Source organism: Impatiens glandulifera, chromosome 5 (genome assembly GCF_907164915.1).
Source record: "Impatiens glandulifera chromosome 5, dImpGla2.1, whole genome shotgun sequence".
NCBI classification, from domain to species: Eukaryota; Viridiplantae; Streptophyta; class Magnoliopsida; order Ericales; family Balsaminaceae; genus Impatiens; species Impatiens glandulifera.
The window spans coordinates 43,407,241-43,479,329 of record NC_061866.1 but is presented as its reverse complement, the minus strand read 5'-3'; the positions used below and the strand labels follow the sequence as shown (position 1 = coordinate 43,479,329).

At 31.9% G+C, this 72,089-nt stretch overlaps 8 protein-coding genes and 1 non-coding gene across 10 annotated transcripts; 5 read left to right on the top strand and 4 right to left on the bottom strand.

Moving 5' to 3' along the window:
* Positions 1 to 16,527: 16,527 nt before the first annotated feature.
* On the bottom strand, positions 16,528 to 16,601 carry TRNAT-AGU. Its single transcript has one exon. It is a non-coding gene; the product is annotated as a tRNA-Thr (tRNA).
* A 959-nt stretch (positions 16,602 to 17,560) lies between these two features.
* On the top strand, positions 17,561 to 18,370 carry LOC124938269 (photosystem I reaction center subunit II, chloroplastic-like). Its single transcript, XM_047478686.1, has one exon. The coding sequence runs from the start codon at positions 17,614 to 17,616 to the stop codon at positions 18,223 to 18,225; it is 612 nt and encodes a 203-aa protein (XP_047334642.1). The 5' UTR covers positions 17,561 to 17,613; the 3' UTR covers positions 18,226 to 18,370.
* LOC124938268 (thermospermine synthase ACAULIS5-like) lies at positions 17,843 to 20,239 on the bottom strand. The gene is made up of 10 exons (XM_047478685.1): positions 20,087 to 20,239; positions 19,944 to 20,010; positions 19,778 to 19,872; positions 19,600 to 19,702; positions 19,430 to 19,518; positions 19,204 to 19,363; positions 19,018 to 19,093; positions 18,858 to 18,916; positions 18,627 to 18,763; positions 17,843 to 18,549 (listed from the first exon to the last, which is right to left on the bottom strand). The coding sequence occupies exons 1-10, from the start codon at positions 20,203 to 20,205 to the stop codon at positions 18,459 to 18,461; spliced, it is 996 nt and encodes a 331-aa protein (XP_047334641.1). The 5' UTR covers positions 20,206 to 20,239; the 3' UTR covers positions 17,843 to 18,458.
* Positions 20,240 to 27,083: 6,844 nt separating this feature from the next.
* On the bottom strand, positions 27,084 to 29,713 carry LOC124938831 (primary amine oxidase 1-like). 2 transcript variants are annotated; one of them, XM_047479352.1, is made up of 4 exons: positions 28,384 to 29,712; positions 28,196 to 28,309; positions 27,537 to 28,087; positions 27,084 to 27,453 (listed from the first exon to the last, which is right to left on the bottom strand). In XM_047479352.1, the coding sequence occupies exons 1-4, from the start codon at positions 29,518 to 29,520 to the stop codon at positions 27,294 to 27,296; spliced, it is 1,962 nt and encodes a 653-aa protein (XP_047335308.1). In that variant the 5' UTR covers positions 29,521 to 29,712; the 3' UTR covers positions 27,084 to 27,293. The 2 variants fall into 2 exon arrangements, with proteins under 2 accessions (XP_047335308.1, XP_047335309.1); XM_047479353.1 differs by having other exon boundaries at positions 27,295 to 27,469; positions 28,384 to 29,713.
* Positions 29,714 to 32,737: 3,024 nt separating this feature from the next.
* On the top strand, positions 32,738 to 34,967 carry LOC124939869 (primary amine oxidase 1-like). Its single transcript, XM_047480325.1, has 4 exons — positions 32,738 to 33,856; positions 33,930 to 34,043; positions 34,151 to 34,701; positions 34,787 to 34,967. Exons 1-4 carry the CDS (start codon positions 32,768 to 32,770, stop codon positions 34,944 to 34,946), a joined length of 1,914 nt encoding a protein of 637 aa, XP_047336281.1. The 5' UTR covers positions 32,738 to 32,767; the 3' UTR covers positions 34,947 to 34,967.
* A 130-nt stretch (positions 34,968 to 35,097) lies between these two features.
* On the top strand, positions 35,098 to 37,281 carry LOC124939868 (heat shock 70 kDa protein 8). The gene is made up of 2 exons (XM_047480324.1): positions 35,098 to 35,257; positions 35,512 to 37,281. Exon 2 carries the CDS (start codon positions 35,514 to 35,516, stop codon positions 37,212 to 37,214), a length of 1,701 nt encoding a protein of 566 aa, XP_047336280.1. The 5' UTR covers positions 35,098 to 35,257; positions 35,512 to 35,513; the 3' UTR covers positions 37,215 to 37,281.
* Positions 37,282 to 37,952: 671 nt separating this feature from the next.
* On the top strand, positions 37,953 to 47,156 carry LOC124939433 (pentatricopeptide repeat-containing protein At5g61990, mitochondrial-like). Its single transcript, XM_047479910.1, has 2 exons — positions 37,953 to 40,295; positions 44,401 to 47,156. Exons 1-2 carry the CDS (start codon positions 38,140 to 38,142, stop codon positions 47,126 to 47,128), a joined length of 4,884 nt encoding a protein of 1,627 aa, XP_047335866.1. The 5' UTR covers positions 37,953 to 38,139; the 3' UTR covers positions 47,129 to 47,156.
* Positions 40,460 to 41,514, bottom strand: LOC124938106. The gene has a single exon (XM_047478480.1). It carries the CDS (start codon positions 41,352 to 41,354, stop codon positions 40,488 to 40,490), a length of 867 nt encoding a protein of 288 aa, XP_047334436.1. The 5' UTR covers positions 41,355 to 41,514; the 3' UTR covers positions 40,460 to 40,487.
* Positions 47,157 to 50,837: 3,681 nt separating the features above from the next.
* Positions 50,838 to 54,102, top strand: LOC124938105 (pentatricopeptide repeat-containing protein At4g28010-like). Its single transcript, XM_047478479.1, has one exon. It carries the CDS (start codon positions 50,989 to 50,991, stop codon positions 54,022 to 54,024), a length of 3,036 nt encoding a protein of 1,011 aa, XP_047334435.1. The 5' UTR covers positions 50,838 to 50,988; the 3' UTR covers positions 54,025 to 54,102.
* The last annotated feature ends 17,987 nt before the right edge of the window (positions 54,103 to 72,089 follow it).

Here is a 72,089-nt window from a genome sequence, read left to right as displayed (position 1 = left end):
AAGCTAAATGAGTTAGTTTTTTATAGTAAATATGTTTAAATGACCTTTTATTAATACATACGTCTATGAGCTATACGTCTATGAGCTAGTTCTACAAGTATATACGTCTAAGTAAATTTTTTTTTCGTAATTTTTTTTTCCGAATATATATATATATAGTAAGGGAAACTTTTTTCCAAAAATATCACAAAATTTAAATAAGAAAAAGAAAGTATAAGAGAGTAGAGAATTAATTAATGACGTTGATGATTGTGGTGTCTACTTCAAGTATATTTTTTATATATATATATTTCCAAAACAAAAATGCATTATAATAATTTTTTTTTACTATAATTTATCTATTTTGATAGTATAGTAAGAAATCTTTTAATTAATGATATTCTATTATTATTATTATTAGTTTAAATGAATATTTATTTTAAATGTGTATTTATGACCTAATAATTATAATACATTACATTAGTTTAATGTTCGATTTTTATTCTTTCTTATTTAAATAATATTTTTAAAATATTTAGTTAGGTTAAACGTTTTCAGCGATTTTAGTGGTATTAAACCGAAAAATCGAATCGTTGGGATCAGTTTGGTAAAAAGAAAAATACAATGAATTCGATTTGGCCAGTTCAGTTTGATATACAGTGTTTGAACGGTTTCAATTTGGTTTTAATGGCTTGAACACTTTACTTACACCCTTATTAGTATATTCTAAAAGAAAAAATCAAATATGAAATCTAAAATCAAATTAATTTCATATATTATAAAATAAAATGCATAAAAATTACATATATTGAGTAATATTGCAGTTTGATTTGATTTTGATTTGATTTCAAAAATTAAATTTTGAATTAACATCAAATCTGTTTGAAGAAACAAATAAATATATTGAGGTTAGAGAAAAATAATAGATATATTGAGAGTTAAGCTTCAAATTTAACGGAAAAAAAAAATTAAATTTACTAAAATTGATTGATTGATCTTGTTGAAAAATTAATAATATTTATGTGAAACTAATTCTTAAAATGAATATAATACTTTTATCCTATCCATAATGTAGATACTAAAATTTAACTCTTTTAATTTAATAAAAATTTAAATAAATTTTAAATCCTTAAAATAATATTTTATTTAAAAGAATTTTAGCCCAAAATAATTACACATAAATCAATTAAATATTTTAGATAAATATTACATTCATTGAAATTTAATATAATTAAAATAAATGCAAAAGAAAAATTTTGAACCATAAATGAATAAAATAATTATTCGAGATATCCATTAATCTCAAATTAATTAAAATTTGGGTCATAAATAAATTAAATAATTATTTGGGACAATGTTGTATAATTAATCACAAATTAATTAAATTTAAGACTAAATTAAATTAAATAATTATTTTGAATAAATGTTGTAACCATTTAAATTCAAAATAATTATTTATAAATAGACAAAAATAAATTTTATATATTTGTAGGTAGTAAAAAATAAAGAAAAGAAGGTCAACTAGGGTGAAGACGTTTGGCCAAAATCAAACAAGGCATAAGCCATGCGGAGGCTAAGCGCACGACCAACCGAACTAATGCCCGTACTTATAGAAGAGACCCGAAACATCCAAGCTAACAAAACACAAACGGAACGCGGACCACACGTCCAAACATCTATGCCAAAGGTCAAAACAACGACGTTTCGCCTTTAGTTCGTTTTATTTCTCGCGACAACATCTAGAATGTTTAATTTTTTCCATATAATCAAATTTCATCATTTCTTCATCAAATAAGACAAACCAAGAAGGGAAATGTGTCACCATAGATGTACGTGTGTCTTAAACAAGTTTTGTCCTAAATTCAGCCAACTCCAACCTTCCACCGACCTAAGGCTTCTATAAATAATCTTCTCTGATCAAGACGAAGGACAAGAAATCCACCATTAACATTTTCAAACTTTTAAGCTTTTTTTTTAAACTTTGTATAAGCTTCTAAGCTCCGTTCTGATTCATTCAAAAACTTCAACAAAAAGTTAGAAGTTTTTTCAACTCACTTTGATGCATTTCCTGATTGAATGATTACTTTGCGACATGACCAATATGTTCTGAATAGGGTGACAAAGTCTCCCCATGTGTTTGGAGTCTCTAATAGAATACCAAAACAAACAACTTTGGTCATCGGAGATTGAAAAAGAAGAGGAACTCAGCCAAAGCTCAATTCCAGCGCAAGAGTCAGCTTGAGTCACTCGTTCGACCGGCGCGCATTCTGACCGAAGACTAGGGGTGAGCATAATATGGGTTTACCCAAACCCAACCCTAACCCAAACCCAAAATATTAATTTGAGTTGGTTAATATGGGTTGGGTTGAGTATGAGTTGGGTTGAGTATGGGTTGAGTTTAATTTGGGTTGGGTTGGGTTAGGGTTACCCAAATTACCCAAATTGTATATATTTAGTTTAATTCTCTATTATTAAAATCCAATATAAACTAATCATCTTCCAACTTTAAGTCGAACACGTTTTTGACATGTTTAACTAATTTTTCATACGTTTACACGTTTTGCACACATCTAACACGTTTTTAATATTTCTAACACGTTTCACTTATAACATGTTTTTCACACGTTTAACACGTTTTTCACACGTTTAACAAGTTTTTTACACGTTTAACACGTTTTTCACACGTTTAACACGTTTTTCATACGTTTAACACGTTTTTCACACATTTTCACATTTTTGACACGTTTTTACATTTTTGACACGTTTTCACGTTTTTGACATGTTTAACACATTTTCACACTAATAACACGTTTTTCACGTTTTTATCACGTTGAACACGTTTTTGACATGTTTTATACATTTAACGCGTTTTTGACAAGTTTAACACGTTTTTTTACGTTTTTGACACGTTTAACACGTTTTTAACATATTTAACACGTTAACACGTTTTTGATAAGTTTAACACGATTTTCACATTTTGGCACGTTTAACACGTTTTAAACATATTTAACACATTTTTGATAAGTTTAACACGATTTTCACGTTTTTGGCACGTTTAACACGTTTTTGACATTTTAACACGTTTTAAATATGTTTAACACGTTTTTCACACGTTTAACACATTTTAAATATTATTATCACGTTTTCACACTTAAAACATGTTTTTCACACGTTTAACACTTTTTTATGTTTTTGGCACGTTTAACAAGTTTTTGACATGTTTAACACGTTTTTGTCATGTTTAACATGTTTTTGACATGTTTAATACGTTTAACGCATTTTTGACAAATGTAACACGTTTTTTTTTTACGTTTTTGGCATGTTTAATACGTTTTTAACATAATTAACACGTTAACACGTTTTTGATAAGTTTAACATGATTTTCACGATTTTCACGATTTTCACGTTTTTGGCACCTTTAACACGTTTTTAACATTTTAACACGTTTTTGATATGTTTAACACGTTTTCACACGTTTAACACGTGTTTCGCACATTTAATATGTTTTCACGTTTTTGGCATGTTAAACACGTTTTTGACATATTTGACACATTTTTCACAATTTGGTACGTTTAATACGTTTTTGACATGTTTAACATGTTTTTCACATTCTTAACACGTTTAACATATTTGTAACATGCTTAATACGTTTGTAACACGTTTTTCACGTTTTTGACACGTTTAACACGTTTTTTATATTTTAACACGTTTTACACATTTAACATATTTTTGACATGTTTAACATATTCTTTTGCACGTTAACACGTTTTGATATTTTTTAACACGTTTTATCATGTTTAACATGTTTTTGGCATTTTTGACACGTTTAATATGTTTTTCACACGTTTGACATTAAACGTGTGATAACGTATTAAATGTGTCAAAAATGTGAAAAACATGTTAAACGTGTCAAAAACGTGTTAAACGTATCAAAATGTGCCAAAAACGAGGAAAACGTGTTAAACGTGCCAAAAACGTGGAATATGTGTCAAAACGTGTTAAACGTGCCAAAAACGTGAAAAATGTGTAAAAATATGTTAAACATGTTACAAACGTGTTAAACGTGTTAATAATGTGAAAACGTATTAAACGTGTCGAAAACGTGTTAAACGTGTTAATAATGTGAAAAACGTATTAAACGTGTCGAAAACGTGTTAAACGTGTTAATAATGTGAAAAACGTATTAAACGTGTCGAAAACGTGTTAAACGTGTCAAAACGTGTTAAACGTGTCGAAAACGTGTTAAACGTGCCAAAAACGTGGAATATGTGTCAAAACGTGTTAAACATGACAAAAGCGTGAAAAACGTATAAAAATATGTTAAACATGTTAAGAACGTGTTAAACATGTTACAAACGTGTTAAACGTATTAATAATGTGAAAAACGTATTAAACGTGTCGAAAACGTGTTAAACGTGTCAAAACGTGTCAAAAACGTGGAAAACGTGTCAAAAATGTGAAAGATATGTTAAACGTGTCAAAACGTGTTAAAACGTGTTAAACGTGTCAAAAATGTGTCAAAATGTGTTAAACGTGTCGAAAACGTGAAAAAACGTGTCAAACGTGTCAAAAACGTGACAAACGTGTCAAAAACGTGTCAAACGTGTCAAAACGTGTTAAACGTGTTAAAAATGCAAAAAACATGAAAAACGTGTTTAATGTGTCAAAAATGTGTTAAACGTGCCAAAAACGTGTTAAATGTGTCAAAAACGTGTTAAACGTGTGAAAAACGTATTAACAATGTCAAAAACGTGAAAAAACGTATTAAACGAATAAAAATGTGTTAAATGAGTCAAATTATTGTTAAATAAAAAAATAAAAATAAAATAATTTGGGTTACCCAACCCATACTCAACCCAACCCGTACCCAACCCATATTAGTAAATAATATGTGTTGAATTATGGATTGAGTAAATTTAATTTGGGTTGAATATGAGTTGGGTAATACGAGTTGTGTTTACCCGTTTGCTCACCCCTACCAAAGACTGGACTGCGTTGACTCTAGTCCAGACGTGACACGTCACCCAATCCGGCCCAAATCGCTCCCAAAAGTTCATAACGAAATAGTGGTCACCTTACGCCGGATCATTATGTGTAAGGATCCGCTTGCTTGATTTTTTTAATTTAAATGATTTTTAATATTTAGAGGTCTTAAACTATTTTTTTAAATCTAAAAATATAGAAACGACTTTTTAGAATATTTTTAAGAATTACTTTTTTATTAAGAGCCCGTTTAATTTATTTTTAAATCTAACTTGTTTAAATTGATATTTGTCGATACCGTTTTTCATAATTTTTGACATCAATTGCTTGCATTGACATTTATTTATTATTTTAAAATTTAAAATGTCAAATTCAAATATATATTTGAAATTTGGAAAAACAATTAGATAAAAAAATATAAAATTCCAATTTTTTTAAAAAGTCAAATTTTTGTAAAGTATAAACGGTTCTTTAATGGACATAACAGACATAACACGAAAGTAATTTCTAGAGTGTCACCAAACATCGAATTAAAAAAGAATCTCTAAAATTATATTTATATACGTAAATATTTTTTTAATTTTTCTAAATAATGTGGTGACTCTAAGAATTGAAATTAACCCTTCAAAATTTAATTTTTTTTTTATCAAATTTTTTATTTCGGTCTCTCGTCTTCTTTATAAGATTTGAGAAGGAGTGAGGATAAGATTTCAATTATAATGAAATCATTAATCTAAAATTTAAAATAATTAATTATGTTTAATTAATAAATTTATCCACATTAGAAGAACCACATTTTCGGACAGTTATAGTACCTACCTTATTATTTTTTTCGGTATATCAAAAAATCGATATTTTTGATATTTTATTATATTATAATTTTCATATATCGAAAATATCATTAATATTCTCAAACAATATACCTAACTTCCATTTCAGTTTATTTTAATAGAATAGAATGAATTATTTTTAATATTTTAATTTAAAGAAATATTAAAATAAATTATTAATATTGAAGAAGAGCTTTTTTTTTTTAATTTCAGATAACATATGAAAATTTTATATATTTATTTTATAACTATTTCTCCAACCAAACAAATCCTTTGATGTGTATTATTTCTAGTTTAATTCAATGATAAACTATACAAGATATTTTTATAAAAAGAAATCAATAATTTAATATTATAAAAAAATAATATAAAAATATTGTGCTGAAGTAATTATTATGTTAAAATACAAAAATAAAATGATCATAATAAAAAAATATTCTCAATTCACAAAATTAAATATCATTATCAACTAGATATATTATATTGATTTTTGAATTACATTTAAAATTTTATATATATTAATAATTAAGATAAATATTTTCTTCAAATTTTATTTATATTTTAAATGTTGATTGAAATTATATTTTTTTAAACAAAACTTATGAAATTGTGAAACATAATCATTTTAACTACTTATTTGTTATCATAATTAATGAATATGGTTTTATTTAATAAAATTATTAAAATTTAAATATATAAAAAATATAAATAATGATTAAATAATATATTTATTTATCTATTTTCAAAAAAATAAACATAATTTAGAAATTATTTAATCAGAGAATATATATATATATATTTTATATAAAAAATTTAAATTATAAATTAATATATATAAATATTTAAAGAAATTGTATAGTTAATTTTTTATTGGATTTATATTATATTATTATGAATTTTTTAATTTGAAATATATATAATTAATAAAGTGCATTAATTCTTTAAATATTTAATATATATAAAACTATTTATTAATTTATTATTTAAAAACATTATATTAAAAATATATATGTATTTCATTATATAATATTTAATTTATAAATTAATAAATATTTTTAATTATTATATTATTTATATTTAATTTGTTTTAAATCATATAGTGGGGAGGAATGTGGCGAGATTCCATTTGTCATTGCACATGACGATGACGTATTACTTAAGACAAACATATATCATGAAAGTTTTTAAACTTGATCTCACAAATTCATTATTTTTGTAATACTTAATTATGTGACTTAATAAAATTGTTTTATTTTAAAATGTTACACTAAAAAATAAAATATTTTAATTATATATTGAACAAAGTTTATTCTAATGCTTTGTAATAGTGACTTGTTGTTATTGATTCATAAGATAAATATGAAAGTCTCTTAAATAGTTTAATTAAAATATATATATTATCACATGAAAATATTATAAAAATAAAATAATTCCAACAAAACTAAAGTACAAAATTAAATAAATGTATGTGAAGCAACTCATTTTTCTTTTACAACATGAGCATGACATAGGGTTTGCTTGCTTGTTCCTCATAATTTACATCACTTTGCATTTTGTAGGTTCTCCTCAAGTCTTACTTTTTTATTTATTTTTTAGTTATTTTTCTCCTAAACTAAACAATCATCATTATATTTCTTTTCTTGACTAGGTGAAAGAGCATGTGTTAGCCACATCACTATTCTTAATAAATAGATGTGCCAAATTCTTATTCAAAACTGAAATTGGATTGTATTACAATTAAATAAATGATTATTCTCAAAGTCTAAAGTCTTTATCCAGTTCTTGCACATCAGAGAGCCTGCTTTTGTGCTTCCCATCCAAACAAAAATGTGATTTTTTGTTTTAGTTAAATAAATTATTATGGTGTGATTTCAACTCATGATTAAATATAAATTTTCAACTTTTATTCTAAATCATTGTATTAAACATTTTTATATTTAAAAAAAAAATAGTAAATTTAACTAAATATATTGGTTGTTTCAAAGTGTTTAGATTGTCGAATCGAGAGCTTTGATTAATTTGAATATGTATGTGAGAGTAAATGAATACTTTGATCGGGTAGTAAGTTGACCCGCCCATAAATTTGAAACGGATATATATTATAATAATAGTAATAATAATACTTAATTTCAAAATGTCTAGATTTACGGATCAAGAGTTGTGGTTAATTTGGATATGTATGTGAGAGTAAATGAATACTTGAATCGAATAATGGGTTGTCCCGTCCATTAACTTGAAACGGTTAATTTTAAAAAATAAAATTAAAAATACTATACAAAAGTTTCAAACTTGCAACCTAAGAATATGATACGTTCTTTAAAAGAAGATGAGAAAAGAGACTGTTTCACCCAACGATGAAGATTAGTAAGGATTGAAGAAGATGAGAAAAGAGATGAGCAACTACTCGTTCATTCAGAAAATACTTGATACTGATGTAAAGAGAGGTTACTGATTATATATTCTCAGCATATTCTCTTTAGAGTTAGACATCTGGCCTAACTGACTAGGTCAGAATTTAAGAAAAAATAAGTTCAAGGACAGAAATAAAGAAACATTAAAATAGAAAAGACAATAAAAAGAAAAGGAAAAACAAATGATATTTTCATCAGGTTGCTGTGATATCGCCACGTGGCTCCATAGACTCCGTCGAATCCTTTGTAGTTACAATTTGTATCAATACCTTCTCCATCTGAAATTCGACGTCCCCGACGAATTCATGTAGACATCTTCTTCGTCTCTAAATTAAAACAAACAGATGACTCCATTGTCCTTGCCTTGAAATCATAACTCTTCTTAAGCTTCTTGCTCTCACCAACAAATTCACCCATTTCCTTCTCTTGAATCTTTATAAGTTTGTTATTTCCTCATTTTTAGATGAGCTATTTGGATGATGATTGGAAAAATATTTGATCATTTCTCGTTTATCTTGCTGCATTTTCTCAAACTTAGTTTATAGTTCTACTTTGGCTTCATGAATCATCTTCATTTGATCACTGAAGTAGTCTTCTTGAAACACAATTTCTTCCTTGATTTCTTCGTGATGTTTCTTGAACCTCATCTTAACAATGTGATTCTCCTCCTTAGTCTTTTGCAGCTTTTCACTAACTATACCAAGTGATTCTTCAAGACCTCTAGATCACATCTATTCTATAGCCAACCTATCCCTAGACCACATGAGTAGCTGATTGTCTTCATTCATTTGCCTTGTCGGCTTCACAACCATTTCATTATAAGACCGCAACTCATATTTTAGCTTCCCTTTTCCTTGACAATGTTGGTTGAAGACATCCATGTCTTTCTTATCTGCCATGAATCTATAGAGTTGACGATTTCCACCAGGATAGAATAGGACAGGATTGTGATAAACTTCCATGTGTCCTGTAGCTGAGCTATCGAATATCAGAATACTCATCCCACGGTGACCTTGAGGTCCATAGGAATGTTTAGCTTTCGAAGGATTGTATTCATGGAAATATTGTAGAAGCTCCATATTTCCCATGCCTGTCCACTTCTCATCTTCACCTCTTTCGAGTTTTATGTTCATAATAATAACCATGGGAGGCCACACAATTTTGCGATCTTTCATTGTTTGATGTGAAAGACCCCTCCATTGGCCAAATGCTTCACCAACTGGTACAATCGGAGCTCCTCGAATCTTGAGTTCTTCATCCAGTAGTGTCGCAAGCTCGCGATGTAGATTCATCCTAATCGTCCCCTTTGATTTAGCATGCGTGAAAATCGATGGCAAACCTTTATACTAGTAAATCTCACCTGGACCACCCTGACATGTCGGGCAGTGCCACTATCTGGCTACATCATTCACTTCCTCATTCGAACATTTATCCAATACCTTAAAGAAATCGACTAACATCTTATGTTTCTTCCTAGTTTCATGGCTCTTCTCACTTGCACATGAATCATACCCATCCTCGTCAGAATCATCAAGTACATCATCCTCATCGGAATCATGATTATTGAAAATTGTTTCCTCAAAAACTTGCACATTGGCAGAAGCATCAGAAGCGGTAGTAGTTGAAGACCAATTCCATTCATTCTGAAGAGACTGGCCAATTGTAGGCCCTGAACCTGCACTTTTTCAATTATTCCCCCAAACTTTAGGTGGGGGATTCACATTTTGTTGGCCCATTGTTTTTCGGGTTTGTTCAAAGATTTATTCTTGGACTTACGAACACACGTCTCTCATTCACCACTTTCGGTGTCCAAACTTATATCAGCAACATTCTTACCCAGATCATCTACCTTCCCATTTGACATTGAATTAGGATAATTACCACCATTCTTTGGAGTACTGAACCAAAAATCATATCCATCCAAGAGCCTCATTGCAATTATATTATTTATACTATAAGTCAGGTCCAAATCAAAACCCCCTCCTGATATATTCTCTTGTTTTGGAAAATAACAGGACGAGCTTTGATCTGTAAACCCTTCACTACCTTTTTTGAAAAATTCACCAACTCTCTATTGAAAGATCTAATAAAACCAGACTTAATATCATTCATATGGGATGATTCTTCTAGAGTAGAACTGAATGGATGAGGGATTTTTAAAGTGTTCATCCTCATGGGTATGTTTGCAGTAGACAGTCTAAATGGTGCATCATTTAAAGAATACTTTATTCAGGAATATGAGAATTATTATGTTGATTTGTTGGCATACCAGCAGATCCCAAATTCATACTATCAATGGAGCAATAACAACTCAAGTTATATTCATGAACTAACCTGTTTTGCTTTAGGTTCATCGGTTGGCTGGTAGACGTGTCACAAATCAAAAGGCTGAAATGTTGTAGAAGTGCCTTCTTGAGTTCCATCCATGTCAATGTCATTGACTGGTTTCTTTTATGTAAAAACACAACATACCAGGTTCTAGAATTTCTCACGAAATGGATCAAGGTGATATTCACCTTAGCAGCGTCGATGGTGCAACCAACCTTGAAATAGTGTTCAGCCGAAATCATCCACTCTTCGACGTTCACTCCATCAAATTTTGGAAACTCTTTTTCCTTTAGTCTCATTGTAGAAACATATTGTTTATCTATAAGTGGAGTTGCTTGTGAGTAACCCGTTGAATCTGCAGCCTCGTGACTTGTTAAAGTTTGTAAATGTTTTTCAATAGATCTCATTTTTCTTTTCATCCATTCCTGCATTTTGTTTACCGTCTTAGCAAGATCATATATTGATACACGCAACGAGTTGTTTTCTGATTGATGCATGTTGTCTACCATCTTGATGATCGCCGGCTCTGATACCAATTGATACGTTCTTTAGAAGAAGATGAGAAAATAGACTATTTCACCCAACGATGAAGATCAATAAGGATTAAAGAATATGAGAAAAAAGATGAGCAACTGCTCGTTCATTCAGAAAATACGTGATACTGATGTTAAGAGAGGTTACTAATTATATATTCTCAGCATATTCTCTTTAGAGTTAGACAGCTGACCTAACTGTCTAGGTCAGAATTTAAGAAATAATAAGTTCAGGGACAAAAATAAAGAAATATTAAAACAGAAAAGACAATAAAAAGAAAGGGAAAAACAAATGATATTCTTCATCAGGTTCTTGTGATGTCGTCACGTGGCTCCATAGTCTCCGTCGGATCCTTTGTAGTTACAGTTTGTATCAGAATATAAGTACAACATTTTAAACAACTAAGTTAATAAAACTTTATATTTCAAATTCACCCTAAATTTTGATAAAAGTACGAGATTTCTAATAAATTGAATATTTTAATTAATCTCTCTATATAACAACCTATTTAAAATTTAATTTACAATATATTTAAATAATTATTTATTATTGTCTCCTTTTTATATTTGACACGAAAATAATAAATAATATTTTTTATACTTAGAAAATTAATTTTAGCTTATTAATAAAGAGGGAAATGTTATTTGTGAATTTTATAAAAAAAAAAACTAAAATTTTGATGTTTATTAGGTTACAAAATATATATGTATACATACAATTATAATTAAAGTTCAATCACAAATAGTCTAATGGTTAAAATGATCACCTTCCACACTCAAGACCAGAGATTTGAGTGAATTATATTTTAAATAAGTTATGTGTTTGAGGGATATTGTGATGGTTGTATATGTGAGTGCAAATTTGAATGAGTTATATATGTTTAAAGAGATTGTGATGGTGGGTATATATGGATATAAATTTGAATGAATTATATGTGTTTGAGGAAATAGTGTGATGAATTATATGTGTTTGAGGAAATAGTGTGATGATGGTATATATTGATGCAAATTTGAATGAATTATATGTGTCAGGGATCCCTAGTGTTATGGTTGTATATATGAATGCTAATTTAATTAAAGAGAAATCATATATATATAGCACTCTTATTCAACACTTTTATACAACACCTACCTGATTTGGTAAGAAAACACCTACCAAATCAGGTAGGTGCTTTCTTACCAAATCAAGTAGGTGTTCTATATATCATTTCTCTTAAATAAATTTTATGTGTTTGAAGAGATATTGTGATGGTGATATATGTGAGGGAAATTTGAATGAATTATGTGTATTTGAAGGGATATTGTGACGGTAATTGTGAGTGCAAATTTGAATTAATTTTATGTGTTTTAGTGATGATTCCATTTTTATTGTATATATTTTTTCTTCAAATTTTTAATATGATGTAAGATTTCATTAAAAAGATTGTTAGATTTGATGGAAAAATGTTGTTCTCAGTTAACTAGTTGATCGTGCATTGAAAGTACTCTTATCTTGAATGAAAGATCTCATCCAATATTAAAAAACTTTTCTATTTAACATCTCTTGTAATAGTTCGAAATAATTGTTAAGGGTATGCTTGTTTGAGGGTTTTTGTATTAGGTAATGGGGAAAAGGAATAATATGTGATATTTGATAATAGCATATAATTAATGAATAGTAAAATCATTCCCTTATTTCAAGGATTCGGTCAATCCTCTCTCATTTGGGGGTTATCCAATTTTCATTCTTTCATTCTTTTATTCCTTTCCATTTCATCTTCTGACATTCTTCTCTTTTCGCCTTCTTCTCTCCTCGCCTTCTTTTTTCATCAACTATTTTCTCCAACTCCTCCAACTTCCTCTCTAGAATTACAATCATCTTCTTCGGCTGATCAATTATCCTTGTATTACTACCATTGGCGCGAGGATAATACAAACCCTAAACTTAGCTGGTATGTTAATATGTGCACCTGACTGCAAATTTGTGAAACCGACGACAAGGCTGACGCTGCCGAAGAACATGAAGATCGTCATTGGGGCATAATTCTGTCAATAAATACGACCATTTCGACGATTCCAATGCAGCGTAAGAAGAAACGGATGTTCAAGCATTTCGAGTATTTCTCTCTCCGTCTTCGCTCTTCCTTCTTTATTACGAATCACTACTTCCTTCTTGTCCATTTCCTTGACCGCAAACAGAGGCTCATCAGAAGTTGTGGAGGATTTTACTTCGGCGTGGTAAACGACGTCGATGTCACCAGAACCGAGGCGTTGTAGGAATCGAAGGTCTGAGAATGAGAGTTGTCCAGAGGGAGAGTCAGATCTGATCTGCCTAATTGAATCCCAGTGGGAGTCGCCGCCTGATACGACACGACTCATGGAGGCGAATGAGATGGCGAAGGAATCTGCGATCCATGTTGCCAGTGGTAGTTGTTGTGGAATTGTGTTCTTTATTTTTTAACCAAACACTATCAATGGTAATAGTAATACTTAATTAGTTCCAACTAAACAACACACTTCAATCAATCATATAAATTCATATTCTCTACCTTCATCCGTCTCATTCTTATTCCCATTCTTTTATTTGAACCAAACGCACCCTAAGTTGTGCAATGAAAGAAAATATTGAACAAAATGAAAGTATATCTTTTTGGTGTATAATCTTGATTTAAGAAAACAAGATTAACACAAAAGAAAATATAATATTTTGTTATGTAGTATAACTAGGAAAGTATTGCGATAATATTTTTGAGATTCTTTTGTCAAAATATTAATATTGACCTAGTTGAAGTTTATTTAAGGTGCAGTCGGACACTTTAGAAAGTTAAAGTTTTTTCTTGAGAGTATCGTTTTCAGTCTCAGTTCTGTATTCGTTACGGTTTCGGAGGACCGAGTGTTATATACATTCGTGTCATAACTCTAGTCTGTCTTGATGTAATCTTTGTTCTGACCTCCTAATAATTCACTATCTTTCTAGAAAACGTAGCCAAGTTTTATCATGGTGAATCATGTTAAATATGTGTTTTTCTTTATTGTTTACGTCATCTCATGTATTCCGTTACAACAATAATATTTTTTTATTGGAACATGTAGTATTTGGTCAACAATATCTGTCATATCTTATATTATTTATGACTTATGTTGCATCATAGGTGATTATGCTAAAAACGTTTTTGAATTGATGGATGATTTAATAGTTAATTTGTTTGAGCATATTTGTGATATTTTTTTTTTTTTTGAGATACGATGTTCCAATTTATTTTTTTAGTTATTACTCTAGAGATTTAATGAGGTAATATTTATTTAGATTACTCTTTTTTTTTTTATGGGTGTATAAGTATAGTGATATGTGTGTGCATAAGCTTGGTTCTTCACATTGGATGTGCATCATTTTTTTGTTATTCTCAATTTAATATTTTTCTTATAATTAATCTATATCTCTAATATTTATGCATTTTATCATTTTAGTCAATAAAAGTGAACAATAGATACCATATGAAAGATAATAATGGATAGAGAAGATGTTAATTATGTTTACTTCAATCATCACAGAAAATAAAGAATGAAAAAGCAATGAAAACAAGTACTGTGAAATAAGAGAAATTAAAGACATCTTATAGACACAATGATACTATCAATGTTCCCATGGTGATTGATACTAATAACACTCATACTTTTTAGATGATATGTCTCTTTTGTTTGTTTATATCAATGAAAATTAAAAGTTTGTATATATACATTGAAAATAATATAAAGTTTTATTTATACAACATTTTAACCATCTTCTTAGTCAAAATATTATTTATTTAATTCTTAAGACAATTTTAAATGTTTTTGTCCATGATGTCTTTATAAATCCATATAACTTTGTTATTGTAGCTATATATATCGAACTTTCATACTATCATCTTTAGAGACTTTATATCAATTAATAGGACTTATAGAATCATATTTGAGGTCATTGTTTTTGAGCCGAACAATAGACAATGACTAAACATAATTCTGATTAAATTTTGACTTTCTTACTAATGCTCAAATAGACAATTATGAATGATCAATCAATAAATGTATGATCAAAAAGCAATGACAAAGACAATGACTAAGAAATTCACCATTATGAAAACTAATACTCGAGAGAGAAAAGCAATCGGTGAAAATCAAAGTTGTTTTAGAATAACGTTTTTGAACTTACAAACATGTTGAGAAGCTCTCTACATACTCTACAAACTTTTTTAGAGCTTTGGAATACAATAAGTGAAAGGGAGAGTAAGAGTGGTTGGGAAAATGCCCTTAGTAAGGTTATGATGTCGGCAATGACAAACAATTCGAGTTTTACTTATTATTTAAATTTAAAATTAATAAGTAAACATAATTCTGATTAAAATTTGAGTTTCTTACTAATGCTCAAATAGACAATTATGAATGATCAATCAATAAATGTATGATCAAAGAGCAATGACAAAGACAATGACTAAGAAATTCACAATTATGAAAACTAATACTCGAGAGAGAAAAGCAATCGGTGAAAATCAAAGTTGTTTTAGAATAACGTTTTTGAACTTACAAAACATCTTGAGAAGCTCTCTACATACTCTACAAACTTTTTTAGAGCTTTGGAATACAATAAGTGAAAGGGAGAGTAAGAGTGGTTGGGAAAATGCCCTTAGTAAGGTTATGATGTCGGCAATGACAAACAATTCGAGTTTTACTTATTATTTAAATTTAAAATTAATATGTAAACATAATTCTGATTAAATTTTGAGTTTCTTACTAATGCTCAAATAGACAATTATGAATGATCAAAGAGCAATGACAAAGACAATGACTAAGAAATTTACAATTATGAAAACTAATACTCGAGAGAGAAAAGCAATCGGTGAAAATCAAAGTTGTTTTAAAATAACATTTTTGAACTTACAAACATGTTGAGAAGCTCTCTACATACTCTACAAACTTTTTTAGAGCTTTGGAATACAATAAGTGAAAGGGAGAGTAAGAGTGGTTGGGAAAATGCCCTTAGTAAGGTTATGATGTCGGCAATGACAAACAATTCGAGTTTTACTTATTATTTAAATTTAAAATTATGTTTTCGTCTAGAGATTAACTCACAGTCTTTAGTCTTTACATTATGAATACAATGATCTAACAACATGAGTTGATTGATTGAGAAAAAATGTCTAAACAGTTATAAGTTTTTTTTACCAACTTATGAATAAGGTGATAAATTCATACATAATAAGATAAATGCTATCATAATTCTATTTAGTACAATATTTATATTTTTATTAATTATAGTATCATTTTTTTTTAAAAGGTTCATGTATATTAAAAATGATGAAAATTGTTTGAATACAACGACAAAAGCATGACATGAAGAGAAAAAAAACAATTGTTCTTATTTAGAGTTGAACTCAAGACCTCCCAAAATGATGAAAATTGTTTGAGCACAACGACAAAAACATGGCACGAAGAAAAAAAAATAATTGCTCTTATTGAGAGTTGAACTCAAGACCTCCCGCTTACTAAACGGGTGCTCTAACCAACTGAGCTATAAGAGCTTTTATATTAATTTATTGTGTTTATATTTTTCATATTTAACGTTCGGGTATCTATCTAGTTAAACTAGAGTTAGTAAGTGTCATGCACCCTCCTTTCTTTTCAATTCTTCATAAATCGCAATATCAATACATCAATTTATAGTTAGGTTGAGCTCCCTCCTTTCTTTTCAATTCTTCCTAAATCGCAAAATTAAAACATCAATTTATAGTTAGGTTGAGATCCCTCCTTTTTTTTTTCAATTCTTCCTAAATCGCAAAATCAAAACATAAATTTATAGTTAGGTTGAGCTCGAAAAAAACTTGGAATAAATTTAAGAATAATGAAGAAAAAATAATATAGTTAAAAAGAATCAAACTCACTCTAACTGTTATTATTATTATTATTATTGTTATTGTAAAGTTGAAATATATAAATATATATATATATATATATATATATATATATTTTTGATGAATAATAAATTTGTTTTTTCTTTAACCCAATACAAATATAGTTTCTATTACAAAATTAGTATAGCAGCTTATATGTTATCACGACTTTGTCATCTATTTAAGTTGAAACAAATTAATTTAAAAAAAAAAAACTTTTCCCATTAATCTTTCAAAATATTACTAAAGGATGAGTTAACTCTCTTTTAAACATTTTACAATCTTAACTTTCTCCCTTATATGCTTCTTACAAGATGAATTGTGATGATGGTGAGCGGGATCATAGTTTACCATTCCTACATTTAACTAATAAGTTACCATAATAAAAATTGCTTTCAAATATGATAAAAAAAAAATCTATTTAAAACCTACGTGGCATGCAAAAAGATGGAAAATGAGAAAGATTTGTATGGGTAAGGTAATGAATCAAAATCACAAACTCTAATTGGTCAAAACCTATCACCTTATCCACTTATAGATTCTTCACCACCCATCTAAAAATCTCTCCCCCCCACTTCACATAACTATTCCATCTCTTAACAAAGCCAAAACATATTCTCTATCTAATTCCAGTTCCATTTCCATGGCCATGGCTACTCAAGCTTCCCTCTTCACACCAGCCATCTCCACCGACCGTCTTCAATGGAAACAATCATCCCCAATCGCTTTCTCAATCCCCAAACCCATGAAATTTTCCTCGAAAACAATCAGAGCCACAGCAGCAGAGGGACAAGCAGCGGCCGAAACAAAAGAAGCTCCAAAAGGTTTCACCCCACCTGAATTGGACCCAAACACTCCATCCCCAATTTTCGGTGGAAGCACAGGTGGTCTACTTCGCAAAGCCCAAGTTGAAGAATTCTATGTAATCACATGGGAATCACCAAAAGAACAGATCTTTGAAATGCCCACAGGAGGAGCAGCTATAATGAGACAAGGCCCGAATCTACTTAAGCTTGCTAGGAAGGAACAGTGTTTAGCTTTGGGAACAAGGCTAAGATCTAAATACAAGATTAAGTATCAGTTTTACAGGGTTTTTCCTAATGGAGAAGTTCAGTATTTGCATCCTAAGGATGGTGTTTACCCTGAAAAGGTTAACCCTGGTCGTCAAGGTGTTGGCTTGAACATGAGGTCAGTTGGAAAGAATGTTAGCCCGATTGAGGTTAAGTTCACAGGCAAACAATCATATGATCTTTGATTTGTCTTTTCCATTATGTTTTTTAAGTGTTTCTATTGTTTGTTGTGTTATGTTCCCCGTTAATATCCTTCTCTTCCTCTTTTTAAACATTAATGGTTTGTAACTTTGTAAGTTTCAACTGGTTTATAATAATTATAGATAAAAACATTGAAAGAAAGCAAATGGGTACTGAAACCATTACATTACAAACCAAAAACTAAATAAATCATAGAGTTTGAGCTTTGAAATTCTTTTTATTTATGGGCGGCGGCGGCAGAAACAGAGCCATGGCCATGAATAAACCTCTCACTTCCTTCACAATAAACATGAGTCTCATTATCCAGCCTGTTGAAAACAGCAAAACAATGAGATTTTCAAATGAAAATTAAATCAAAAGAGATGAAAATTTTAATTTATCTTACGATTTGCGGACGGCTTTGCTGAGAATTGAAGCAGATGCGAATGTTTTACCATCTAAGAATCTATTTTCCCCTTCGATTCTCTGCTTGATTTTAAGATCCAGTTCATCTGAGTTCAACACCAATGGGCTGTCGGAAGCCTGAGATATTATTATTATTCATATGATCATCGTTTATTGTCATGTGGGTCGGTTTTGAAACATGAAAAAACAGAAATTTGTTCAAACTTCATACCATGATCCATCCCCATATGTCAGCATATGATGGAATGTGAGCTGAATAAGGAACAACATCTGCCATACACATAAATATGTTATTTTGTATCAGCAAAACTAATCAATGGCGGAGCTAGAATTTGAAATTATTCAAGCTACAATGACCATCTTCATCTTACATTTGAAGACCTGTCTGAGAGTATTATAAAGACATGAAAAAACTTCAGTATGACTGAAAACTCCAGCTGGTCCTGCCTGCAATGTTTATTTTTGTTAAGGATGTGAAAATTCGAACCCACGAACTTTTAAAAACTCGAACCCATGAACTTTTGAAAACTCGAACCCATAAACTTGTAAACCCTAACCTGAGTAACAAAGATCCCATCTTTTTTAAGTTTAGATTTGATAACAGATTCATAAAATGATTTAGTATAGAGCTGATAACATGGGCCTCCTTCAATTGGATCTGCTAAATCTCCTATGATCACATCATAACTATCATCTTCTCTCCTTTCAAGCTCTTGTCTGCATTACAAATTACCCATAAAATTAAATAAACACATTTAATTTGTTTTTGAAAATATATTGTACCTGGCATCATTAATGATAAGCTCAAGTCTTGGGTCACAAAAAGCTTCCTTATTAACTAACAAGTAAGATTTGCAAAAATCCACCACATCCTGAAAAAAAAAAAAATCCTTAAAACAATCAGGGTCGTTGGATTGAACTATTTAAGATTTGTAAATTGTAATGGACGGTACCTGATCAATATCGCACATGACAACTTTCTCCACTGTATTGTGCCTGAGTAATTCTCTTGCAGTCGATCCTTCACCCCCACCCATGATAAATATGATTTTTGGGCTGATTTGATCAATCAAATGATAAATATTTTATAATAAATTTAAAAATAATTAATTAAATTAATTACTTACTTACTTTGAATGATAAAGAAGAGCGGGATGGACAAGAGATTCATGATAGATGAATTCATCACTCTCTGCACTTTGAAGCTTCCCATCAATCACCAGAGCCTAATTATTAATTAATTAATTAATTAGTAACATTAATATATATATAATAAAAAAAATAATAATAAATTAACCTTGCCAAAAGGTTTAGTGTCCAACAGCTGAATGTCCTGGTATTGAGTGACTCCTGAGTGTAAAATACTGCAAGTATATATATATATATATATAAATTATTAATTAAGAAAATATATATAATTATAAATATTTATTAAATTACCTATTGAGAGCAAAACACCATCTAAGGTTGTCTTCAATTTCTTCCTCGTACCAACAGCCCTTTCTGCTTCCATTTCCATTATTAATTATCCCGTTGGAACAGGCTGCTATTTCACCCATATCTCTCTTAATTTAATTATATTAATTATATATATAAAGATATTGAAGATGGAAGGAGAGTGTAGAGAGGATGAGAATATATATAAGGTTAGGGCAAGGGAGCTAAAAGGAATAAATAATAAATAGGCAGAGAAATCGAAGAGATAATAATAATTATTATATATAATATATTACTTTAGTTTAAAAGATCTTGTAAAAAGTATGTGATCGGAATTGGAATTGCTGGTATCCTTCTTAGAAAGAACAAAATCAAAATCCATCATATTTGAAAAAAAATATATTATTTGACGGAAACATTTATTTTTTTCATCCACTTTTAGATAAAAAAGGGTTTCATCTAATATAATATAATTTAAATTTAAATAAAATTATTTTTACTTTGACCATTTTTATAGAGTGATTATTGTTATTGTAATAGTATGTTTATAAAATATAAAATTTCAAATAATCTTGTTAAGTTTTTTTTTTAAAGAAAATAAAATATATATAAATACTATTTTTTATATAAAAAACTATTATATATATATTTGTGTTTATTTTTGGGTGGCCAATTAGCATAGCACTTCAATTCATTTTTAGATCAAAAAGTTTTTTTTAAATGAAAATTAAATAAAAATATTTAATTGGTTAATGCCAATTAGGCGACCGACTAGACTCCTCCCACATGGCACCTAAAATCAGAAAAATAAAATATTATGGTACCAACAAAATTTGATTAATAGATTAGTAGATGTGTTAATATGTCGTTTAATCAACTAAACTATATTAGTTTGAGAGCTATATGCTTCACCACATTTTTAAACCCGCACTAAGGTAGTTAAGTGGTAAAGTCGATTTAAGTGACCAAATATCACTACTTCAATTTTATCTGAAAACGCTTTGAGTTGAGTTTAAGTGAGAATCATGACGGTTGAGTATCATGTTAGTTTTTTTCAATTCAAACAAATAAAAAAAATAAAAATTTATTATATTAATTTAATATAACACAAAATATAAATATTAAACTTAAGGCATCCAAATCTTTGTACTAGCTAAAGTAGGAATTGAGTAAACTATTATGTTTATATATTAAGCTTGTAAAAAATGCCAAGTAAGACATCCATGTGGGACATGACATGGCATGCATGCATGCAACATCATGATTGACGTAGCTTAAAATAATTGAGGGTTTGGCAGAAGCATGCATCATATGTCTAGGATTAATCTCATTTCTTAGTGAAGCTATATATTTTTATATATATTTAAGATATATGTATATAGCTAGATTATAGATATGTAAAAATCATGGGAAATTAAAGATGTGTTTACAAATACTTGTGCAAATCTTTGGATGGTTAGAAAGAAAGAGAGGCGTGCAATAAGAATGATGATGCATTATAAGATAAAGAAAGAGCTCGAAAAGATAAAAAAAAAATGGCGTGGGAAGAAGACAGGCACACTCATGATCATCACCAATATCACAAATTTACGTACCCCCATATCATATCTTTAATTTGGTTGGACCATCCATTTTTTACTAATTAATTACTTCACGTTTCTTAAATTAATTCAATTATCCTAGTTTCGTTTTGCAATTTATTATTTATTTATATATATATATATATATATATATATATATATATATATATATATATATATATATATATATATATAAATAAATAAATAAGCTCATTGCTATTAAATTATTTGTGAAGCTATGTGAGAAAAGTAGGTTTTGCTTTCGGCCTCCCGTCCTTTCTTCCTTATCTTTTAAAAGGCTAGGTTTTAGCTTTTGATTCATGAGGAGTTTCGTAAGCTTCTAAATTTAATGTCTTAACCGTTCAAGAATCTGCATGCATATATAGAAAGAAATTAATGAGCCTGAAATTGTTCGTTTCTTGTGTTAATTTATGGTTATCTACCTGTTTGATTCGACATAGGTGGACTGTATTTTACTGTGAATGTTGGTTTATGATCATTAAACATGGGAAGATCTGAAATCGAAGAGGATGAAATCCACTTGCTGAAATTTTTTGTTTGGTTAAGAGTTTGAACCGCTATGATATAAAATCATAAATCGTATACCAGGTACATGCGTCAATGTATTGGTAACCTTGGGGTAAGCCGAATAAGTTCTCGAACTAGGGCAGCTCATTCCTCAAGATAACACATCTAACAAAACAAGACATTTAGTTTAATTTATTGTATTTTTAAACATAAAATATTGTAATATATTGGTTCAAAATAATAACGGTCAACTTTTATTTGGTTATAAGTTAAATTCTTACAAAAACAATTATTTTTATAAATTTTTTACATTAAACCTATTGCAACAAAAAGTAATCCACATTTTCTTTTTTATCGAGACTGAACAGCTCGGCCGGCTCTGAACGGCAGATATGTTTTATAATATATATATATATATATATATATATATATATATATATATATTTAACTTCAATCTAAATATAAAATTAATAATTTATATGAAATTATAAATTCTAATACAAATATTAATTTTGAACTATAGTTTTTTTTTTTCACGTCTACCGGTATGTTTAAATTTAATTATAGTTTTTTTTTTTTGTATAGTGTACCAGGACGAACTTAGACGCATGTTTTAGAAACATAATGATACAATACAACGGTAAGTACATGTCCTATGATTGAATAAAAAAATAAGAACGTTGAGTTAAACATATAACCCAAAAATACACTTAACAAATTAATCAGGCAAGTGGAACTTGTCATCTGGCGAATTCAATCTCAGGACCTCAACACCTCCAATATGTTAGAAGATATGATTTGAATAAATAAATAAATAAGATGTAAAATAACATATTTTTAAATTACCAAAAGTTTGAAATGAGACAATTATTTGATGGGCATATGAAATATATCGTCTTTCTTATGTGTAACAAATCACTGAACTAAAAATTAACATAATCTCTAAACTACATTTGCACAAACACAATATTTTTCTTTCCAAATTTCCCGAGAAGTAAATTATGTGACGACTCTTAAAATTCAAAGTTAGTCTAAATCAACATTTTAAAATGAATTCTAGTCAAGCCAATCATTTTGTTCATCGACTCACTCGAGACTTGAGAGGAATTTGAGTTATGAGACGCGACTATCAAATAACAAAAATATTGGTCCATTTTTTGCGTTACAATTATGTTTTTATTTTTTATTTTAATTTGGTAATATTGGATGACAATCAAATTTTCCAATTTTACTGTATAATATAAATGTATATATAATTTTTTTTTAAAGTATTTCAATTTTCTATTTATTAGTTCAAATATGGCTTGGAGGTAGTAACATGACACCATGTTAATATTAATAATTTTTCTTTTACTTTTTTAAATACATAAAGTTAGCACAGTTATACATTTCATAATTATAATTTTTATATGTGATTTCGGAATGTTAGTTTTTTTTAACCACTCTTATACTAAGAACTACTTAATATTTTTTTATAAATATTTCAACTATACATTAAATTAAAATTAAGAGACAACATTTCTTAGTATTAAAAAAATGGAATAAAAGTAGTATGTGTGTGGCTGGTAATTTCTATATCTATAAACTTTTAAACAAGGCTAATATTTAATTTAGAATAAAAAATGGTTTAAAACCCAGCCAAAGAGTTATTTGAAAGAGACAGTTTAGATTTGTTTGAATTGTTTTATGAAGATGTTGGCATGGTTTAAGAAAAATATCTCTTAAAAAGAATAAAAGATAGAGTTGATAGCCACGTGTCAAGATATGATGATGCTGTTGGCACGAGGCTTGTCTTATGGAAGCGTCAGCATTATGTTGCGGAGCATGCCCAATGACATCAATTTGTATTCATTTTTCTTACAAATATAATCATATAACATATTTTTGAAAATAAATAAATATTATAATGACACAATATCTCATTAGAACACTTGGTAGTTAAACTTCATTTCAAAAAAAAGTATTATGTTTTTATTGGTTTATAATGAAAATTTAATAATAATGTAATAGTATATATATAACTTACTCTAATAGAAAACATTTAAGAGATTTTGGAATAGAATGTTAATTGGTTAAAAAAAAAAATTTTTTTTTTTCTTCTCTGTTTAATTTTTTTTCCAATCAATGAGTTCTCTTTCACAATTTATCTCCTCTTATTCCTTCTCATAATATAACTAGGAATATTCTCGTGCAAAACAAACAGATAAAAATATAAACAAAAAAAATTTAATAAAAAATTATAATAATAATAATAAGCATTTAATGTTTAAAATTTGTAATAAATCACGAATACTATATTAAAATAAAAAATAGAAACTCTCATTTCATTCACTTCGGTAAAACAACGCATGTTCTTACATATTTCATCACATATTTTTTTTTCAAATGAATCTCTTATCTCGTGTGACATTACACTTTTACTATGGTTAATCAAATATTTGATTTATATTTTTTAACATTTAACATTATGACCCTACCCTTTGGTCAATCAAATATTTGATTATTATTTTTTAACCACTTTCAATTGTTACTGAAATATTATCTCTCGTCAAACCACATCCTAATCACAATTGATTAAATGTTGTACTTGTTTTTGTTATGTTACAAGTTCGAAATATATTTATAACATTTTTAATTTTAATTTTAACCGTTTTAAGTTTATGAAAGGGTCAACCTACATTTTGACCCAAATATTCATTTACTCATATATATATATATATATATATATATATATATATATATATATATATATATATATATATATATATATATATATATATATATATATATATATATATATATATATATATATGGCTCAACTGCCTGGATTTATACATCCTGATTTTCCACATCATATATGTCATATACAGAAGATCATTTATGGACTAAAGCAAGCACCATGTACTTGGCATTCCACGTTATGTAGGGTTTTATTATTCACTGACTTTATTGAATCCAAATCTGATACATCGCTCTCCATCTATCACAAAAGTGATATTTCGGCTTATCTACTAGTTTATGTGGATGATATTATATTTACGGGAAACTCTTCACCCCATCTTATGTTTACTATGTCTAAATTGTGTAAATTATTTCCTATTAAAGACATGTTTAATATATATTATTTTCCTAGAGTTGAAGCTACACGAACTCCTATCGGTTTGTTTCTTAGTCAAGTTAACTATATTTTCACAATCTTCAAGAGAGCTAATATGGTGGATGCAAAGCCACTTCACACTCATGTTTCCATCGGGTCTTCTCTTTCCAAACATGATGGTGAACCCTTGAGTGACACACTTCTCTATCGAAACATTGTTGGTACTCTTCAATATCTTACTCTCACACATCTTAAGCTCTATTTTGCAGTTAATCGAGCGTGTCAGTTTATGCACTCTCACACCACTACTCATTGGGCAACTGTAAAATGAATATTACATTATATTTGGCATACACCGTATCATGAATTACAAATTCGGTCATCGTCACAACTTTCTCTTACAACATATTCTGATGTTGATTGGGTCAGATGTCCTGATGATCATCGATCCACCACTGACTATTGTGTATTTCTTGAAGACAATCTCATTTCTTGGAATTCCAAAAAGAAACATGTTGTTTCTCGTTCTAGTCTAGAGCCTGAATAGCGTGCCCTTTCTCATTCTACTATTGAACTTTGTTGGCTCCAATCTCTTCTAGGCGAGCTTCACGTCACTCTGAATCGTCCTCATATTCTATGGTGTGACAACATTATTTCTCTCTGTAAGCCTTGCCTAATGCTCGTACCAAACACATTAAGATTTATTTTCATTTTATTTGTGAACGTGTTGCTTGTAAGATACTTATCATTCAATACATCTCAACTCATAATCAGATTGCAGATATCCTTAGTAAATTTCTTTCATCCAAATGCTTTACATTTTTTCGTGACAAACTCATAATCTGTGCCACCCCATTTTGCATGCGGGAGGATGTTAAACAACGAAACTCATCATCGGTATCAATAATATAAATTAATCTCAAAAATTAATTTTATCTCAAACAAAGCATCAACCTGCAATTACTTTACTTGGGTATATTAAAGGTCACATTGAATGATTAATAAATATTTATTAATCATTCTATTATAGGTATGTAACTCATATACTCATTAAGAAAAAAAATCAAAGTTATTTACAGATAAAACATATATTATATGTATCTTTTATCTTTCTCTCAAATGAAACCTCATTGAGTCATCGTTTTTGGTAACTAACTTGCTTGTTTTGATATTATTTTCAAATAATAATAATATATTTAGATATCAAAAATTCAAATTCTAATAGGAGGTGCCTACAAATTAAAATTTCCAAATTCAACTTTTATTTAAAACGTCTAATATTGTAGTGAACTCGTTACTATGAGATCGTATTATCTTACGTAGAATAAAATTCAATTTTTTATTATATTTTGAATGTAGGCGAGTATGACTCCACAATCGTGACCTTAACTTTAACTTAATACATTCTAAGTGAGAATTGAGAATTGAAATCGTAACATTTTATGTCTTCAATATTGATTATTAATTAAACATGACAAATTTTCGGGTATCATTTTATCATGACAACGATCATCCATAAAATTAAATTTTCTTAAACATTATCACAATTTAGCCTAAGCGAGCTCGTGGCCACTTATTCCTCAAAATGCAAATAAAAACCTTACTAAAAGAATCTTTATCCTTACATCCAAGTTTATCTCTATATTAAACATTAATCCTCAAACCCATTAGTCTTATTTTCGGTGTTAGAGAATTCTAATATATATCATGTTTTGATTTCTATTGCTGAACATTTCACCGCTGTAACCTCTTTACAAAAGAGAACAAATTCAGAAAGACACTAGGGAGCTAGGCTGATCAAATTAATAATGATAATATATATAATTATAATGATAGATGTAATTGAGATTTGAGAAGATCACTCCAAAATAAAATAAATGACATCATTTAAAAAAAAAAAAAATCACTTATATAAATGATAAAAAAAACTTATGTTAAATATAAATTCACTTAAGAGAATTTGTCTTTAATGTTTTCATAAACACATTTTTTTTTCAATGAACACCTATGGTCTGATTACTGGGTTTCTATCAAAGAAGTTTGCGGGTCGGAGCTCAAACCCACCCGAGATGGTCGACATAACCGGATAATCTTCTTGGCATGGTACATGATGAAATCCAACCGTATACCATACCACTATATCTTTGTTCTCAATTGACCTATTCCTGCACACACCAAGAACTGTATATTTTAATGATTTTTTTACTTAAATAAATAAAATATATATCTTAATTAGAGTCATATATACCTGCGGCTCCAAACGGCTAAACCGTCTTCACCCCGGCTCATATCTGCGTAAAACCCTCCTGCCCACCTCTCAGACCTGTTATAGGCAGTCACCCAAACCTGGTACTTAGTGTAGGCTGCTCGAATTTGCGGATAATCGTCCTCCGACAACAATGATGTTGCTGGTTGTCCGGTTATTAGTTGATACGAGACCCCATTCCCCACCTTAGTCTTCTTGTTGGGATTCCCCACAAAAATGTAGGTCGGGTAGTTGGAGTCGAGCCTCATCTTTGCCCCGGCTTCCCTTTTCACCGTTTCTCTAACGACGGTCCAATAGCTCTTCCTCGGAGTGGTACTAGAATGGGAAGGGAACACTCTTTTGGTCTTTAACATGGACTTAACCAAAGAGTTTTCTTTCCCGTCGATGTCAAGGTCGAGGTAATAAGTCACCAAGTGATCGTGGAAGCCTGCCACTGTGTTAGCCGCCACCAAGGTTCCATATACATCATTTTTAATATCATTTGTGTCTGTATACGAGGTTGCCTTCATTTCCAACACCCCTGTCAACCCCACCTGTCGGAATTGTTAAAGATTATAATTGTATATTGACCATAATATATGTAAGAAATATTATATTGGTTTTGAGTTTTTGTCTCAAAACCAAACAAGCTGCCTACTTACTCCAACTTTAATGGAACCGCTCTGTTTAAACTCCCAGTCCAAAATATAGTCATAATTTCCAACCGTAGCCACCATTCTAACCACCAGACTTACTTCCCTCTCACCACTACTTATCTGCAATTCATTTGTTGAAATTCATGCAGAGAAAAATCAAAATCAAGTTAGAAAGCAAACAATTTCAAATTTACCACTTTTCCGGGGACTCCAATTTCGGTGTGCCTCCAAGCAATATCGCCGGAAAATCTCTTGAATATGCAAATTGCCCTCGGCACCTGCTGCGCCCGTCCATCCCCACCGGCGAGATACCCATCAATATATTGAGCGTTTTGAGGGCAATCCACAAGTGGAACAAGAGAGCTAGCCGATTTCCCGAATCCAAATTCACCCACATCCATGAAAGTCCTATAATACCACTCTTCGGTCGGATCCATGTACGGAACAAACGTCTCCGACACGTGTCCCCTGTAAAGTACTCGCCTAAACTTCTTCCTTGCGTAATCGGATACAGATGCAGTCGATATGATCGGTCCGGCTCTGGCATTGAACCCGACATGGAACATCCAGTTCTTCCATTTGACCTCATTCCCATCCACATGAATCCCTGACGATGATCCTGTTTTGTTACATCTAACCGGTTCGGGTGTCCTGGACGACGATCGGAAATCCGTTCCGTCAACTCCGGGCAGAGGACCTCTGACCCGGTCAACATACTCCAATATTATCATTTTTTCAATATCAACAAGAATACTTATCCCCTGAATAGGCCTGGAGAAGACATTGGTCGTCCCACCAAGATAAAAACACGACACTTTAACCATTCTTCGGGTGACATTTTCCCCGAACCAACCTACTGAAAATGGAAAGCATGTGACCTCGGACAGATTCAATCCCCTCTTAAAGATGGAATCTTTCAATTGTGGGCTTGTTTTGGAGAGCCTGGTGGCATTAAAGAGCTCTTCGAAAGCAAGTTGAGGATAGCCGTGGCCGGAATAGACGTGTTCGGATGTGATCGAACGTGAGAGAAGGTCGATTACAAGCTCATGGGTGTTGCCGCCAGCTCGGACCACCACTTTGGCTCGACGGTAAGGGAAAGGGTCATGACCCGAATTAGCTGATAGCCAATGAATGACGTGATCTTTGTCGGGTTCGTCTAGATCAACGAAATGGAAAGTTAAGTTTGGGATATTCTTGCCAAGGTGAGAGCTTTGGACAATGAGACTAATTTGGTTGATTTCATTGGGTGTAAGAGGGTCTAAAGGGTGGGAATGGCTGAACATTAATAATTCCAGGCCAAGGATCAAGCCGATTAAGAAGATGAACTGCATAATTGATTAAGATTATGATACTTTAATGTAGATACTTACTTACTGTTAATGTTATGATGTATATATAATGGCTACATCCAGTTCAAAAGAACTATAGTTGTATCTGGATGATCAGTTGGGACCAGATTCAGAAATATAATATATAGTTTGGAGTTTGCTTAGTGTGAGGGCAAAGGGGCTATAATGTTGCTTTCAAGATGAAAATGCAAAGGCCATATCTTTACTGCTCATCTTCTTTCAAGTTGCACAATCATGTTTAATGTGATCATGGATGTATACCCTTCTCAAATAAGGGATCATGTGATTAATTTCACTTTGCCTTTTCCTTTTTTTGTTAAACAAAAAGTTTGTCAACCGTGTGTCGTCGCCATATAAATTATCTCGAGATTGAGATAAAAGAAGAAAAAAAACATAAAAGATGTCAATGTGAATAGGTTACACTCACCTCAAGAACATGTAAATGTGTAAGTATCATGTAATCCTTATAAAAATAAGTTAATATTGAGAACTTTTGTATGAAGTGCTTACATATTTCAATAATAAAAAAAATCCTATAGATATTTCTATAGAATATTCATCGAATACTATAATCGAGAACGATTTTATTGACTAATGATAAAAAAGATGTTAGGCATATATATTTTTTAAAATGGTCTTCTATTTAATTCGAATCTATAATATTGAGGATATAAATTTCTACTTTTTTAAGACTTGAATAAAAACTTTGCTTAATTAAAAAATTTTACAGTTAAAGTTATAAAAAGTAATATTAATATTAATATATATATATATATATTTAAAAGTTATAACTTTTTTATTAAAAAAAATAAGCTGTATATATATTTGTTAAAATTATAATTTATAAAATATTTTAAATATTTGCATACAAACCTTGACTTTTAATATGATAATGTGAAAAATTGTTTAACCTCAATTAAAAAAATCGATAAACAATTAAGGAAGATCAATAAATTAATTTAGGAAATGAATGATTTAACCGGACACTCCTTATTTGGAGAATTGAATCGAGTAACTTTTTCGAGAACTTATGAGTACTTAAAATAGTAATCACAACCGTACCCAATTAAAAAAACAAAACATAGGATAATATGTGTTTGACAAGATATTCTATATATATATACATACTAGCATGATGCAAACGAACAAATATATAAAAGAAATCTAAATTTCTATAAAAAAAAAAATTGAATCACACTATATAATATATTAATTGTTGTTATATTTAATAATTTAAAAATATTTAATTAAATAAAATAAACATAAATTTTCACTTTAATTAAATTTTATCATATAAAAAATAACACATTTAATTTCTATTTTTTTATTTACAACTTTACACGTGAATTATAAAAAATTAATAATTATTTAAATTTTATTACATAAATTTTATCATTAAGTTGTGTTTGACATTAATTTTATAGTGTCATAATTGTTTGAGATTATATATATTAAATATATAAGTTTGAAATTTTTTAATATTGTATATATATTCTTTGACACATCCATTTTTATTAATATTTTGTGAAGTTATATAATCTCAAATTTATTATAATTTTTCTTTATAGAAATTTTTTTAAATACAACTAAAATAAAAAATACAAATTTGATCATTTATTCAAAATTTTAATTTTTACGTTCTATTAATTTAATTTTTTTTTTAACGTGAATTATAATCACACCATCTTAAATTAGTGAAAATAATATTTGAGGAAATATGTTTGTATTGTTTTCTCTTTTGTACATAATTATTTCAGTTTCTACTATATATTTTCAAAAATTTCAAAAACAGTTTCTATGTTAACACCATCAAATTCTTGAGCAACCTCCACTTCACATGTACTAAATGTCAATTGATATTCAATGTGATTTAAGCTTTATTAAAATATGATGTAATACTTGGTCATTTTATTTTTTTAATTCAAAAAATGACCATGTAATTTATTAAATTAATTAAATAAAATTTTAAATATTTTAAATATAATAATTTTCCTAAGTGTTATAACTTAGCTAAACTATTACCTTAACTTATTAAGAATTCAAAATTAATTGTTTTCAAAAATTCAATTGTTCTAAAAAATAAATGTTTTTTAAAATAAATAGTACAATTAGCCCGTGAATGAATTTGAAAAATTTGTATAAACTCAGATTTATTAAAAATATAAACTATAAAATTGGGGGTAAAAATTGAGTGTCTATACATGTTAACTTCTTAATTTTTTTTTAAAAAAAATCGGTTTTACATTTAACCTGCTAAATAAAAAAAATAATTTATCGATTTAACACGTGTTAAACGTGTTGTGAATAATGATATATTTTTATTTTAGAAAATAGAAGAAAAAAATTAGAATTACAATTTCGAACTAAAAAAAAGTGTAATTGAAAATTATAAAAACCCACTAGTTTGAATTTTATTTTTTTTATATTAATTTTAAGAGGAGGATATGGTAGGAGAATATGGGAAATGGAATAATGTTTCATCATCACATCTTCGACTGTAAAAGTATAAAAAATGAGTAGAGAAAAGAGGGAAAAAAATTGTTATTTTTTAAAATTGTCACGAAATTCTCCTTCTCAAATTTTCTATCTCAATCATTTCTCTCATTTTAAACCCTATACCAAACTCTCATTCATTTCTCTCGTTTTAAACCCCATACCAAACTCCCGTGAATTAGAATTAGACTCCCAAATTCAATTGGATAGTTAGTTACCCAATACACCTCTACCTATATTTTAAATAGATATATCTCAAATCCATATTTTATCTAAATTTAATAAATATAACTCATTCTATGCAGTTGGTAAGTATATAAGATATAATATTTCTAATACATACATATATAAGATATTTGATATCTCTATCTGTTACCAAGTTATCATAATTAAATATGATAACTTAAATCTCAAATTTGTGTCTAAACCAACTTGTATATAGAAAAAAAACCTATTTATTTATTTATGAGTTGACCTGCAACACAACAAACTAACATGATTGCATTTATTATATATATAAAATTAATTAATTTTTCTGCAACATTATCAAATAACATAAGCACTAAAAATATGGTCTTTCTATACACATTAAAAGCAATCATAGTCCTCTCACATTAATCATAATATATGGTTTAGCTTTTCCAAAAAAAAAAATCTGGTTTAGCTGAAATTAGAATATTGATTAACGATGCAGTTCATCTTCTTAATCGGCTTGATCCTTGGCCTGGAATTATTAATGTTCAGCCATTCCCACCCTTTAGACCCTCTTACACCCAATGAAATCAACCAAATTAGTCTCATTGTCCAAAGCTCTCACCTTGGCAAGAATATCCCAAATTTAACTTTCCATTTCGTTGATCTAGACGAACCCGATAAAGATCACGTCATTCATTGGCTATCAGCTAATTCAGGTCATGACCCTTTCCCTTACCGTCGAGCCAAAGTGGTGGTCCGAGCTGGCGGCAACACCCATGAGCTTGTAATCGACCTTCTCTCACGTTCGATCACATCCGAACACGTCTATTCCGGCCACGGCTATCCCCAAATTGCTTTCGAAGAGCTCTTTAATGCCACCAGGCTCTCCCAAACAAGCCCACAATTGAAAGATTCCATCTTTAAGAGGGGATTGAATCTGTCCGAGGTCACATGCTTTCCATTTTCAGTAGGTTGGTTCGGGGAAAATGTCACCCGAAGAATGGTTAAAGTGTCGTGTTTTTATCTTGGTGGGACAACCAATATCTTCTCCAGGCCTATTCAGGGGATAAGTATTCTTGTTGATATTGAAAAGATGATAATATTGGAGTATGTTGATCGGGTCAGAGGTCCTCTGCCCGGAGTTGACGGCACGGATTTCCGATCGTCGTCTAGGATACCCGAACCGGTTAGATGTAACAAAACAGGATCATCATCAGGGATTCATGTGGATGGGAATGAGGTAAAATGGATGAATTGGATGTTCCATGTCGGGTTCAATTCTAGAGCCGGACCGATCATATCGACTGCATCTGTATCCGATTACGCAAGGAAGAAGTTTAGGCGAGTTCTTTATAGGGGACACGTTTCGGAGACGTTTGTTCCGTATATGGATCCGACTGAGGAGTGGTATTATAGGACTTTCATGGATGTGGGTGAATTTGGATTCGGGAAATCGGCTAGCTCTCTTGTTCCACTTGTGGATTGCCCTCAAAACGCTCAATATATGGATGGGTATTTCGCTGGTGGGGATGGACGGCCGCAGCAGGTGCCGAGGGCAATTTGCATATTCGAGAAATTCTCCGGCGATATTGCTTGGAGGCACACCGAAATTGGAGTCCCCGGAAAAGTGGTAAATTTGAAATTGTTTACTTTGTATTTTGATTTTGATTATTCTCTGCATGAATTTCAAAAATGAATTGCAGATAAGTAGTGGTGAGAGGGAAGTAAGTCTGGTGGTTAGAATGGTGGCTACCGTTGGAAATTATGACTATATTTTGGACTGGGAGTTTAAACAGAGCGGTTCCATTAAAGTTGGAGTAAGACAGCTTGTTTGGTTTTGAGATAAAAAAACTCAAAACTCATATAATATTTCTTACATATATTATGATCAATATACAATTATAATCTTTAACAATTCCGACAGGTGGGGTTGACAGGGGTGTTGGAAATGAAGGCAACCTCGTATACAGACACAAATGATATTAAGAATGATGTATACGGAACCTTGGTGGCGGCTAACACAGTGGCAGGCTTCCACGACCACATGGTGACTTATTACCTCGACCTTGACATAGACGGGAAAGAGAACTCTTTCGTTAAGTCAATGTTAAAGACCAAAAGAGTGTCCCCTTCCCATTCTAGTACCACTCCGAGGAAGAGCTATTGGACCGTCGTTAGAGAAACGGTGAAAAGTGAAGCCGGGGCAAAGATGAGGCTCGACTCCATCGACCCGACCTACATTTTTGTGGGGAATCCCAACAAGAAGACTAAGGTGGGAAATGAGGTTTCCTATCAACTAATAACCGGACAACCGGCAACATCATTGTTGTCGGATGACGATTATCCGCAAATCCGAGCAGCCTACACTAAGTACCAGGTTTGGGTGACTGCCTATAACAGGTCTGAGAGGTGGGCAGGAGGGTTTTACGCAGATATGAGCCGGGGTGAAGACGGTTTAGCCGTTTGGAGCCGCAGGTATATATATGACTCTAATTAAGATGTATATTTTATTTATTTAAGTAAAAAAATCATTAAAATATATAGTTTTTGGTTTGTGCAGGAATAGGTCAATTGAGAACAAAGATATAGTGGTATGGTACACGGTTGGATTTCATCATGTACCATGCCAAGAGGATTATCCGGTTATGTCCACACTCTCTGGCGGGTTTGAGCTTCGACCCGCAAATTTCTTCGATAGAAACCCGTTAATCAGGCTATAGTCCCGTATAACCGATTATATTTCGGATAAGTGTGTTTGTATGTTATGTATTTATTTTAATCGTAAAATTAAAGTGCAGCGACACATCGATATACAAAAATTAAAATTATATAATAATAAATGAAAAAATTTCTATAAAATTGTAGAGAGAAAATCGTGGCCTCTCTAGGAAGGTCTAGAACATTAGCGGCCATTTACAGTCATCACTATATTTGTTCGTTCCTCATCTTCCATTTTCATTCAGAGAACTCTTGAGCGGTGTTTCGGTGCCTTATCATCTTACTATTTCAAACCCTAAATCTCTTCCCGCCGGTAAGATCTCTCTTTGCTTACTATTCATTCAAATTTCAGCAGTTATTAGATTGATACAGAACCGATGAAGTGCCGTTGTTGGTACGAGTCATAGTGTCTATTATCTGTTTTGATTCTATCAGTTTTGAATTGTTGATCATGTATCTTGAAAATTACTTGTCAATCCACTTTGTTATTTATGCACACGTAGTGTTTGATAAAATGCGTAACCCAAAATTGGATACATAGATACAATCCAACTTTCTGAAATGCAGGAATGGATGATGAAGAATCAGCATATACAGTCGCATCCGACAGCGATACCACCGGAGAAGAAAAACCAACAAATCCTTTCCCAGAAATCGCGATCGGAATCGACATAGGTACTTCCAAATGCAGTATGGCCATTTGGAATGGAACCCAAGTACAACTCATCACAAACGCGAGAAATCAGACCGCGATGCAATCGTACGTTACGTTCAAAGACGACGTGCCTGCAACCGGAGTAACCAATCAACCTGCTCACGAACAAGAACTCTTAACAGGCTCCGCCGTATTCAATGTCAAGCGCTTAATTGGTCGAGTAGACACCGACCCAATCATCCACGCCAGCAAGAATCTCCCATTTCTAGTTCAAACCCTCGATATCGGCGTTCGTCCCTTCATCGCAGCCTTAGTCAATAACAAAGTCTGGCGATCGACCACCCCAGAAGAAGTTCTCGCCATTTACTTGGTTGAATTAAGAGCTCTAGCCGAAACTCAACTAAAACGACCCATAAGAACCGTAGTAATAACAGTCCCAGTCTCCTTCAGCCGTTTCCAGCTCACCAGAATTGAACGTGTTAGCGCCATGGCCGGTCTCCACGTCCTAAGACTCATCCCCGAACCAACCGCAATAGCTCTACTCTACGCCCAACATCAACAGAAGAATCTGAACGAAAATACAAGCAGTGGAAACGAGAAAGTGGCGGTTATATTCAATATGGGCGCAGGTTATTGCGACGTGGCGGTAACCATAACCGCAGGAGGAATCTCGCATATAAAAGCCCTTGCCGGAATCCCCACAGGAGGTGAAGACATAGTACTCAACCTCATTCGTTATATCTCAAGCCATGGCGGTAACGGTTTGCTAAGAGTGGCGTCGCTTAACGCGATACACGACCTCTCGTTTCGAACGACCACGGAGATAAACGTCGATTTAGGAAACGGGGTCAAGATTTCGAAGGTTATTAGCCGGGACGAATTCGAGGAAGTTAACCGAGACGTATTTTCTAAATGCGAGGCGGTTGTGAAAAAGTGTTTGTACGATGCGAAATTACAAGTTGAGGATATAAACGATTTGATCATGGTCGGAGGATGTTCGAACATTCCTATGATAAGGAAAATCGTGATGGGGATATGTAAGAAGGAAGAACTTTACACGGGTATCATAAATCCATTGGAGGCTGCAGTTATTGGCGCGGCGTTGGAAGGGGCGGTTGCGTCGGGGATTAGCGACCCTTTTGGGAGTTTAGATCTGTTGACAATTCAAGCTACCCCGATGAGCATTGGCATTCGAGCAGACGGTAAGAAATTCATTCCGATTATACGCAGAAACACGACGATGCCTGCACGGAGGGAGATGGTTTTCACGACAGTGAATGATAACCAAACGGAAGCCCTGATCGTGGTTTATGAAGGGGATGAAGAGTTGTTGGATAAGAACCATTTGTTGGGGTATTTTAAGGTGGTGGGAATACCTTCTGCTCCTAAAGGTGTTCCTGAAGTTGAGGTTTGTTTGGATATTGATTCCTCGAATGTTTTAAGGGTTTTTGCTGGGGTTATGGAAATAGGGACTAGACAAAGGGCTGGTGCGGTTATGGAAGTAAGGATGCCTAATGTTGATGATGGCCATGGATGGTGTTCTCAAGCTCTTAACACAAGTTATGGAACTTGTTTGGACTTGATTACAGTTCAGCAGAAAATGGTACAACCTTAAACCAACCTTGTATGGGTGTGAGTTGATGAATCTTGTTTTTCAAATAAAATCTTGTTGTTTCATTTCATTTTGGTGTACTGTATTGTCTGTTGTTTGGATATGGGGTTTTGCCTTTAGGAATGAATATATGTGAATAATAAGCATGTAATAATAGAAATCTATCTATTCTATTTGTTAATAAAAAAAATATTATTAAATAATACAATTAATGGTTCGGTTAAACTTATGGTGGTTAAGGGTCTAGTTCGGATTGAGCGATACTAATCTGAACTCTTGACTCGATTACACCGTTCTCAGTGGCGGAATCAGAATTTAAAAGCTTTTCGGGCTAAATTGTTTTCAAAAATTTTATTCGGGATAGCTATTACACTTCAGTGACGGGAAATTATCAATAATAACGATATTTTACCGTCGTTATTGTCAAATGCATACAAAAGAATTTGAGCTACAGCCCGTCTTCTCAAGCAAACTCGATCGATTAGAAGATTGTAAACAGATTCTCAAGTTACGTCTTCTCAAGTTACGTCTTCTCAAGCAAACTCGATTAGAAGATTTCGATTAGAAGATTGTAAACAGATTATCAAGTTAAACACAAATTATCAAGTTAAAGTTAAATTTATGAACAAAAAAATTAATATAGAAAAGTAAACACAAAAAAAAGTTTAAATTTTAGCTCACAAAGTAAAAAGAAGACATTAAGGAATATTTAGGTATAGTTCCTTGAAGAGAAATGTCTAGCAAGCGGTTAGGTTATCTGCAGTAAATCGGTCGGAGACTCAATTCCGTTTCCGAGTTAGGACGGCGGCAACGGTAGAGATTCGTTTCTTCACGAACAGGGGATTGTCGGAGCCCGACTGTTTTTTTTGGGTAGATGTCAGGTAAAAACATTTTGAGAAAGTAATGATAGCTGTTTTCTTGTGGTGAAATGATTATTAGAAAGCAATTTTGCAGCAATTGCTATATCTTGTTTCGTCCTCACACCAAAAGCTTATCTTCAGCAACCGTAGAGTCAAGTTTGAATGACATAGAAACCCAAATTAGATCATTATGTGATAAATCCAATCCCCAACTCGAAGATGCTTTGCTCCTCTTTAATCAAGCTGTTGAAAATCACGGCCTGCCTTCTGAATCAACATGCAATTTTCTTTTAAAAACATTTTCACAATCAAAGAAGTATAGCATGGTTATCAATGTCTACAATAAGATGAAGGGTATCCAAGCTTTTCGCAGTTTCTTATCATTGAAAGTTCTGATCGAGTTTTTCCTGCATTCTAATAAGCCCGATTTTTCTTTTGGAGTGTTGGGCACGATGGTGAAGTGTGGTTTTCAAGTTAACACGTATTGTATAAATGTTGTTTTAAATGGACTTTGTCGAAATGGTGATGCTTCAAGAGCTGTAAAGGTTTTCAATGAATGGTGCAGAGGGTCTGTATTGCCTGATGTGATTACTTTCAACACTCTCATTACTGGACTCTGTAAGATACAAAAACTAGAAGAAGCATTAAGATTGAAGGTTGATATGGATAAGGGAAAAAACAGACCCAACTTAACTACTTACACTATTCTTATGGATGGGCTTTGTAAAAAAGGTCGAATGGGAGAAGCAATGGATTTGTTTGATGACATGAAGCTGAAAGGCCTCAATCCAGATGTTGTTACTTATGGTGCACTTGTCAATGGATTTTGCAAAGCTGGGAATTTCGACGAGGGAAAGAAACTTTATGATAGAATGTTGGAAAAAGGAGTTGAACCGAACACATTCATTTATTCAAGTTTGTTACAGTATCTTTGCAAAACGAGGCGATGGGAGGAAGCTAGCGATTTATTCAATGTTATGTCAGACCGAGGAATAAAACAGGATCTGATCATCTATAACGTTTTAATCAATGGTCTGTGTAGAGATGGAAGGCCCATGGAAGCCATGCGATTAGTAGACTTAATGGCGGAGAAAGGTGAAGAGGCAGACAGAATAACATATAATTCACTGATCGATGGATTTTGTAAATCTGGTATGGTTACCGAAGCTTTAAGAGTCTTTGAAACAATGACAAAAGGGAATAATAATAAACACGACATTGTTTCTTACAATTCATTAGCTTGGGGTCTTTGCGAGAATGGGAAGGTTGATGAGGCGATGGAGTTAGTATCTTTGATGTTGAAAGACGAGAATCGTGTAAAGCCAGATCATCAATTACTAACAGCTTTAATACACGGGCTATGTAAAGAAGGTCGTCTACAAGAAGCGATGGAGATTCATCGTCAAATGAACATGAGAGAAATATTTCCATTTACTATGCTAATACATGCTCATTTGAAGAAAGGAGATGTTGGTGAAGGAATGAAGTTATTGAAGAACGGGCTTGAAATGGGATTAGTTCTGGATTCACATACTTATTCAGCTTTGATAAATGGATTCTGCCGATTGAGAATGATGAACATTGCGAAAGGTCTTTTGATTCACATGACTGTTCGTGGAATTCTGCTTACAACTCATCATTACAACAAGTTACTAGAAATTCTCTGCAAAGAAGGTAGTTTGGAGGAGGCAAAGGGTTTCTTTTTAGCAATGAGCAAAACAGACAGTAAGCCGAATGTTGCATCTTTTAATACAATAATTCATGGAACTCTAAGAGCAAAGGATCTACATTCGGCGAAACTATTCTTCGAGGAAATGCTTCAAATGGGTGTGGAACCTGATGTTGTAACCTTTTCAACACTAGTAAATGGATTTATGAAATTAGGACATTGGCAGGAGGGAAAAGCCACCTTGGAGAGGATGGTGACTTGCGGTTATGGTCCTACTGCTGCTGTATACGATTCTTTGCTAAAGGGTTTTCTTGCTATGGGTGAAAAGGAAGAAATAATTGGTTTGCTTAGACGGATGGCAGCTGAGGGGGTTCGTCTTAACGAAGAAATTACTGGTACGATTTTGAAATGTTTGTGTCTTTTTTCTGAACATGATAATGTTGAAGAGATCTTGCCTAGTTTTCAACAGGAAGTTTCTAAGGTGGTATCATCAAGTATTTCATGTAATGAGCTTTTGAAACAACTTCATTTGTCTCATCCTGAACTTCAAATTTATACATCTTGATTAATAATGTTATCTCATTTTAATATACAAATACATAGATTAGAAATTTGTATTGATTATTCAGTGATATTACATCTGCACTTTTATTGATTTTGACAATAAAATAATTCGATTCTTACTAAGAATACCTTAAATTAAACTTAAAACGGTTGGAATTTAACGAGTAAGATCCAATATTTATCTTACTTATTCTTCCAAGCATACAAAATCAAAGAGAAACCAGAACCTGCCAACAACTTGCAATCCTCAAACCTCTCCAAATTCGGTAAACCGTCAAGTTTTGAAAACCTCGTTTGAAACATGAAAACTCCATTTCCCGTTCCAAACAGCCAATTATAGACATCCCAAAACACCTCCACCGGAAACCCATCAACCCAAAACGTCTGATTCCCTCTAAACTTCCATTGAAGTCTCTTCACCTTCATCACTATCTTCTTGTCCACTCGGATTAGCATCCATGGTTCTCTAGCTCCAATCGTGACATCACACTCTATTATCAGATTATGAATCGGCCCATTATCACCAAATTGAGTCCTGGTACTGAAAACCCTTGTCCCATATACATTCTCTCTTTTGGCAATGCACATCATCGAAGAACCATCAAGAGAGTGGACTGCATTTGTCATCTTCAATGCTTCCTTTCCCATATTACCTATTAGTAAAATCATCTCTTGTTTACAAACAAGAGCTATGTAAAACCCTTCTAGAGGCTCAGGACTTGATTCGAATTTTGCAGAAGAAAGGTCCCAATATAAGTCGATTTTGATGCGATTAAACTCTAAAGACTTTGACCCTTTTCTTTTAGAGAAGAAAGATGGCCTTACATCGGCTTTGCAGAGAGATTGACCGGATAAATCAGCAATTTCAACATTAAGGGAATGACCCATCACGTTCTTGTTCCATGTAATGGTGATCAAGTAAGATTTTCCTAGGAAAATTGACTTGTATATGCAAGTAACTGCATTTTGCGAGGCTTTACTTACAGTTGAACTTGAAGAATCTGCTACTAGCACTCCATTTTCGCCAAAACAAGAGGGGAAATCCATCATTTTCTGATTATACAATTTGCAGAAGATCTTCAAAGAGGGAGGGAGAGGTTTAAAACTTAAAACAAGACTGCATCAAGTGCCATTGATGGTTTGAGAAGAAAATGGAAGAATGGTATTGAAAGTGCCAATATGTTTAGAATTCTATTAAAGATTCTCTGTCACCTTTCTCTGCCTTAATAGAAAGCTCGACTCATGGCAAATTTGGCGGAGGTTTCTATATGATGGAATGGAAACAACTCCTCCCATTTTTTTTAAGACTTCAAAAAAGCTTGTTTAAATTTTTTTAAAACAACATTTTAAAATATTTATTTAGCTATATTTAGGTCAAAGCAATAAAATAATCCTATTCTACAATTTATTTTTCACTCCAAACATATTTTTATCGTAGTATTTTTCATTTGGTTTATCATTTTTTATATGGGCACTTTAATTTGAAATTAAAATGTTAGACATATGTGAGATTTTATAATACTCAAGGTTAAAATAAAATAATTAGTTAGTGAATTATAATTTGTAAATATTTAATATGCATCCAATTTGCTTTCAACCAACCAAATGTCTATAATTTATTATCATTTAACATGTAGCATTATTTAACTTTAAAGCAAAAATTCATTTTATTTTTGTTTCGACATTACATACCTCTTATCTATATATATATATATATATATATAATATAATAATGCTTAATTTTTAAAGTGTCTTGATTGCCGGGTCGAGAGCTGTGGTTAATTTGGATATATGTGAGAGTAAATGAATACTTGGGTCGGATTGTGGGTTGACCCGTCCATAAAAAATTTACCGTAATATTTTTTTCACGGTTTTTTTATATTCTTACTCGTGCAAATGCACGGGATACATGCTAGTGGTTATTAATGCAAAAATGTGTATAGAAGTTATTAGGTTTCTACTCAATACAAAGAGACATCGAATAAAACAAATTAAATAAAGAAACTTGAAAACGACATATTTGAAATGTAGAAAAACTCGTTGTTTCGACAATAAAATGATAGGCATGTTTATGCAACTTTGCAAAGCTGAAATAGGCATAGACCATGTTTGTATGTGCGATAAATTAACATGTTTATTAGTGCAATAATCGCCACATATCTCCTTTACTATGTGAAAAATTTGTGGAACTAAATGTTAGATTTTGGTTTAATAAAGCTATGTTTTTTTTTTCTTACTATTGATAGAGGCAAAAATCATATGTTGAATAACATGAATGTCTTTACTAATAAATCATATAAATATATTTGAATTCTTACCTAAAGCAAAATATTGCAACCTATAAATTCCTAATAAGGTGAGTCTGGATTAGAATGGTCACTTTATATAATAATTGATTGGTTTATTTACTTATATGTTTTTTTTAATTAAAATTATGGTCATAAACGCAGAATTTATCGCCTGACGAGATCAAACCCAGAACATCTCAAGAAAACTTTGAGATAACCACATTTTTTGTTGCTAGACTAGAAGAGGGTATTACTATATATATTAATAATATTTCAATTACTTGTATTAAGTGAAAATTATTTTAATTAAAATATAAGTAAAATTAAAGGATAAATGAATATTTAATGCTCCCATCTCATGAGTCCAAACTTACACTTCAACATCAAATTTGATACTGATTTTATTCAACAGCAAACTGATTAATGATTCCCTATGTTTGCTATATAGATCTTTACATTCATCTTTTCAGTATCATATCATTACTTAATAAAGTCCATTTTTCATCTATTTTTTCTTCTAATTTTCACCAATATAAAAGTTAAATAATATTATTTGACAAAAATAAAGAATTTTCATTTTCCTTTTCCACACATGATTAGAATTATAAAGAGTAATCATTATACTCGTATTACTCTCCATTATTATATACATGACACAATAAATATAATATCTTCTAATATCAAGTGTTGATAAAAAAAAAATCACATAAATAATAATGCATAAATGATTATTTCTATTTTAGTGTCACGTTTATAAATCTATTAATATTCAATCAATTAATCATGTAACAGAATATAAAGACACACAAATTTTAGCGTGAAAAACCTTTTAACAAAGATAAAATAATGAGACTTTTAATTCGCTTAAACCATTCACTATATCACTTATAATAAGTTACATAATTTTCTTATAAATTAAGGTTTAAAATCTTACCGATTACCCAAACTTTCAAAATAATATCATCGTTAAAAATGATACATACATATAGAATGCATTTTCTCGATGGTGGAAATACATAAACCTAGTTATCTAGGGAAAAAAGAGAAAACAGTTGAAGAAAAAAATACACTAAATACCGTATTCATCTTGATTTATCTGTTTTCATTGTCGTTTTGTTTCTTATATTTTTAAAACTATTGTTACATTTTTATATATAATATATTATTGGTCCAAACTTAATGGTAGAACATTTTAAATAATTTGGAGATGTTTTTTTTTTCTCTTTTAATATATATATATATATATATATATATATATATATATATATATATATATATATATATATATATATATATATATATATATATATATATATATATACACACGAATAATAAGCATGTAATAATAATGATAACATTAATTAATGTGTTCAAGATAGAGACTTATTTTTCAAGCATCATATACTTTGGTTTCGGAATAAATAAAAATTGATTTTAGAATCAAGATCAAATAATATAAAAAGAGTAATTTATTTTGTGAGTTGGTTTTAACTAGATATTATATAGTAACTTTAGGTAAAAAAACAACACTTTGAAAAGAAAATGAAAATTTTAGCTCGAATGAAAAAGACTAAAGACTGTTAAGATTTCAGGAATATTTGGAGAAATGCCTGGCTAGGGTTTGGTCTACGAGGAATTGAACAACGATCTCGATCCACCAACGAGTTATCTGCAGTAATTCGGTCGGAGACTCAGTTCCGTTCCCGAGTTTGGACGGCGGCGGCGGCGAAGGGAAAGAATGGCCTCTACCCGGTAAACGTCTCCGTTCACTGTTTTTTTCACTCTCTGGGTAAATCATTTTGAGAAAGTAGTGAAATGGTTATTAGAAAGCAACTTTGCAGCAATTGCTATCTCTTGTTTCGTCCTCACACCAAATGCTTATCTTCAGCAACCGTAGAATCAAGTTTCAATGACATAGAAACCCAAATTAGATCATTATGTGATAAATCCAGTCCCCGACTCGAAGATGCTTTGCTCCTCTTTAATCAAGCAGTTGAAATCCACGGCCTGCCTTCTGAATCAACATGCGATTTTCTTTTACAAACATTTTCACAGTCGAGGAAGTATAACATGGTTATCAATGTCTACAATAAGATGAAGGGTATTCAAGTTTTTCGCAGTTTCATATCATTGCAAGTTCTGATCGAGTTTTTCCTACATTCAAATAAGCCCGATTTTTCTTTTGGAGTGTTGGGCACGATGGTGAAGTGTGGTTTTCAAGTTAACACATATTGTATAAATGTTGTTTTAAATGGACTTTGTCGAAATGGTGATACTTCAAGAGCTGTAAAGGTTTTCAATGAATGGTGCAGAGGGTCTGTATTGCCTGATGTGATTACTTTCAGCACTCTTATGAACGGACTTTGTAAAGAGGGTCGAATGGGAGAAGCAATGGATTTGTTTGACGACATGAAGCTGAAGGGCTTCAATCCGGATGTGATTACTTACAACACTCTTATGAACGGGCTTTGTAAAGAGGGTCGAATGGGAGAAGCAATGGATTTGTTTGATGACATGAAGCTGAAGGGCTTCAATCCGGATGTTGTTATCTACAGCACTCTTATGAACGGGCTTTGTGAAAAGGGTCAAATGGGAGAAGCAATAGATTTGTTTGATGACATGAAGCTTAAGAGCCTCAATCCGGATGTTATTACTTACAACACTCTTATGAATGGGCTTTGTAAAGAGGGTCAAATGGGAGAAGTAATGGATTTGTTGGATGACATGAAGCTGAAGGGCCTCAATCCGGATGTTTCTACTTACAACACTCTTATGAATGGGCTTTGTAAAGAGGGTCAAATGGGAAAAGCAATGGATTTGTTTGATGACATGAAGCTGAAGGGCTTCAATTCGGATGTCATTACTTACAACACTCTTATGAACGGGCTTTGTAAAGAGGGTCGAATGGGAGAAGCAATGGATTTATTTGATGACATGAAGTTGAAGGGCCTCAATCCGAATGTTCTTACTTACAACACTCTTATGAACGGGCTTTTTAAAGAAGGTCGAATGGGAGAAGCAATGGATTTGTTTGATGACATGAAGCTGAAGGGCCTCAATCCAGATGTTGTTAACTACAACACTCTTATGAACGGGCTTTGTGAAAAGGGTCGAATGGGAGAAGCAATAGATTTGTTTGATGACATGAAGCTTAAGAGCCTCAATCCGAATGTTATTACTTACAGTGCACTTGTAAATGGATTTTGCAAAGCTGGGAATTTCGACGAGGGAAAGAAACTTTACGACATGATGTTGGAAAAAGGAGTTGAACCGGACGCATTCATTTATTCAAGTTTATTACAGTATCTTTGCAAAATGAGGCGATGGGAGGAAGCTAGCGAGTTATTCAATGTTATGTCACACCGAGGAATAAAACAGAATCTGGTAATCTATAACGTTTTAATCGATGGGCTGTGTAGAGATGGAAGGCCTATGGATGCCATGCGGTTGGTAGACTTAATGGCGGAAAAAGGTGAGGAGGCAGATATAATAACATATAATTCACTAATAGATGGATTTTGTAAATCTGGTATGGTTGCAGAAGCTATAAGAGTCTTTGAAACAATGACAAAGGGGAATAATATTAAACCCAACATTGTTTCTTATAATTCATTAGCTTGGGGGCTTTGCAAGAATGGGAAGTTTGATGAGGCGGTGAGGTTAGTATCTTTGATGTTGAAAGACGAGAATCGTGTAGAGCCAAATCATCAATTGTTAACAGCTTTAATTTACGGGCTATGTAAAGAAGGTCATCTAAAGAAAGCGATGGAGATTCATCGTGAAATGAACATGAGAGAAATATTTCCTTTTAATATACTAATACATGCTCATTTGAAGAAAGGAGATGTCGGTGAAGGAATGAAGTTATTGAAGAACGGGCTTGAAATGGGATTAGTTCTGGATTCATACACTTATTCAGCTTTGATAAATGGATTCTGCCGATTGAGAATGATGAACGTTGCGAAAGGTCTTTTGATTCACATGACTGTTCGTGGAATTCTGCTTGCACCTCATCATTACAACACTTTACTAGAAAGTCTCTGCAAAGAAGGTAGTTTGGAGGAGGCAAAGGGTTTCTTTTTAGCGATGAGCAAAACAGACAGTAAACCGGATGTTTTATCTTTTAATATCATAATTCATGCAACTCTAAGAGCGAATGATCTACAATCGGCGGAACAATTATTCGAGGAAATGCTTCAAATGGGCGTGGAACCTAATGTTGTGACCTTTTCAACACTTGTAAATGGATTTATGAAATTAGGACATTGGCAGGCGGGAAAAGCCACCTTCGAGAGGATGGTGGCTTGCGGTTATGGTCCTACTGCTGCTGTATACGATTCTTTGCTAAACGGTTTTCTTGCGATGGGTGAAAAGGAAGAAATAATTGGTTTGCTTAGACGGATGGCAGCTGATGGGTTTCGTCTTAACGAAGAAATTACTGATACAATTCTCAAATGTTTGTGTCTTTTTTCTGAACATGATAATGTTGAAGAGATCTTGCCTAGTTTTCAACAGGAGGTTTCTAAGGTGATTTGAGAAGAAAATGGAAGAATTGTATTGAATTGAAATTGTCAGCAGGTTTATATGGGCACTTTAATTTGAAATTTAAATGTAGACATATGTCCAAGGTTAAAACAAAATAAAATATTAGTTAGTTAATGATATTTTATATTTTGGTTGATAACAACAATTTAAATTTTTTTTATTTGCTTAATTTTTTTTTTTAAATAAGATATAACATTATCTCTATTTTAAATTAATGCGTTTGAAAATTGAATATGAAAGATTCATTCTTCAATTAAATATTTGAATTAAATATTTGGTGACTCTGGTGTAATTTACATTATAAGTTTTTTCTGTTTTAATATATGAGACTGTACTTAAACAAATGTTTTTTTATATACATATCATTTAAAAAAATAAGTATATACATACGTGTTTTGTTGATGGGTTAAGAAGAAATATTTAAATAGGCATCCAATTTGCATCCAACCAATCAAATGTCCAAATATATTTATTATCATTTAACCTGTAGCATTTTTAACTTGTAAGCAAACTCCATTTTATTTTTATTTTGACGTTCCATGACTCTTATGATTATTTAGGCAAAATTTATATATATCAAAATTATTGGGTTCTATGTAATATATATAGAAGGAGACGTCGCATCAAATGAAGAAGCTTGAAAACGACATATTTTGAATGTGGTAATAATTTCGCAAAACATAAATAACCGAATTTATTTGTATGTATAAATTTTATGGAAATAAATGTTAGATTTTGACTTAAATGAAATTATGTTTATTATGATTGATAGACATGCTACTGGTCACGTTTCTGTAACTGATTCCATGAGCGAGAGTTCCTACACTTGTTGATACTTGACAGTCATGTTTTCTGTACCCAATATGAGACCCAAGATCGACGATATGCACCTGCTGCTGAAGGCTGGGACCGACATGGCTGCACCTGATGAACCTAGAACTGATGATTGTTGTTGAGGACCGAGGACCATTGTTTGTTGTACTTGAGGATCGAGGACCCTTACTTTAGACGTTGTTGCACGATAAGGACTAAAGACTAATGTTTGTTGCACCCGAAGACCGAAAACCGATGTTGCTGGCCAGGATTGACGTTGTTGTACACTGGCAAGAATATTCCAAATTTAACTCTAAAAAAAACAAATTTTCACACGTAACCCAACGTCGAATTCATTTTTCTTAATTTTCTATTTTTTTTTTATAAATTAAGTGACAACTCTTTAGTCGTGTAGATAATTAAATTGAAAAAATCTAAAATAAACCTACGACGACTTCTCATTAAAAAAAATCTCTTCATCTCTTCCAGATTTTATAGGAATATAAGTTATGGAGTTGTCTATAAAATCTTAGTTTTAAAACTTAAAATCTTTCCAACCTTAAATTAAATCCCCTCTCAATTGACTTTTTTTCAAAACGATGTATTTTTTCAAAACATAAAGGGCGTCCCAGATTTTCAAAATCGTCATTTTAGACATTTAAAAAAAACGATCACAAAAGTAATGATTATAAGAATAATGTAAACCTTCTAAATTAAACAAAAAAAAATGTAAGAAATAAAATATATTATTTTAACCTTTTATTACCAATAACATTCTCTTTCTAATAACATTTTCTTTCACGTTGTAAAAAAAATTATAATTATTTTTTTATATATATTAATATTATTTTTACATCCATTCCATTTAAAAGCATCAGTAAAAACCACTTTATAAATAATTAATTTTTTTATTTTAAAAAAAAAAGTTACTTAACAATAATTTGGTTTGTACTCGTTGAATCGATCTCAATGCAAACGCGGGCAAACGTGACTCGTTCAAATGAGTCAAAGTCGGGATCGAGCTTAAGCGGCTTTCCAATGAGTCCGGTGAGGTAGACAAGTGCTTTGGTATTATAAAGGTGTGGTGGAATGTTTCTTAGTCTCACCTACACTTGTTCGGATTGTGGCAGTTTGCTATTGATGTCCATTTCTTCATTCCATTTGGCGAGCTTGAAACATAAGCTGAACATGAAGGTGAAATCTAAGTCGGCAATGGCTTGGGCTTCGGTCTCCGTGCCAAAAGTGAGGAAGAAATAGCCAAAGTCGTTGACTTTGACTTTTTTAAGTTCATTTTCGCTCTATTGTCGGAAAAGGGTGGCCTTGATTGCTCGGAATGAGGCCTTGTGGGTGCCCATGAAGTGACCGACGACAACTCGCTTTGGAGCGGGTGTTCGAGCATTTTATTTTTTTGACTAGGATCCACATTGAGCTTGCCTTCATTAGCTGTCCCGTTTTTCCCCCAAACCTTATTGGTTTGTCATGTTCGATTTGTATTTATTTGTGTAGTGTAGGCATAGGTTTTGGGGCACTTGTAGAACTCTCTCATTACATTAACCGACCATAAAACGATTTCCTCGTATTCGTCTTTGTCGAATGAGTTTCAATCTTGCTCGAATCGGATTTTGAATTGGCATAATAAGTTGGTTCGGTGAAACTGTTAAAAAATACAAAGAGATAGACAAATCTCTCTATATTTAACAACTAATATATAGGTTAGTTTGAATTAGAATGATTGAAGGTTCACTTTTTATTGTAATTTATTGTCATTTTACTTGTATTTAGTAATGTTTTAATTACTTATAACTTTAATTAAAATATAAATATAAATAATAGATAAATAAGTAATTAATGTCTCACATCTCATAAGTCTGAAAATGTACAAAGAGTCATAACCCTTACATTTTATCATCAAATTTTATACTCATTTCAGCCAACTCCGATTTATAATTTTTTAATCGTAAAGTGATCTGATATATATATTTTTTATCTTGATAGATCAAACTTATCGTCTACTTGAATAGAAATAATTTATTATTACAATTCTAACAAGTATATAATTCTTAAAATTTGCTCAAGACCATTCACATTTATCTTTTCACTGCATGCATAAAAACAGTATTATCCCTATTGCATAATAAAGTTCATTTCTCATTAGTTTTATCTTCTTGATTTCATTAACCTCTATTAAAAAATAATCATTATATTGATATTACTCTCTCCATTAATATAAACAAGCAAAAGAAATATATTCTACTCTAAATTCACTTGTTAATAAAAAAAAATCACATAAATAATAATGTATAAATAATTATTTATATTTAGTGTCACATTTATAAATCTATCCGTGTTCAATCAACTAAGCATTTAACATGATATAAAGACACGCAAATTTTAACGTGAATGAGTAAAATTAACGAACTCTTAAAACACTTAAACCATCCATTATATTACTTATAATAGATTATATATTTTTTTTTTACAAATTAAGATAATTATTTAATCACGTTCAAAACAAATACATATAGAATGTATCTTTTTAATGGTGAAAATTCTTAAATCTAGGAAGAGATGAAACAATAATTGTATTACCAAAATAAAGATGATCATATAATTTGATTTCGGAATAAATAAAAATTGAGTTTAGAATAAAATCAAATAATATATAAAAAAAAAAATCATTTATTTTATCCGTTGATTTAACTAGACATTATATAGTAACTTAAGGTAAAAAATTACACTTGGAAAAGTAAATGAAAATTTTAGCTCGAATGAAAAAGAGAGAGGAGCAAGTTAACAAAGACTGTTAAGATTTCAGGAATATTTGGAGAAATGCCTGGCTAGGGTTTGGTCTACGAGGAATTGAACAACGATCTCGATTCACCAACGAGTTATCTGCAGTAATTCGGTCGGAGACTCAGTTCCGTTCCCGAGTTTGGACGGCGGCGGCGGCGAAGGGAAAGAATGGCCTCTACCCGGTAAACGTCTCCGTTCACTGTTTTTTTCACTCTCTGGGTAAATCATTTTGAGAAAGTAGTGAAATGGTTATTAGGAAGCAACTTTGCAGCAATTGCTATCTCTTGTTTCGTCCTCACACCAAATGCTTATCTTCAGCAACCGTAGAATCAAGTTTCAATGACATAGAAACCCAAATTAGATCATTATGTGATAAATCCAGTCCCCGACTCGAAGATGCTTTGCTCCTCTTTAATCAAGCAGTTGAAATCCACGGCCTGCCTTCTGAATCAACATGCGATTTTCTTTTACAAACATTTTCACAGTCGAGGAAGTATAACATGGTTATCAATGTCTACAATAAGATGAAGGGTATTCAAGTTTTTCGCAGTTTCATATCATTGCAAGTTCTGATCGAGTTTTTCCTTCATTCAAATAAGCCCGATTTTTCTTTTGGAGTGTTGGGCACGATGGTGAAGTGTGGTTTTCAAGTTAACACATATTGTATAAATGTTGTTTTAAATGGACTTTGTCGAAATGGTGATACTTCAAGAGCTGTAAAGGTTTTCAATGAATGGTGCAGAGGGTCTGTATTGCCTGATGTGATTACTTTCAGCACTCTTATGAACGGGCTTTGTAAAGAGGGTCGAATGGGAGAAGCAATGTATTTGTTTGATGACATGAAGTTGAAGGGCATGAATCCGAATGTTTCTACTTATAACACTCTTATGAACGGGCTTTGTAAAGAGGGTCGAATGGGAGAAGCAATGGATTTGTTTGATGACATGAAGCTGAAGGGCTTCAATCCGGATGTTGTTACCTACAGCACTCTTATGAACGGGCTTTGTGAAAAGGGTCAAATGGGAGAAGCAATAGATTTGTTTGATGACATGAAGCTTAAGAGCCTCAATCCGGATGTTATTACTTACAACACTCTTATGAATGGGCTTTGTAAAGAGGGTCAAATGGGAGAAGTAATGGATTTGTTGGATGACATGAAGCTGAAGGGCCTCAATCCGGATGTTTCTACTTACAACACTCTTATGAATGGGCTTTGTAAAGAGGGTCAAATGGGAAAAGCAATGGATTTGTTTGATGACATGAAGCTGAAGGGCTTCAATTCGGATGTCATTACTTACAACACTCTTATGAACGGGCTTTGTAAAGAGGGTCGAATGGGAGAAGCAATGGATTTGTTTGATGACATGAAGCTGAAGAACATCAATCCGAATGTTTCTACTTACAACACTCTTATGAATGGGCTTTGTAAAGAGGGTCAAATGGGAGAAGTAATGGATTTGTTGGATGACATGAAGCTGAAGGGCCTCAATCCGGATGTTTCTACTTACAACACTCTTATGAATGGGCTTTGTAAAGAGGGTCAAATGGGAAAAGCAATGGATTTGTTTGATGACATGAAGCTGAAGGGCTTCAATTCGGATGTCATTACTTACAACACTCTTATGAACGGGCTTTGTAAAGAGGGTCGAATGGGAGAAGCAATGGATTTATTTGATGACATGAAGTTGAAGGGCCTCAATCCGAATGTTCTTACTTACAACACTCTTATGAACGGGCTTTTTAAAGAAGGTCGAATGGGAGAAGCAATGGATTTGTTTGATGACATGAAGCTGAAGGGCCTCAATCCAGATGTTGTTAACTACAACACTCTTATGAACGGGCTTTGTGAAAAGGGTCGAATGGGAGAAGCAATAGATTTGTTTGATGACATGAAGCTTAAGAGCCTCAATCCGAATGTTATTACTTACAGTGCACTTGTAAATGGATTTTGCAAAGCTGGGAATTTCGACGAGGGAAAGAAACTTTACGACATGATGTTGGAAAAAGGAGTTGAACCGAACGCATTCATTTATTCAAGTTTATTACAGTTTCTTTGCAAAATGAGGCGATGGGAGGAAGCTAGCGAGTTATTCAATGTGATGTCACACCGAGGAATAAAACAGAATCGGGTAATCTATAACGTTTTAATCGATGGGCTGTGTAAAGATGGAAGGCCTATGGATGCCATGCGGTTAGTAGACTTAATGGAGGAGAATGGTGAAGAGTCAGGCAAAATAACATATACTTCACTAATCAATGAATTTTGTAAATCTGGTATGGTTACCGAAGCTTTAAGAGTCTTTGAAAGAATGACTAAAGGGAATAATAATAAAATCGACATTGTTTCTTACAATTCATTAGCTTGGGGGCTTTGCAAGAATGGGAAGGTTGATGAGGCGGTGAGGTTAGTATCTTTGATGTTGAAAGACAAGAATCGTGTAGAACCAAATCATCAATTGTTAACAGCTTTAATTTACGGGCTATGTAAAGAAGGTCATCTAAAGAAAGCGATGGAGATTCATCGTGAAATGAACATGAGAGAAATATTTCCTTTTAATATACTAATACATGCTCATTTGAAGAAAGGAGATGTCGGTGAAGGAATGAAGTTATTGAAGAACGGGCTTGAAATGGGATTAGTTCTGGATTCATACACTTATTCAGCTTTGATAAATGGATTCTGCCGATTGAGAATGATGAACGTTGCGAAAGGTCTTTTGATTCACATGACTGTTCGTGGAATTCTGCTTACACCTCATCATTACAACACTTTACTAGAAAGTCTCTGCAAAGAAGGTAGTTTGGAGGAGGCAAAGGGTTTCTTTTTAGCGATGAGCAAAACAGACAGTAAACCGGATGTTTTATCTTTTAATATCATAATTCATGCAACTCTAAGAGCGAATGATCTACAATCGGCGGAACAATTATTCGAGGAAATGCTTCAAATGGGCGTGGAACCTAATGTTGTGACCTTTTCAACACTTGTAAATGGATTTATGAAATTAGGACATTGGCAGGCGGGAAAAGCCACCTTCGAGAGGATGGTGGCTTGCGGTTATGGTCCTACTGCTGCTGTATACGATTCTTTGCTAAACGGTTTTCTTGCGATGGGTGAAAAGGAAGAAATAATTGGTTTGCTTAGACGGATGGCAGCTGATGGGTTTCGTCTTAACGAAGAAATTACTGATACAATTCTCAAATGTTTGTGTCTTTTTTCTGAACATGATAATGTTGAAGAGATCTTGCCTAGTTTTCAACAGGAGGTTTCTAAGGTGATTTGAGAAGAAAATGGAAGAATTGTATTGAATTGAAATATTTGAGTTAAAAATGATAGTGATCATACTTGGGTGACTCTATTACTTAACTCTATTGTCTTTTTCTGTTTTAAGATATGAGATTGTGCTTAAACAAATGTTTTTTATATACATATCATTTAAAAAAAAAAAAAGGTAATTACATAAGTGTTTTGTTGATGGATTAAGAAGGAATATTTAAATAGGCATCCAATTTGCATCCAACCAATCAAATGTTCAAATATATTTATTATCATTTAACCTGTAGCATTTTTAACTTGTAAGCAAACTTCATTTTATTTTTATTTTGACTTTCCATGACTCTTATGATTATTTAGGCAAAATTTATATATCAAAATTATTGGGTTCTATGTAATATATAGAAGGAGACATTGCATCAAATAAAGAAGCTTGAAAACGATATATTTTGAATGTGGTAATAATTTCGCAAAACATAAATAACCGAATTTATTTGTATGTATAAATTTTATGGAAATATTTGTTAAATTTTATTACCAATAACATTCTCTTTCTAATAACATTTTCTGTCACGTTGTAAAAAAAATTATAATTATTTTTATATATATTAATATTATTTTTACATCCATTCCATTTAAAAGCATCAGTAAAAATCACTTTATAAATAATTAATTTTTCATTTACAACAACAACAAAAATAAGTTACTTAACAATAATTTGGTGTGTGAGTTATGTTAAATTACAAACTAATTAACTAATTTATTCTAAATTTCCCCCTATTTTTTAAATGTAAACATTATAAGTTACGAGTTTATCATTGACTATATCACGAGGCTACTTAGACGATCCATGTATATATATGATCCCATCCATGTGCACATTAAAGGGGCCGGATTGATGATGTGTTTTGAATTTGATGGTTAGCTGTTTGTAAGGTAGTATGCATGTGTGTGGTGGGGAATTACAAATTACAAATTATTAATAAGAAAAATGTACGTATGATTTTCATAAAGATTTGTCATAAAATATCGCTGACATAGTTTTTAAACAATTAATTCATCATATTTTATAATGACCTCAAAATCAGAGACCAAGGCTGGCTGATTGAATAAAACCAAAGGCTAACCTCCAAACCACACTTAATTATATGACCATCTCAGATCCACCCTATATATATATAGATATGACACACACAAAAATAGTCAAATTACGAAATAAACAAAAAACGATTCCACTATAATACAACATTTATACCATTTGGTAGAGAAACCTGCGATGGATCCAATAATGCAAACAGGGTGGTGGAAGAAATTGTCTATCTTTAGATTGTTTTCAAAAAGCCCACAAAGAATATCATACACCATGTATGAAAGCGTGACTACTAGAAGACTTCGTATCTATCCCCATTAGAGTAGATTAGATTTAGATTAAATTATAGAATAGATCAAGAAGAAGAAGACCCTGAAATTGAGAAGGCATAGAAACGAAAGGGCAGGCTGGGCAGGTCCAATCTTGAATTGAGAGACAGGAAAGAGCAACAGCCAAACAAGCGTGGATTGTTGAAACCAAACGGTTGCAGAAATCGAATGACCGTTTCCAGTGCCGCCCAATGTAGTTCCCAAATCTTATTTCTATCAGATCCAACCCAAACCTCATAAGTATCACCTTGTTCACCAAGAACCTCATAAGTATCACCTTGTTCACCAAGAACCTCAACCCTCTTCCTTTTGATGTTGATATAGTTGAAGCAGCTGGGATAAGAAAATCACGTGGAACTTCCACCACAACCATCATGATTATAGGTATCTACAATAAAAGAGTGATTAAGCGATGTAATCCTTTGAATAAGATAAACAGAATCATAACATGTTAAATCTAAATAGAATGCAGATTTATCAGATATGTAGCTGCATTCTGCAATGTTAAAAAAAATAAAGCTAAAAATACAAAAAAGACAGTATAAAAAAGAACAACAATAGACATAATTTGTGATATATAAATAATATATATTTACAAATTGGTGTTTGACAAAAATAAGATCAGTTCTATAATATTCGTAATAAAATAAATCAGAAAAAAAAATTGAAAAGAAAAAAAAAAACTTGCACCTGCACTAGAAAGTCAATATCAACAGCCACACTACCTGCATAAGAACCAGCAACCGCACCTACACAGTCTCACACAGTTAATTAGCAGGCGCTTCCACAAGCAGATGAAAAATCAACATCTACAACATACCACAAACAGTAGGGATGAACTGTGATTGCACCAGTAAAGACTACAGCCTGCACAATACACAACAACAGCACAACCTGTAGCAAAACAACAGACATCAAGGATAAACTACGCATGCACTTATTCAACGAGGGACTGCTCTAGCACCTGCACCAAGATGCTAGAACCTGAAACGCAACTCGATCAGCTGCAGTAGGCGAGATTCGTGTCTCTAGGAAGGGCAGTCGACCTTAGGGCCGGCCTTGGGGTAAGTCAACCTATGTAGTTGTATAGGGCCCCTACTTTTATAGGTCTCATTTTTTAATATTTAATAGTATTATATTATTAATCTTAATTTTTCATTTTTTTCTCCTTTAATATTAAATATATATTATATAATCTATATAACTTTTTATCTCATTTTTAATCTCTTATTTTCGTATTATAATATATTAATCATTTATATCTCAGTTTATATTATTAAAATTTATTTTAATTTTTTTTACTAATTTAGGGGTCCCAAAATTTAAATTTGCATACGACCCCAAATTCTTAGGGCCGGCCTGTAGGCCTGCACCCTAAAGATCTGTATCTGCACAACACCAAAGGAACATACCGCATATGCACCAGAGCAAGACATAGACTGTCACAGCAAACTGCAGGAGGTAGGTCGAATCATCGACCGCGCTAGAGGTAAGGCGACAAACCCGATGTGCATAACGTGCCAGATGTGTTAGTCGTGCCAAATGTGCCGATACGTTAAGAAATAGTTGTTAAAGAAAGCAGACATTGTACTTGTTAAGAAATACGAGAATATCTTTTAGGGTTTATTTGGTTAACAGACAGTTTCATCTAGACATTTTGAGAAGACGATTAAAATAAAAAAAGGAGATGAACATGTCTCTTACAGATCTTGTTAACCAAAATCTGCAAAAAGAAGACAAAAAACTCGACGGACAATTTCTAAGAGAGAAATCGCTAAACACTTCAAGGGAATGTTGCATTAGCATCATCCCCAAGACCATAAAGAACATTTGACGCCACTCCATTAAATTTCATTTTTGCGAGAAGATTGTAGCGGAGAAGATTCATACTAGGGTTTAAAAAATCGATAAGAGAGAAAAAAATAGTGGAAGTGTAGCAGAATAATTTCTATTTATTTAAATTATTACTTCAATGTTGTAAATAGAAATGAAGCCAACATCACTCGATAGCGTTTGTTTCACTTTTTTTTTAGAGAAATGGCTTACGCCATTAATTAAAAAGACCCAAAAAGGATAAAAGGAGTACAAGAGCAGAAATTGAGCTTACAACAGTATGCTCAAAGTCAACACACGATGGCCATAAAGAATCCACAGTTTTGTCTAAGAAACGCATATGGACATGAAATCATTAGTACAAAAGTGAATAAGGAAGGAAACTAACAATCAATCAACTAAAACAAGACGATAGGGGTTGATTTCCTCGGATTCGTCTCTCTTGTCTTTGCCCTTGTTCTTTCTTTCCTTCTTTCTTGTCATCCTTAGGTCTTTTTGGGATATATTTCCGGATAGAGTTCCGGCTTCTTCGTCTTCGCTAGCTTCTCTTGTCACTTTTTTTCTTTTGGGCTTGAGTTTGGAGTTGAGCGTATCAGTTGTTTCCCTTAAGGTGGTTTCTTTGACAACGTTGCGGCTTTCTTTGGTTTCGTAGCTAATGGTTTTTGAGATGTTTTGGCTTTCGCTATCATTCACGTCGATGTTGGGCTTTTCGAACCTAATTAGTGGGGAAAGGGCCTCGGTTTTAGGCTCGGTGAGATCGAGATCAGTTTGGTTCTCGTTCACGTGTTCATTGTGGATTTCATTTGCTTTGAGGATTTCAATATAATATTTCTTGACCACCTTTAGATTCTCTTGTTCGGGAGTGACCACGTGTTTCTTTTGCTTTTCACCATCCTCTTTTTCCGATTGTTCGTACATGACCTCAATGATAGTCATGTTTTTATTCTAGCATCTTAACTCGAATTTTTCCGGTTTTGTACTCGTTGAATCGATCTCAATGCAAACGCGAGCAAACGTGACTCGTTTAAACGAGTAAAGTCGGGATCGAGCTTAAGCAGCTTTCCAATGAGTCTGGTGAGGTAGGCAAGTGCTTTGGTATTACAAAGGTGTGGTGGAATGTTTCTTAGTCTCACCCACACTTGTTCGGATTGTGGCAGTTTGCTATTGATGTCCATTTCTTCATTCCATTTGGCGAGCTTGAAACATAAGCTGAACATGAAGGTGAAATCTAAGTCGGCAATGGCTTGGGCTTCGGTTTCCATGCCAAAAGTGAGGAAGAAATAGCTAAAGTCGTTGACTTTGACTTTTTTAAGTCTCTTTTCGCTCCATTGTCGGAAAAGGGCGGCCTTGATTGCTCGGAATGGGGCCTTGTGGGTGCCCATGAAGTAACCGACGACAACTCGCTTCCAATCGTTGACGCATCCCTCTTCAATTTCTAGGGGGAGTTCGATTTGGAGCGGGTGTTCGAGCGTTTTAATTTTAGACTAGGATCTACATTGAGCTTGCCTCCATTAGCTGTCCCGTTTTCTCCCCAAACCTTATTGGTTTGCCATGTTCGATTTGCATTTGTTTGTGTAGTGTAGGCATAGGTTTTATGGCACTTGTAGAACTCCCTCATTACATTAACCAACCACATAATGATTTCCTAGTATTCGGCTTTGTCGAATGAGTTCCAATCTTGCTCGAATCGGATTTTGAATTGGCAAATGATTTGCTCGCTCCTTTCATCGGTCATGACAAGTTCATGCCTTATGGTAGCAACTCAAGCACGGACAGAAGACTCCTCTGGAATTGTCTTAGAAACTGGATCGATATTGATAAATCTTGGGCTGTCCTCGGTGATTACAACGTAACTAGAAACGAATCTGATCGTAGCTCAGAATCTGAAATTACTCGGGATATAATTGAATTTAATGACTGCATCAGAGATATGGGTTGTATCGAGCCTACCAATTCTGGGAACTTCTTCATTTGGTCTTCTACGAGAGGGAATGAACAAATTAGAAAAAGTAGAATTGACAAATGTCTAGTAAATGAGAACTGGATTAACCAATTTCCGAGAAGTCAACTTCATGTTTTGAATCCGGGTATATCGGATCACTGCCCGATTAAATTGTTTTGGGAAAAGGAAGAAAGGTTCAAAAGGCTCTTTAAAATTTTCAATTTCTGGATGGATAATGATAAATTCAAGGGTATCCTCGAAAGCGTATGGTCAACAGATGTCAGAGGTTCCAACATGTACAGGGTTTCTGAGAAGCTTAAGCTCCTGAAGAATCATCTCCAAAGCTTTGACAAGAAGAAGTTCAACAATATCTCCAATAGAGTTTTGGCTACTAGAGAAGAACTGGAAGATGTTCAGAAAAAGTTATTAAGGGATGATAGTGATGAACAACTCAATGAAACAGAAATATATGCGCTTGAAAACTTCAGGAAGTTGAGTTTGCTTGAAGAGAATTTTGTTAGACAGAAATCAAGACAGAGCTGGCTTTCGTTGGGTGACAAAAACACAGTTTTCTTCTACAGAAAATGCAAGGCTAGAAACATGAGAAACAATGTGTACAAGCTGAAGAATGATGATGGTGAATATGTTCAGGGTCAAAAGGGTGTCCAAGATTTGGCTATTGATTTCTATAAGCAGTTTATGGGTACAAGAAAGCAGCATCAAAGTCACCTGAATACCTTGTATCAAATTATTGATAGGAAAATCTCTGCAGAAGATAGTCGCGAGTTGATAAGGGTGGTCACGAAGGTTGAGGTTAAAGAAGCTCTGTTTAGTATTGATGGGAATAAAAGCTCGGGTCCTGATGGGTTTAATGCACAGTTCTTCAAAGATAATTGGTCGGTTGTGGGTAAAGATGTTACTGATGGGGTTCTAGAGTTTTTCAAAAACAGGAAGATGTTAAAGCAATGGAATACAGCGGTCCTAACCTTGATCCTCAAAACTGCGGTACCTGAGAAAGTACAAGATTTCAGACCAATTTCCTGCTGCAATGTGATTTATAAAGTAATTTCAAAATCATTTCTAAACGTTTTAAAAATGTTATAGGAAAAATAATAAATCTTAATCAATCTGCATTCATCCCCGGTAGGACAATCTCTCATAATATTCTTCTCATGCATAGCCTATTAAAAGGCTACGGGAAAAAGAAAATATCCCCGAGAGTGGCTTTCAAAATAGATATCAAGAAAGCTTTTGACTCTGTTAGATGGGAAGCCATTTGAGACTTTCTGGTTGTTTCTGCTTTTCCTATGATTTTTATCGATTGGATTATGCAATGCGTTTCATCATCATGCTTTGTTGTTAGCGTCAATGGAGTCCACAGAGGCTATTTCAAGGGTGAAAACGGGGTAAGGCAAGGGGACCCTCTCTCTTCTTACCTTTTTGTAGCTATCATGGCGATCTTTGAGAGCATCTTCGCGATGTTCCGAAAGAATCGTCCATACATCTTTCACCCATTCTATGAGGTAGAGGAGGTAACACATTTATGCTTTGCTGACGATTTGTTCATTCTAGCGCACGCGGACGTTGATTCCATTAAAACTATTAGGGCTGCACTAACGTTCTTTTCTGAGGTAACAGGTTTAACTATTAATGAAAGCAAAAGTGTGGCATTTTATGGAGGCGTGAAGGACGAAACAAAGCAGGACATCTTCAACATCATGGGCATCAAGGAAGGCAGAATTCCCATAAGGTACTTAGGAATTCCGTTAACTGCAAAGCAGATCGAGATCTCACACTGCAAGCCGCTGATTGAAAAGGTAAAAAACACGATATCTGGCTGGGCAGCGAAAAAACTTTCTTATGCAGGGAGGATCGAACTTATCAAAACCGTGGTTATGGGCATAGTTGGCTATTGGGCGCAGCAAATGGTCATTCCGAAGAAGGTAATGAAAGAACTCGACACACTGATGAGAAACTTTATTTGGGGTAATAGTGGAAGAGGAGGAAAGAAAGTCAAATGGACCGCTCTCTGCAAACCGAAGGACGAGGGAGGCATCGACTTAAAGAACTGTATCGAGTGGAACAAGGCTCTAACCTTCAAGCATTTGTGGGCTTTGGAGCGCAATCAGGAGTCACTATGGATCAAATGGGTGCATACGAGATTTATGAAACACGAAACCAGCATCTGGACCTGCAAAATTCACGAAGGTATGAGCTGGTCTCTAAAAAAGATTCTTAAACTAAGAAGCGATATTGCAGATCTTTATGACATCCGACTAGGGGACGGGAAAGGCACTCTATTCTGGCACGACCCTTGGTTTGAAAACCAGCCTATCATCGACAAGGAGCAGTTTCAAAATACTCGTATCAGAAGGGACTACGCAAAAGCGAAAATCAGAGACATCAAATACGGGAATTGGAACTTGCTCTTGAGAAGAATTCCAGAAGGAAAGAGGATACTTGATCATATAAGTAACATACAACTACACGACAGACCGGATATTCATGAATGGAAAGCTGAGGACAATGGGAAGCTGTTATTGAAGAAAATATGGGAGGTAATCCGGGAAAAAGCGCAGAAATTAGAATGGCTCCTCTTGTATGGTCAACGAAGATTATCCCTCGACACCAGTTCATCCTATGGCTTGCCTTCTAGGAAAGACTCAGCACACGTGATCGTATCAGTAAGTATATGAGCATCCCGGACGCGAGCTGTCTTCTATGCATAGGAAATGAAGAAACCATAGATCACTTATTCGGGAGCTGTTGTATTGCTTCGGAGCTTTGGGACAGATTCTATAAAAGCCTGGAGCTGATCAGTTTCCCGAGCGAATGAAATGAAATCAAAGAAGCGGCACTACTCAAAGCCAAAGGAAATAGATTTGCAACAAGCGTGTTCAAGTGCGGCTTTGGAGCAGTGGTGTATAACATTTGGCAAGAACGGAATGCAAGGGTATATGACAGAACCCGTAGGAGCATTGACGAGTTATGGAAATATATTGTATCGGATTGCAGCGCCCTCGCGGGAACGTGGAGAGGAATTTCAAGCACGGAGCAGAACTGGAATATCTGCAGGAACTGGAATTTACCTTTTTTTAAACTCACTAGAATTGAAAGCATTGTAAACAGATAATTCATTTACGTTTTTAGCTTTTATTCAGAATGTTACGACTTCAAAATCATTCTAGGCTTGTCTAGAATGATCTCTTAAACTCGTGGTTTTTTTTTCCCGTTTTTGGGAATTTTTAATGAAATGACGCTAAGTCGTTTTCCCAAAAAAAAAAGGTTCATGCCTTTGGAATAGGGCGAGAGATTTGAGAATTTGGTTCCGAATGCCTGTCAGATTTGCGATTTTATTTCGTCCCATGGTCCACGATTTATTGGGGATTTGAGCGGTCGGATAGGGATGTCGTGACATACCGTAGTGGCTGAGGTGAGTCTGACTGGAAAAAACAGCATCGTGACCGATTAGGGTGGCAGCGACATGGCCTGTCGAAAGAGTAGCGCTACACTTTTATTAGTTCTGTTAATAAAAATGAAGCAAGCATCAATAAGTAGCGCTTATTTCACTCATATGAGCGATGTATATACATAGTAAAGCAAGCTTCACTAGATAATTTGTTTCACTCATATAATCGTTGTAAATACCCAGTGAAGTAAGCTTCGTTTATTAGCGCTTGTTTCACCCTTTTTAATTCTCCAGTATGGTTTACAAGAAGAAAGTTTGTTTCACCCTTTTTAATTCTCCAATAGGATTTACATGAATGAATAAATGTTTTTACATGAACGCATAAAGGTTTTTACATTAATGTGTTAGTGATTTTACATTAACGTTTATATATATTTAATATATAATTATATAAATTATAAAAAAATTAAAATAAATTCATTTAAATATCTTACAAATAAATTAAAAATTATACTTACAAATAAATTTAAAAATATGTTGATATATATATATATATATATATAATTATATAAATTTTGACAGATTAATTAAATATATTATAAATAAATTTATAATTATATAAATTATAAAATAATTAATAAGTTATATCACAAATAAAATAATTAATAATTAATATAAATTAATTTAAATATTTGACAAAGTAATTATGTATGTTTTTATATTTGTATACTTATATCAATTATGACATATTTAATATAAATTAACTTAAATACATCAAAAATAAAATAATAAATATATTTTTATATATAATTATATTTAATATATAATTATATAAAATACAAACTAGTTAATATGCTTTATTTACGGAGTCAAATGAAGCAAATTTACTTGACAGGCGCCAAAATTATAAAATAATTAATATTTTCTATTTAAGTAGTCAAATAAAGCAAACTTCACTTAAATGAGTCAAACTTTATTTAGTTTTACACTGTCAAGCTTCGTTCAGTTTTACATTATAAAACCCATGTAAAACGGAATTGCAATTATCAGCCTACTAATGTAAAACGGAGTGAGACGAATGAAGCTTCACTCCTTTGCGCTTTTCATTGACCCGGATATTAATCAGGGTTCCAGATATCTCTTTTTCTAACAACTGCTTCATTTAATAATAAAATAATGAAGTTGTAATCTGATTGGTTCAGAAGAACAGCCAATTCATGAACTGGACTGTTTATATGGCCACTTTAATTTGAAATTGAAATTGAAATGTAGACATATATGAGAATTTTATAACACTCAGGTTAAAACAAAATAAGATCATTAGTTAGTTAATGATATTTTAAAAATTTCCGCTTAACTTCTTTTTTTTTTTTTAGATAAGAAGGTAACGTTATCTTGATTTTAACATAATGTTCTACAAGTAAAACTCGAATATGAAAGATTCGGTCTCTTAAAACTTATTTTGTCACTTGGATCAATTAGTATGTTATTTTTCTTCAATTAAATATTTGAGTTATTTAAAAATGATAGTATATGGGTGACTCTATTGTGTAACTCACATTTTAAGTCTATTTTGTTTAAGATTTGAAATTGTGCTTAAACAACTACTTTTTATATACATGTTATTTTTTTTTTTAAATCAAGTATTGACATAAGTGTTTTGTTGATTGGTTAAGGAATAGGCATCTAATTTACATCCAGCCAAATGTCCAATATTCATTATCATTTAACATGTAACATTTTTAACCTCTAAGTAAAAGTTTATTTTATTTTTGTTGACTGTACATGTCTCTTATGATTATTAAGGCAAAAATTATATATCAATGTTACTAGACTTTTAGAGACATAACATCAAATTAAGAAGTTTGGAAATGACATATTTTGCATGTGGTAAGATTGTTTCAACTTTAAAATGATAGCATGTTTATGTAATTTTGCAAAACAGAAACCGACAATGACCAAATTTATTTGTTTGTGAAATTTTTTTGGAAGTAAATGCTAGATTGACTCAAATAAAATTATGTTTTTTTTTATGATTGATAGAGGCAAAATTCATTATTGCCTTGTTGAATAATATGAACATCTTTTAATTAAATCATATAAATATATTTGAATTCTTACATAAATGGTTAAGATTGCAACCTATAAATTCCTAAACTTTTATGGGTTATTCAAACATAATCGAAGATTTCCATAATTAAAATTTTTTTTTTTTTTATTTGTTTAGTTAGAGGATCTTAAAAAGCCACTTAGGAAATTAAACACAATCCAAATTTCAAAACTAATCTACTACTAAAGTACAAAAATATAAACCAAACTTACAAAGTTTAACAACAACTCAATAAACTAGTAAAAGAAATTCAATTTTCAAACTGACATTACCAAAAATAAATAAATAAATCTACTTATGAAATACTATATTTCAGAAAAACTCATCTAAAAGAAGTAAGCCTATAAGATAAGCTCTCTTTAGCCTTAAAGAGACTATATTGGGATCAAATATGTTGCTACAGATTTATTTATTTTTCACTTTGTACTTTCACAAAAATAAGTTGACTTTTCTTCATTTATTTTGATTCATTCTATAAAATGAACAATTTTTGTGAATGTGATAAATGGTGGAACACACCATCTGGAACATTAGATTTGATCACTTTATATTTAACGACTAATAATGTAAGTTTGGATTGGAATGATTGCATGCTCACTTTTTATAGTATTTATTGTCATATTTACTTATATATTAATAATGTTTTAATTACTTGTTGTTTGTATTAATTGAAAAAACTTGGATTAAAATATAAGTAAAAATAAAAGACTATAAGAATAATGTTAACTTTACAAAATCAAACAAAAATTATAAGAAATAACCTCTTATACCAATATCACTTTCTTTCAAATAACATTTTCTGTCAAATTATAATTTTTTTTTATATATATTAATATTATTTTTACATCCATTCTATTTAAAAGCTTTAGTAACCACTATTTGATGAATAATTATTCATTTCCAAAAAAGAAAGTTACTTAAGAATGATTTATATATTGTGAGTTAATTAGTTAAATTACAAATTGAAAGACACTAACTAATTCATTATAAAAATTTCCCTTTTTTATAATGAGTTTATCATTTACTATTATGACGAGTCTCTTAAAAATTATTTTTATCACTTTATTTATTAAGTTATTTTTTTTAATTAAATATTTGAGTTAAAAATGATATAACCATCGTATTTAATTAGATTTCTTGAAAATATATTTCTAACTAATATATGATTTATTGGTATCAAATGACTAGCACTATTAAAAAAACATGGTATTAACAATGAAAAATAAGAACCGTTTTTCACTGGTTGGTATTGAGAGTGTAAAACTAACCGCTAGAAAAACGGTTGATATAGATAGGTCAATTCTAATATCGTGTAGGATTGTACTAGTTTGTGTTGACCTAACTCATTATATAATTCTAGTATATAGTTATTTTTACTATTCATTTAACCATGTTTTATGATTGAGCTTGGTAAATTGGATGAGGTTAAGGTCATGTCCAACTGATTGTTTTGATTGTAAATTGGTTTGCATATACGCAACTAGATATGTGTGGTCATGGGACTATTGGGAGAATTAATTTCAAATGAAAAACTTCCCTTAGAGATTTAGTGAGTTACATATTTTTATCATCGGTTCCTTTGTTAGTTAAATTTACAATAACCAATAGTAAAAACATGACAATAACAAACGGAAAATAGTAACCGCGTTTTCACAGTTGGTATTGAGGGTATAATATCAACAATTAGAAAAACGGTTGGTATAGAGGGGTCAATATCAATATCGTATTAGATCGTGCTAGTTCGTGTTGATCCAACTCATTGTCAACATTAATTAGTTGTTCTATGTTGTTTTTACAAATTCACATGCTAAATAAATAAGTCGCTCTTTGTTTGAGTTTATTTAGTTTCATAATTCTCAAAATATTTTTGAATATTTATTTATTGGATTTTTAAATTAATTAAATTTAATCATTTTTGTAAGTAGTCTACGCCAAAATATATCAAAGAAATGGCACCGATCAAATATCGAGAATAAATCTATATCAGATTTCAGTTATTCACCACGATTACACTATTGTTGTGAGTGTGATAAACTATTTTTTCGACGAGAGCGAACATAGATGGAGTTACAGACTCAACGGTGCCATGAATTTTGCCTTCATCTTCATCGTATAGTATTGCTCCTAATTATTGAAACTTCAAATTTTATGATTGAGTATGGTAAATTGAATGAGGCTAGGGTAATGTTATGCCGATTAAGGAAACGAGGATGTAGAAAAGAAATGAAATAACTGTTTAACAGTCCAAGAAGGTGTGGAAAAATATGTTGCAATTCAATATTGGTCTTACTGCATAATAATTTTAATTCATATATATATCACAATTCCTGGCACAGTGATCATTTCACTTATGATCATAGGCTTGATCATTGGATCAAGTCGTTGGAATACACAAAAACCATTAATCACCTTTAGTCTAAAATTCAATCCGTTAAGTTTTTTTGAAATTTTTAGAAATTTTGTATAAGGCTCTAAAGTTTCTTTCTGGATAATTTCAAAAAACTTTATCAAGAGTTTAAAAGTGTTCTCCAATTCATTGTACATCTCTTAATAATTCTCAACATCAATCGCAGGTACTAGCATTTAAACATTATTTTTATAATTTTAAATCCAAAAAACCTATACATGTCTATAAATTGAAAAATAATTGGTTAACTAAAACGAAATAAAACCAATTTTCAAAATAAATAGTCAAATTTTGATGAGTAGATACCGCTCTTTAATGTACCGAGGATATAGCGTGAAAGCTTTTTCGTAAATATCACAAAATATCGAACTCAACAATTGAATCTCTGATAAAATTACGTTTATACACGTATGCAATTATTTTTATTAATTTTAAATTTGAAAGCAATTGTATATATTGTTGTGATTGCATTAGTTTACAAGTGATTTGATATGTGTGGTGAGGTGATAATTGTGAGAAAAAATTAAGAATGAGATATTTTTAAAAAAAATTAGACAATCTCCAAATATTTTTATCAAGTTGATTTCTTTGTTAGTTAAATTTATAATAATCACTAGTAAAAAACATGTTAATATATAAAAACGAAAAATAGCAATAGATTTTTTCGTGGTTGATATTGAGGGTGTAATATCAACATCTAATAGATGACATAGAGAGGTCAATATCAATTTCGTGTTGACCAAATATTGCCTAGCTCTATTATAATTGTCCTATTATTTTATTGTTTATTAGACTTTTGCAAAAATAAAATTAAATAAAAAATAAATAAATTATATCTGATTTAAATGGTTTATTGGTATAAATGATATTATAAGAAGTTAACAATGTTATTAGAGGAAGATTGAATAAAAAATTTAGTAGTACTTTTGTTCCATATAAAAAGTTTGGGTGTTTTGCTGCTTGGGCGTATAAAAATTGGACCCTACACATTTTAAGGATGAAGTTTGGGCATATTTAATTAGAATTTAATAAATACTGATTTTGGAAAAATAGCAAAGCAGCAACACAAAATCTGGAAAATTAGCTTCAAAGGAACAACACAAATCATGTGCAGTAAAATAAACTTGTTGAACATTAATATTCATACTTTCACTTAATGATTTTATGTAAATAATAAAATTATGATTTTATTTTAAAATTTTAATAAGATTAATAATTTTAATTCATATATATATTCTATACTTATTATAATTTATGATAATTTAGAATAATTATTAAATAAAAATGAAGCGTTTTGATTTGAAATGTGATGCATATTTGGTGTCGTACTAGTTTTTCTTTATTAAAATATTTTGATAAGGTTAATAAATTAAGTAATCTTCTTTATTTTTAATAAAGTTAATAATTTTAATATATATATATAATTGCATTATATTAAATTCTATTAGAATTTTATTTCCATTTTTAATTCTTAATATTAAAGGTTTACCAAACTAAAGAATTTTAATTGAACCTTCCAATTCTATTGTGAATTTCAGGCTTACCAAAGTAGTAAAAATATGAATATACTATATCTCAAATCCATATTTTCTCTTAATTTAATAAATATAACTTCATTTTTAAAGTTGGTAAGTTATATGAGATAAATATGGTCCCAATGGTATATGATAGCTTAAATCCCAAATTTGATGAAATATGTATGTCTAAACCAACGGGAAATTTGACGAAATAATCCTAATAAGAGGTTTATTTTCAAACTTAGCATAGGCCAAATAAAATTTTCAAATATAACATTTTGCCTATGTCAAAAGACTCTTTTGCCCTCAAATTAAAAAAATCAACCTTTTAGTTTCTTTTCTTCCCTCCCTCTCATCTTTTCATATTTCCAAACCGTCTTCCCTCATCCCCAGTTTCTTCCTATTCCAAACACCCGACGACGACGACCACGATCCTCCCCCAAACACCACCTCTCCTCCGATGACTAACCAAGCCCCCGACGACTAACTGAGCCCCCGACGACGATCCAAGAAGAACGAACGACTATCCAAGGCATCGAACGACTAGAACGAACTAAGGTTGCATATCGACTAGAACGAACGAACGACTATCCGAGGCATCGAACTCCCGAGGCATTGAAGGTGAGTTTTTCCCGTTTTCTATCGTTTACCTTCAATGCATGCTAAAATCGAACTATGGTTTAGGGTTTTAGTCATCTTAGTGTTTAGGTTTAGGTTTTGGGCTGACTAAGTCGTTTTGGGTTTGAAATGGATCTGTCGAATGCTGTTGCAGGTTGTCGAAGGCTGTCGCAGGCGAATATGCATCTGTCGCAGGCGAATGCGCATCTGTCGCAGGCAACCCGGGTTGACCCAAACCCAATCCAACCCAATTTTCTTTTTCAGGTTATATTTTGGGTCTAACCCGAAATGATTAAAACCCGAAAACCCCAACCCTAACCCAATATTCTTCGGGTCGACTCGTGTCGGGTTGGCGGGTCGAGTTCATTTTTGACACCCCTACTCCTTATGACTCTAATTTACACTTAAAGAAAAATACTGGAAATAGTGTTTATCAATCTGATTATGCTAAAATAGTTGGGAGTCTCATGTATCTGATGAATTGTTCGAGACATATTGCATATGCAGTTAATAGATTGAGTAGATACACTCAGAATCTTAATAAAGATCATTGGATTGCACTAAATAGAATTTTAAGATATTTACGTGGAACTATAGATTTTGGTATATACTATTGTGATTTTCCAGCCGTACTTGAGGGTTATTGTGATGCTAACTGGATTTCTGATTCAGATGAAATCAAGTCTACAAGTGGATTCATATTTACTATAGGAAAAGGTGATGTCTCTTGGAAATCAGCAAAGCAGACTTGTATAGAACGTTTGACAATGGAGTAAGAGTTTATTGCTCTCGATTTGGCAGGTATTGAGGCTAAGTGGCTTAGAAATTTCTTAGCAGATATCCCTTTATGGAAAAAGCCCATGCCTTCTATATCGATACATTGTGATTGCAAAGCAGCCATTGGTAGAGCCAATAATGATAATTATAATGGAAAAAGTCGACACATGCGGGTGCAGCATTGTTTAGTGAAACAACTGATTAAACATGGAGTGATATCACTAAACTTTGTAAGGTCAGAGATGAATTTGGCGGATCCTCTGACCAAACCACTAAGCTCGAGGCTAGTGAGAAATACATCGAGGGGGATGGGATTAATGTCTACAAACGAAACTGAGAATGATAGTAACCCAACCTAGTACATGAATTAATTTACGTATTGTAGGTTCATATGGGTAAGACAGCCTTTCTAGAGCTCTCACGAGATGCAGGATCGACGCAAGGCCAAAATGTGTCACACCGCGACGGATAACTTTGGAAGAGAAATTAATGTGACAAATAAGTTCACTGATTCACGTCTAAAATGAGGTTCATAGAGGTTCTAATCTCACCGACATTTTTGTGAGTCTTTACTTATTTTTCTAAGTACTAGTTCATAGTCTAAAAGACACTAGTACTGATGCATTAATTTTTTGCGCTCTCGAGAAAAATGTTTTTTTTAAATAATTTTGAAATATGTGGGGATTGTTGGATAAATATTAATAATAGTTATTTCTAAATTATTATTTTAATTTTAATCATCCTAAATTATGGAATTAATTTACAACGTTCAAATTAAAGATTTACGTATATTAACAGCCAAAATCAAATCTTCAATTACCGTTACTAGTCTCTTAATTTGTGGGATTGATTTTGAATTAATTGTGATCAATTAAGATATTTAATTACCGTTACTAATATCTTAATTTGTGGGATTGATTTGCAATATTTGTGATCAATTATTGAAAACGTTTTGTCAGTATATTTTTATATATCTATATATACTAGAGGTAGAAAAAGATTATAGATATACTTTTTCAAAAAGAACAATCAACATTCTCGAGAGCATCCAAAGCTATTATCCTCTAAGCCTCGTTAAGCAGATTGCGACATTAACGGGAAGAGTTGTTGAATTTTGAGAGGGAGTGTCACTAACATCCTACCGCAACGAATAATCTACTCGAGGAGGCGAAATCTCTCTAAGGACAGTGCCCAGCACGCCTCAACTTTATCTCGATAAGTTTTCAAACATGTTCATTTAGATACAATCGTTTGTGGAACTTTATTTTTCCTGTCGTATCCATACAGATCTATTTTTTTCTAACACATGTTCTACCGATTAAGGGGCGAGGATGTAGATTAGTAATGTAATAATCTCATGGAATCTATTGAGCAGGCGAGAAAGGTGTGGGAAAATATGTTGCAACACTAGCATTGACCTCACTTGATAATGTCCATCCTCGTCTCAATATTCAATAGTCTGTCGAAGTTAATGTCATTATATTTTATGCTCCAATCTTTTTCAAAATAATTGGGATTTGTGGCGATACTTCTCTCATCTCCACTGTGGTTGTTGGTGTGACGTATGTAGCCATAACCATAGTTTCATTCTACCTTCTTCATCGGTTGAGTACAAGGTTCTCGTTTATCATAGATGACATCAAAATGTTCATTTGGCAGGTAAGTATACTAATGCAAAATAATCAAATTAAATATATATTTTATATTATTAGTGTGGAAAAAATTACAATTTATATTAGTAAGCACCAAAATTTTACCTACCCAATTTATAAATTTTAAATAATTATTTTGAGAAAATAAAATCAAAATAAATTAAAATAAGGCCAAAACAGGATTAAATAATTAATCGTATTAATTATTGTGATAATGAAATCCCAATTAATTAAGATAATGCCAAGAAAAAAAATAAAAATAAAATTGGGACAAATGTTATTTTATCTCGAATTAATTTTAAGAAAATTAATGTGATTAAAATAAATAATTTAGAATAAATGTTGTATCCCTCTTCTCCAAAATAAATTATTTAATAAACCCCAAAAATAT

Excerpts from the sequence above, each read along its gene's own strand:
- LOC124938269 (XM_047478686.1), top strand. The coding sequence starts at position 17,614 with ATGGCCATGGCTACTCAAGCTTCCCTCTTCACACCAGCCATCTCCACC.
- LOC124938268 (XM_047478685.1), bottom strand. The coding sequence starts at position 20,205 with ATGGGTGAAATAGCAGCCTGTTCCAACGGGATAATTAATAATGGAAAT. Across the intron at positions 18,917-19,017 it reads TCTCAGACAGGTCTTCAAAT|ATGTTGTTCCTTATTCAGCT; the intron begins GTAAGATGAAGA and ends TGTGTATGGCAG. Across the intron at positions 18,764-18,857 it reads ACATATGGGGATGGATCATG|GCTTCCGACAGCCCATTGGT; the intron begins GTATGAAGTTTG and ends ATAATATCTCAG.
- LOC124938831 (XM_047479352.1), bottom strand. The coding sequence starts at position 29,520 with ATGCAGTTCATCTTCTTAATCGGCTTGATCCTTGGCCTGGAATTATTA. Across the intron at positions 28,088-28,195 it reads GCGGTTCCATTAAAGTTGGA|GTGGGGTTGACAGGGGTGTT; the intron begins GTAAGTAGGCAG and ends CAATTCCGACAG. Across the intron at positions 27,454-27,536 it reads TTAGCCGTTTGGAGCCGCAG|GAATAGGTCAATTGAGAACA; the intron begins GTATATATGACT and ends TGGTGTGTGCAG.
- LOC124939869 (XM_047480325.1), top strand. The coding sequence starts at position 32,768 with ATGTTCAGCCATTCCCACCCTTTAGACCCTCTTACACCCAATGAAATC. Across the intron at positions 34,044-34,150 it reads GCGGTTCCATTAAAGTTGGA|GTGGGGTTGACAGGGGTGTT; the intron begins GTAAGACAGCTT and ends CAATTCCGACAG. Across the intron at positions 34,702-34,786 it reads TTAGCCGTTTGGAGCCGCAG|GAATAGGTCAATTGAGAACA; the intron begins GTATATATATGA and ends TGGTTTGTGCAG.
- LOC124939868 (XM_047480324.1), top strand. The coding sequence starts at position 35,514 with ATGGATGATGAAGAATCAGCATATACAGTCGCATCCGACAGCGATACC.
- LOC124939433 (XM_047479910.1), top strand. The coding sequence starts at position 38,140 with ATGATTATTAGAAAGCAATTTTGCAGCAATTGCTATATCTTGTTTCGT. Across the intron at positions 40,296-44,400 it reads CATCCTGAACTTCAAATTTA|TAGTGAAATGGTTATTAGAA; the intron begins TACATCTTGATT and ends ATTTTGAGAAAG.
- LOC124938106 (XM_047478480.1), bottom strand. The coding sequence starts at position 41,354 with ATGATGGATTTCCCCTCTTGTTTTGGCGAAAATGGAGTGCTAGTAGCA.
- LOC124938105 (XM_047478479.1), top strand. The coding sequence starts at position 50,989 with ATGGTTATTAGGAAGCAACTTTGCAGCAATTGCTATCTCTTGTTTCGT.